Genomic DNA, 72,089 nt, shown 5'->3' on the forward strand with positions numbered 1-72,089 from the left:
GCATTCGTTTTTCCATCATACTTTTGCATGACATTGAATTAACACACACATTTGTATTCAATTTGTAAGTAGTGACACAGGCTGCATTTCATAAACACACTTTTCCACTGCACTGGTAAATCCCTTTGTGAATAGCAGACAGTTCTAAACTTACACGAACGTGTAAGTTTACCTTTGTGAATCAGGCCATTAGAATGTATTTTGGTCTTCAAGGCTATGCCTATGTCTATACTAATGTATGATGTCTGAGGCAGGATATTTTGATGTGTACCTGAGCATTTTAAACTAATTTCAAAAGTATGAGAATAGTAACTGGCCTATGATTACTTGTCCCAAGGTCTATGCCGATGGCTTTTTGTGGTTGTGCCCCTAGTGTAGCATTGCACGTGTTTACTCAGCAGTGCACTTTTATTCATGTTATTGTACTATTTAATTTTCCATTGTCACTTAGAAAAGTTATTTTTTTATTTCAAACCTGTCTCTCTTGTTTAAGTCACTGGGGTCAATGGCGTGAGAAATAATTTCCTGGGATGCTACCATGGTCAAATATCACAAAATGGCACTTCCTGCAATGGAGTGGGTCAATGGGCATGCAATGTCACTTCCGCTGCCGCTGCCATTTTGCTGAATCAATGTCCATTGTCTCTGTGGAAACAACTGTTATTCTAACGGATGTTTTCTGTCCATCACAGCTACAGATGTCTGAAGTATGGGTACTGGCGCAGGTCCACGATTGTTCTGCTTTTCGGAAGCGCAAGACAAGATGATGCCGCATCTCAATAAAAAATGTCTGCTAAGGTTTGCGTAAGTAAAACTGAATTAGCAAACCCACCGTTGTATTCCCCTACTGAGGAGTGACATAGGCTGAATTTCATAAGCACACTTTTCCAAACAGCAGCAATAGTTAATCACGAGCTCTTATTCGGAGAGGTCACTTGCAAAGCTTCGGTGCAGCCAGAGCCTCTTATCACTGAGTTCACACTCAACGGCACTATACTTTTTCACTTATTTTCTGATGTCATGATATCCCTTGCATATTCTCACTCATTCCCATGCACTTTCCGGACACAATTCCCGCTTTTAAGAGTATCCGAAGACAGCATGATTTATTAAGGGCTGTAGGAAGCGCATTTGAATCTGGGGAACATTTCAAGAAATTTTCGGACATCTAGATTAGTATTGCATGCAATCTTTATTTTCGTTAATGCTTTGAAGCGGATCAAATATTTACAAATTCTGGTGAAAATGGTGTTCGATTTGAACACTCGGAAGTGGAATAATGAGGATTTTGGTAGACTTTTCTCACTGGAGGGATTTCACGTGAATTGGATTGTTAAAGTTGTATGTCACTTACAGTTAATCTTCTGGTAGTTGCCTGAAAGACTAAATGAACGTGAAGCATGTAGGCCTATCTGTGCAGGGGTTGATTCTGCTCTCAGAAACATAACCAATCAGGGCTAATATGCTCCCTTCTTCCAATAACTGAGCTCTCGGTAAGATTATTGACTGCCGCACTCACTTGTGGGAATGCACTTGTCATTATGCATGGCATATCCTTCCATACAAACACACCCAGGAGCACATTCGTAGGGGCAGATCGTTTTTTCTTGATTGTAGTTCTCGCAGGTTGTCTGGCATCTGGCACCGCAGGGACTGAAATAGGCATTTTGTGGACAGGATTCACAGTCTTCTTTCCGTACACATGTTTGAGAACCCTCGTACTGCAGGATGTACCCCTCATCACAGATACAGCCAGCGATGCACAACCGGTAGCATGGCTTCTCCTCATTTCGATCTACACAGTTTTCTTGACAACCACCCCAGCAAACTGTAAAATGTTGGTGCTGCGGGCATTCTGTGGAAGAAGATAATGAAAGATATTGGAACAGATATGAAAACAGTAGAATCCATCAAGCCAACAGCAATTGTAAAAAAAAAACCCTACTAGTATGCTACTGTTGATCTAAAGAGTTGCTTCAAAGTATCATTCCTTGTTTTAGGATGGCTCATTAAATGAACTTGGTATAATAGGCATGTCTGGCAATGGGGGCAAATTACTAGAGTCTGATTTATAAAACGTTTACTGCGTGCAGTTGTCACGTTGGAGTAGCTGTCTCCTAAATTTCCAAGATTACTGTTCACTTATTGCAAAAGATTTCTAACTCATAGACACTTTACAGGCTAAGGGGCTTTTTTACAAGCGCCACTGGATCGTCACTTTCAGCGACACTTCGGTGGCGCTGTGCCCATTTCCACATTTACAAGTAAAGATTTTGTGATGGTAAACCCTCCGAATTGCAAAATTACTCTGTTTTCAAAATTCATTTTTGTAATGTGCAAAACCTACTTCACAAGTTGGAAAAGTCAGAAAATAGTTTTTTATGGCCCATAACAAATTTGGAAGTGGAGCAGAAAGGACCATAGGCCATATGTACTAAAGCATTTTCCCATAGACACAGAATGGGTAAAATCTTTTGGTACATCTGGCCCCATATTCCTAATTGCAACTTGGAATGCAATAAATCATTACTTTGCAGCTGTAGTTATACAGTTATCAACACGTAAAACAAGGTAGTAGCAGACTTCCAAATGTGGTCTTGAGAATCATGGTGGCAGTGTCGCAGGAAGTAGATCAAAGACCCTTCCAGCTTCCCTTGGTGTTGCACCAAATTGCATTTTTCTTATTTTTGTGTTAAAATAGCTCAGGTTCCAAAGGAACATTGTCCGCTTTAAAAAAATAAAGTTTTCGACTGGGAAATACAAATACTTGGATAGTGGTTGTAAGGAATTGAGTTATTTATTGAGGGGAGTTAAAACCCTATTGAATCAAAAACTATAATCCTTATAAAGTGAACCCCAAAAGTCACTAAAATAACATGTGCTTAACCTGTGGTAGTTTGACACAAAAGCAGTCAGGCTTAACTTTGAGGCACAGTCAAAAGTGAAGGTCGAGCACAATGGAATGGGGACCCATATGCGAAGTGGGCCCGGGCCCGGACTCGGTTTAACTTCAACATTTTGAAGAAATTTCCTGAGAATGGTAAAGCAAAGGTAAAAATGAGGTGGGGCAAAGCAGCTTGCATTTGTCTGAGGAGGAGGCGTCATCTTCAGGGACACTCTGAATAGGATTTGCTGCTGCGGAATAGAACATAGTGAGAACTGCCACGTTGTTAGGCTGTCTGGCTATGCAGCTTGGGTGGATCAGTCAGCAGGTAGAGCATGGTCTTCTGTTAGTTATCAGGACACTGTTTGGTGCAAATAATTAGAGTTATCCAGGAGCAGCACCTTTAATCCCACAACAAAGGACTTGTAGGGTACAACTTGGGGGGTCAGGACTCACTCCAACAGAGGGCAGGTCGATGGTTGTACGTATCTGGAGCTTGTTATGTCCCTGTAGCTCACACAGGAGGCCAGCCGATTGGCCGTTGGAGTCACACTGGTACTCCTAGGTTTAAACAGAAAGGCAGGCTGCAGGCAGCAGGGCAGTCGTCTGGGGGACAAGTGAAACCTCAAGCAGCAGAACAGTCCTCTGAGGTACAAGGCAGTCGTCAAGCAGCAGGGCAGTCCTCTGGGGGTCCAGTTAGTCCTTCTGAAGTCTTCCACAGGTCCAATAGTGTACCGATGAGTGGTACAAGAGGTCCAATACCTATGCTTAGTACCAGCTGTTGAAGTGAGGAAATCTTTTAGGCTACCGCCGACAGCTAGTTCTGGTTCTACTTCCATCCCCTGCCAATGCTCCAAGAGGTATGGGTAACAAAAGGCTAATGTCAGATTCCTTTGTGTATGTGTTGGAGGCAGCCCTCTGAAATGTAAGTGAGGCAGGAAACAGCTCCTCCCCACCTTTCCTGGCAGGATGGCCCATCCTTGCAACAGCTAATTCAATTTTTGTCTCACTGTCTAGGGGAAATTCACAAAGCCCAACAGCTGTGTTATTCATGTGACCTAGAACACGCACAGCAGGCATCAAATGGTCAGGTAAAAAAAATGCCAAGTATTTTAAAGAGGGTTTTAAATTACAAGTCATTTGAGTCCAAACATGACATTCCTACCTGTTCCAAATAAAAGGTTAGCAGATATTGAATGTAATAAGTTAACCCAATGTTATCCTATGGGTGAGAGAGGTCTTAAAGTAGGAAAAAACAATGTAAGAGTTTTTCGCGACCAGGAAATGTAAAACTTAAAGACCTCTTGTGCTTTTGAAAAACAATGCACTTTTAGAGCCTACCTTAGGGGTGGTCTATTTATATTAAAAAGGAAGGTTTAGTGAGTTGGCAGATTAAAACTGCACCACAAGCTACAATGGTAGGCGTGAGATGTGCTTAAAAGTGCTACTGTAGCGGATGGCAAAATGATTGCTGCAGGCCCACCACTAGTAGCATTTAATTTACAGGCTCTTGGTAAATATAGTACTTGTAAATAAATGAAAAAATAGTGCTGCAGGCCCACTAGTAGCATTTCATTTTTAAACTCCGCATAACTGTGGTGTGGGACGTACAAGTAAATGAAAAGGGCCAATCAGGTGTAGGCAAGTCCTACAATGCTTTAGGGACAGAAAGCAAGTCATTTTGCACTGGTTATCAGTAGTAAAGAGCCCAGAGTTCACATGCAAATAAAAATAATTTCATAAAATGGGATGGGTGAATGCGAAAATGTTTGGGGGAAAACAACACCAAGAATGTTAGGTCTAACAGTGGTCTACTGTCTCTTGCAGATCACCATCTCTGTGCACCTAGCCAAAGGCAGTGGGATGCAAATTATCTCTTCAATAGACAGTTAATTCCACAACCCCCTGTAACCTAATGGTTCAGACATAACTTTGTAAAATCACTGTATGAGTCATGATCACATTTCGCATACAGTATATATGTACATCTTGCTCTGCATTATGAAGGGATACTAGCTTAACTGACAGGCACTCACTCATAAAATAAATCCAAAGGCAATTGAACATGTCCATTATATGTGTCTGGGTTAGTGGTAAGATGCAAACCCATACCACATCATGGCAAATTTGATGTGATAATTATTATACAGTAGTTAGTCGTCACATGAAAAAACAATTCAATTAACTCATTTATGAAAAGACTGACAGGCGCTCACTCATAAAATAAATCCAAAGGCAATTGAACATGTCCATTATATGTGTCTAGGTTAGTGGTAAGATGCAAACCCATACCACATCATGGCAAATTTGATGTGATAATTATTATACAGTAGTTAGTCATCACATGAAAAAACAATTCAATTAAAAGACTGAAAGGGCAGCATGAAAGCACATACTAACCCTATCAAGACAAATCCCTCAGCCAACATAATTAATCTAGGGGTACAAGCATACAGAGAATGGTGGAGGCCAAGGATAGCAAAACCCACTGGACCATACTCAATTGGGCTTCCAAGTAATCAGACTCTCAAACAATAGACAGTGACAAGGCATGGCATGGCATGATGTAACATAGATTACATAACTGTAGGAACTTAATGTTTCTGTATTATCATCCCATTCCCTTTTTCTGAATCCTATATTTCTGATGGCATAAGAACTCTGTGCACTTTAACCCTGCTAACCAGTAGCACATTGCCTGTGCTTCCACTTAAACAAGGGTGAATTGGCAAACTCCTAACTGGCAAACATGACTCACCTGCAAGTCCCTAGTATGAACCCATGGCCTGGACGTTAAATGCCACCAGTGGACTGCAGCATTGATCGTGCCACTCACTAAGGTGGTAATACAAATATGACTTCAGGCCTACTATTGTAGCCTGTTTGTGGTAGCTTAAACACTGCAATTTGGCCAAATAGTCAAAATCTCACTTTTAATTACTAATTGGTTGTAGGAAGACGGGTGTATTATTTGATATGCCTGATAGTCTTATCATAGAATACCCTTGCAGAACTTTTTTTTTGGGTCCAGTTAGGCTCATTTGAGAAGCAAGGCTGTTGAAAATGACCATCTCTACAGGATCACCCCAAACCTTTTGCTTTCCTCCTCCTACTTTTTGCTGAAATTGTGCTAGTTGGCCTTAGGACTCTGTGCACATTGCCAGTGCTAACTAGTGCTAAAGTGCTTGTGCTTGCTCCCTAAAACATGATTTGATTGGCATGTACCTGATTGGCATATTTAATTTACATGTAAGTCCCTTATAGTGGTATACCATATACCCAGGGCCTGTAAATGAAATGCTTCCAGGGGGCCTGCAGCACTTTTTGTGCCACCCACTTAAGTAGCATTTCAAAATATGTCCCAGGACTGACATTGCAGCCTGAAGAAAGTGACCCACTGCTATGCTGACTTGGCATTTAAAACCCTTTGCCAAGCCTTAAACTATTTTATAACATTTAAGTCAAACCTAAGGAAGGCCATAGGTAGCCCATAGGGCAGGGTATGGTGTAATTAAAAGGTCGGGCATGTACTTTTTAGTTTTACAAATTTGTTTTTACTACAGTGAGGCCTACCCCCCCAAAGGGATGACATTAGGGATTCCTTATTATATTTAATAAGCTGTAACTCCTAAACCAGGGGTGGTGACATGTCACATTTGGTATCTATACATGTGTAATGATGAATCCCCGTTAAAAGTCGGATTCATCATTACAAGTTTGAAAATGGCAGCTTTAGAAAGTTGGCATTTTCCTGTCTTTAGCCTTCTGTGCCTGCGGACGGTCTTAGGCAACATGACTGGGTGTAACTCATATTTAGTAACTTGTGAATTCCCTCCAGAGAGTTACACAATAGTGTGATTAGCTGAGTTTAAAGGGCCCGTTTACTGGCTTGCTGGAGGGGGGGGGAGGTCAGAGCTAATCAGAGACCCAATTGCACTTGAATTGGCTGTGCTACCGCTTAATAGGCGTATCAAGCCTGCATTGTCAGTGCAACCATTAGGGGCTGGGGCCAGGCCAGGGGAGGCAGGAAATGGCAGGAACTTCAAAGAACCCTTCCAGAAACTTCTCCCAACTTCTAGGAGCAGGGCAACAGCGTATAAAAATAGGGCTTTCTAATCCACTCTTCAGTACACTACTGGACCTGTGGAAGGACTCTCAGAGGTCTGCCTGGTGCTGTAACCTGCTGTGCACTCTTCCCGACTGATGCTGTACCTGGATCAACTGCTTTGCTGCCAGGTGCCTGCCATGTACCTTCAGAGGCCAGCCCTGCATCTTCACTTGTACCCAGGAGTTCTGAAGTGACTACAAGGGCTAGTAATGTTGGCCTCCTGTTCAGAGTCACAGGGACATAACAGGTTCCCACAACTTGAAGAATCCCCAAGTGGTCTCCATTCCCTCCTGGACCCGTGATTGTCTTGCTAAAGGTGCCTAGATGGCCATTATCTAATACTGAGGACTTGCTTGATTTTGAGCCCTTAACATTATCAATTCATAACTCTGGTTCTACTAATTGGATTTTGATGATTTTGGTGTCTAATAATTAATTAAAATGTATTCTATTATGTTGTCATTTCACTATATTGCTGTTTGTGTGCTGTATAGATACTTAACACATTGCTTAGGCTCAGAAAAAGGAACTGATTTAAAGCATTTACAAGCACCAAACAATGAAATAAAAAAGTCACACAACATGAAAGACACACAACAGCAATTTATAAAAATAGAGTGCACTTTTTTGAAATTTTAGAGTCCTTGATCTTCAAAATCCACCAGAAGGTCTGAGGATACCGATTTTTAAATTATTTTATTTTTTCGTAACTTTTACTGTAACAGCAAACAAGAATTGGTCAACAAATATTTACAAACTTTTGAAAAGTTTGAAAGAGTTAGTTCAGCAAGTCAAGCCTGACTTGGGCAACCAATTCCAACAGGACAGAGGTCAAAGAGGCCAGTAAGGACACTTTGGTCAGTTACCTGGCCACCATAGCCTTTTCCAGCCTTTAGGAAACAACGGCTATATAGATGATAATATAGTGGCATGCAGGATGAAGAGATGCTCAATGATGCTCAATGATGCTGCGCAATCGACGGGTAGGTGGAACGACCTACGGGGGAAGGTGCGTTGCGTGGCAGCAAGGCACCAGCTCGCCATACAGAGGACTGGCGTTGGACCCCCACCTCCTCCCCCACAGCTCACAGCATGGGAGGAGCAAGTCTTGGCAATACTGCATCCTGAGGGGCTCACTTTAGTAACCAGAGGACTGGACACTGGTGAATCAACATTTACCACTTATCACCCTTCCATACCTGCATGGCATCACACCCCATCACCCTCACTCCCATCACTCCACTCTATCCCACACACTGCAGCTACACATCTGATTAACTCCAATGCCAAATCCTGCATGCCATACCAATGCATGGACAGCCCTCTCAGCCCTGCATGGACACCCATCACTAAAGCATGCACACCATGGGGAACCTAACAATCCCTCAGAACATCACCATACACAAACAAAGGTAGCAGAGCAACATCAACGACAGAGGGGAAGCCAGGGATGTACAAACTGTCTCTCACATTAAGCATAATACATCACTTACATCCCGACAGGTGCCCCTGCCAATGTCAGCGGAGAGGAGGTGCCATGACTATCCAGTCCCCCAACAGAAGATGCCCCCAGTGATGACAATAACTCTGGACTTCAGGATCTGGATCAACAACCTGGCCCATCAAGGACCACTGGACAGTCGGTCACCCCAGCCCACTCCCAGTCCACCACAGAGCCTTCCCCCTCAGTATCCAACACCACAGCACCTACCCAGCGTACCCACACCTCTGTCCACGTCAATCAGCAGTGTGCCCACCTATACAGGGACCCCAGCACACACCTCGCCCCCTAGACAATCAGGGACCTGGGGTCAGTGGCAGTGGGCACACCGTTCAGGTGACAGAGGTACAGGGTAACACACCGAGATCCTAGGAGCCTACCAACATTCCCAGGACACAATGGGCCAGATCCTTGACAACGTGCAGGAGAACAGGTGGCTGCAGGAGGAACAGTATCAGGGGATCAGGGAGGACTTGCAAGCCATCAACACCACCTTGATCTCCATAGGAGGGGTGCTGGCAGACATGGCCAGCATCATTAGGGATGCAACAGCACAGCAGCGGGCCCCTACCACTAGCCAGTCCATTGACCAACCCTCACCTTCTGCTGTGGCTAGTGGGCAGGAGGCCCCACTGCAGGACCCACAGGTCACCAGCACCGCTCCCCCTGCAGAAGGTGAACCACCCCACAAATGTACCTTGCACCCAAGACCACCACCAGGAAATGAGACTCTTCTGATTCTCCCTCTGGTGTCCCACCCTCTCACCTTGTCCACTTTGAACTGCCTTTGCTCCCCTTCCAATGGCCCCATGGACACTGGGCCTGTGTTACAAAAGGACTGGAACAATACCCTGGACATACCTCTACCATCATCCCATTCCATTGCACTTTTCTCTCAATTTCATAGCACTAAAATAAACACCCTTGAACACAACTTGACTACTAGTATTTTACATGTTGAAAATGTCCATTTATGGAAACAGTCACATCTAGTGCAACACTGTGAGAGCATAGTACTGGTAACCTGTAGCTGTCTGTAGTCATTACAACAGGACACTGTTGTCATATCGCCAACATCTGTTAAATGACAACCCTTAGGTGACAGTAAGTTGAGATGCAATGGAAGTTAATGCCATCATGCTACAGCCACACAGAAAACATCAGGAGTCAGACAAATGGTCAGTTGCACTGTCTCACCTGTGTGTCATTGGAAATATTGATGTATAACTGATGTTCTGTTGTCCTCATCCTCATCCTCTGCCTCCTCATCCTCTCTGTCCTCAGGGTACACTGCTGCCACAGGGACATCTCCAGTCTCCTCCTCCGTCTGAGGGCCAGGTTATGCAACATGCAGCATGCCAATAATATCTGGCAGACCTTCCCAGCTGAGTAGCACAGGGATCCACCTGTCAGATGGAGGCCCCTGCTCCTGGCCTTCAAGAGCCCGTAGATCCTCTTGATGATCCTTCTGGTTTGTCCATGTGCCTCACTGTAACGATTCTCAGCCCCTGTCCTGAGCCATGATAAGTTTGAGTAGCCAGAGTCACCTGCAAGTACTGAGGAACAACATTTCGCCTCATACAATGCTATGGGAATGACACCAGAAGGCATACACTAACATACAGTGGGTGGGGACCCTGGCTCACCTATTAGCCACACCCTGTTCCTCTGTAGTTGGGCCTTCACATTTGGCATGCTGCTATTCCTCAGGACGAAGGCGTCATGCACCGACCCAGGATACTTGGCAGTGACGTGGGAGATGTACTAGTTCGCCAGGCAAACCAAATACACATTAATTGAGTAGAAACTTCCTGAACACCTGTTCATTCTGGCAGGGAAGGGGACAAATGCTATATGTGTCCCGTCAATCATCGGAAAAATATTGGGGATGTGTCCCATTGCGTAGAATCTGGCCTTCACAGTGGCCAAAACTTCCACCTGGGGCAAAGCTATGTAGCTGCACATGTGCTTCACCAGGGCAGACAAAACTCTTGCCAGCACGATTGAAAACAATGGCTGTGACATTCCTGCTGCCAAGCCCACTGACACTTGGAAAGAACCAGTTGACAGGAAATGGAGCACTAATATCACTTGCATAGGAGAGAGGATCCCAGTCGGATGACTGATAGCTGAGATCAGGTCAAGCTCTAATTGGGCATACAGCTCTGTGATTGTGGACCTGACCAGTCTATAGGTGAGTATAATGTGCCTGTCCTCCAGTGTAGCCAAGTCCACAAGGGGTCTGTACACAGGGGAGTGTCTCCTCCTCCTATTCATCCACAGTGGAGGTATCTAAGGGACACAAGAGTGAGTAGGCTGTCATAATTTGAACAATGGAACCACCACCTCAGTGTACATAGTGCATTTTTGTGATGGGACAGTGGGAATGGCAATGTATGTGCAAATCTAGGCAGTGACACAGTTAAGGTTGATATGATCATTGTCCACCACCATGAAATGGCGACCGCCTGTCCTGTATCTAGGGACATGTGGAAGTTAGATAACTCTGCAGACGCTGGGCGTCATGGCGGGAGGCGGTCTTGCACTGCCGTGCAATTCCTCATTGGATAATATTGGGTTCTATGGAGTACAGTGACCAATGGGGATCAGTGCTGAGGTGACGGTGTACACCGCCGCAGACGTGACCGCCATTTTCCATCAGATTCCTCACTTGTTTCCTGACCTTCAACAGGAGAACACCTATACAGCGTGTGCTGCTGTGACCTGTGTCTGGAACCTACCATGGCCCGTGTGACCAGGTAATGGGCACCTGCCTTCATTGCGGAGGACTTGCAGCGATTGGTGGATGGGGTCCTACCCCAGTATGGACTGCTGTATGGGCCTCCATACCAACAGATGAGTACACCTTGGGCACGATGCATGTGGGAAGGATACATGGAGATGTGGGTGCAAGTATCGTGTCATGGGGGGAAGTCTTGTGGTGGTGTACATGGTGTGCGCTGGGCAATGTGTGTGCCAATGGTGATGGAAACGGGATTGGTGGGCCATATGTGTGACAGTCTGGATTGTATGTGTAATGGTGTCCTCCTGTCTGTATTACCTCTGCAGGTCAGTGCCCATCAAAAGAAGGGATTATGGCGTGCCATTGCCAAGGACATGTGGACCCTGGGGGTCTATGGCAGATGGAGCACCCACTGTCGGAAACGGTGGGAGGACCTGAGACGCTGGGCACGGAAGACCGCGGAGGCCCAGCTGGGGATGGCCTTCTAACAAAGAAGGGGTGCCCATCGGAACCTGACCCCCCTGATGGTCCGCAGACTGGCGGTGGCCTACCCAGAGCTGGATGGGTGCTTGAGGGCATCACAGAAGCCACAAGGGTGTGAGTACAGTGGGCATTACAGCTATAATTGGTAGGTGGCATGGGATCCGAATGGTAGTTGTGTGTTAGTGAGTGCCCCTTAATGCCAGGTCAGACACTGCAGCATGAATCAGCTCAAGGGTAATGGGTTTATGGCAAATGCAGGTAACCAAGTTTGTTAGCATCCATGTCAGTCAGGGCTTTGTGGGTCCCAGAAGGTGTGCAGTTGGCGGTGTTTGGCCCTCATCTTGCCATGGCAACTAGCCAAATCATTGGAAGTGCAATGCATAATGCTCAATCCTGATCCCTGTGTGTGACGGTGCTGTGTTTGCCAACTGTGTTGTTGGTGCAGTAATTGACCCATTGCTTCCTTTCTCTCTCTGCCCCCCTTTTCTCTTCTGTCATCCTGTCCATGTGTGCATTAGCATCATCTTGTGGAGGAGCAGGTGCACCTGCGATAGAGGAAGCTGCATCCCACAGGACCCAGGAGGCAGAGTCCACTGGCACTGAGGGAACCAGTGGGACGGAGGGTGAGGGGAGCACCGCAACGGAGACAGGAGGTCACAACACTGACTCAGATACCTCCTCCGATGGAAGCTCCCTGGTGGTGGCGGATACCTCTGTGACCACCCTAGCTGGAGGCACAGCTGCCACTCCTTTACCAGTACCGCCCTTCCATTAGCCCCTCAGCGAGTTGACCGTGCCTGCTCACCGAGGAAAGTGGGCATCTCCTTCACCCCAGGCACCTCAGGCCCTGCCCCAGTGAGCCCTGCTGCCCTGAGTGGGGAGGCTATTGACCTCCTGAGATCCATCTCTGTAGGGCAGTCAATCATTGTGAATGCCATCCAGGGACTGGAATCCCAGATGCAGCAAGGCAACGCATTCCTGGAGGGCATCCACAGTGAATTGACGGCCCAACGGAGATCGAGTCAGGCTCCGGCCTCCTCTCTGATGGCAGCCATTGTCCATGTTCCTACCGTCCCCTCTCCAACTCCCACTTCCCAGTCCCAGTCTCCTCAACCCCAACCCATCCCATGCACACATACAGATGAGCATGCACACAAGACAAAGCACACATGAGTGGCACAGTCAAACACAGGCACCACACTTCATCCCACAAGCACTCACGCAAATACCAGACATTTGCAGACACAACCACATCCACTGCCTCCACTGTCTCCCCCTCATCCACCTCCTTCACAGTCACGTCCACAATCACACATGCATGCACTACATCAATATCCACCACCAGCATCATCACACCAAGCAGCACACACCTCACTAGCCGACACCTCCACTACATTCATACACACGTCCCCTGTGTTCTCCCTCACCCTGTTTGTTCCCCCTCCTAAAGGAAACAAACGCAAGCACTCAGACACCCAACAGCCATCCACCTAACATCAGCACACTGCCCATGCACCTGAACCCAAGTCCAGCAGACATGCACCTCCAACCACCACTCCCTCAACCTCCATTCACATCCCTCCTCCCCCACATCCCGAAGCAGCTTTTCCTTGCCCAACTTGAACTCTTCCCCACTCCTCCCCCCTGTCCTGCCCGTAAGAGCAGGGTCCCAACAACCCAGCCCAGCACCTCAGCCAAACAGTCCACATGGACAGTGAAGGCACCTCCTAGTCATGAAGGCATGACAGTGAAGGATCCTACTCCACCAGCCAGGAAGGGTAAGTATCCCACAAATCCTGCAATGAAGGAGAAGGAGCCCTCAACTCCTGCCATGAAGGGTAAGGAGCCCGCACCTCCTGCCATGAAGGGAAAGAAGCCCTCAACTCCTGCAAGGAAGGGTAAGAAGCCCACACCTCCTGCCATGAAGGGGAAGGAGCCCTCAACCCCTGCCAGGAAGGGTAAGGATCCCACACCTCCTGACATGAAGTGGAAAAAGCCCTCGACTCCAGCAGAAGTGGTCACGGAGTTCTCACCACCAGCTGAGCCAATGCAGCCCCCTCTTCCTGCAGACGCTACCCAGGAGGCACCTTCACCTGCTGAGACAGTGCAGCCCTCACCTCCTGCAGAGGCTGCCCAGGAGGCACCCTCACCTGCTGACACAGTGCTGCACTCACCTCCAGCAGAGGCTGTCAGGGTGACACCACCACCACCAGTGGTTACAGAGCCCTCACTGCCAGCTGAGCCAATGCAGCCCACTCCTCCTTCAGAGGCTGACGAGGAGGCACCTTCACCTGCTGAGACAGAGCAGCCCTCACCTCCAGCAGAGGCTGCCCAGGAGGCACCTTCACATGCTGAGACAGTGCAGACCTCAACTCCAGATGAAACAATGCAGCCCTCACCACCAGCGGAGAGCATGTAGGCCACCCCCCAGGGACTGATGTAAAAGGGGCCCCCTCCAGAAGCAGTGGGCAAGTTCCCCACCTGAGAGACTGTGACCTTGCCAGCAGAGAGAAATGGGCATGGACCCCCCTCCAGAACCAGTGGGCAAATCACCCACCTGAGAGACTGTGACCTTGCACTCCCCAGCAGTGAGAAATGGGCATGGAGCCCCCTCCATAAGCAGTGGGAAAGTTCCCCATTCCTGTATTCGGCTGAGGTGCCCTCCACCCCCATCCTCCTGAGGTGCCTGCCCACTTGCAAACTGATGCCCCTGCAGAGTTCTATCCGGATGATGTCAGGAGTCGAGTTGGGCCTTGGACTGTGCCCTGTGGCCATGTGGGCCCTTAGTACTTTGGACTGGGCACTGGCCATTTGTGTACATTTGAACATATCTGTTTTTCATCCAATTGGTTCATTTTGTGGCTGTTCACATTCAATACATTCTCATTTCCGCCTTCTTGTTGTCCTTGCATTATTATGCTGTGTGTTGTGTGCCATTGTTTTTCATCTGCAGCTGGTTGTGTGTATGGTGTGTGTGTCGGGTGTGTGTCGTGCCTATGTGTCACTCTCCTTTTCCTCCCTCCCTCCCTTGTGTGCTAGGTGGCTGTACTCACCGTTGTCGTCTTCATCGGCATTGGTGTTCCAGGTGGAGCCTGGCGTAGATAAGCATGGGGAAGACTTGCAGTTCCGGTTCCATGGCGGCTTTGTCCATCTCTGTGTCTCCGATGGTGAGTCTTTGGTCTTCTGTGTTCTTTTTCCACCAGGCTTTTGATGGCATTAGTACCGCCCCGGAAATCGTGGCGGTTTACTGTGTCATGATATGGTGGGTGGTACTTTGTCTTCTGCCTGGCTGTTGACGGCTACCACCGTGGTGAGTGTTGTGAACATCCTGGCGGCTTGTGTGGTACATTGGCTGTCTATGGGAGTTATCACCACCATGGTCATAATTTGGCGGTAATTATCGCCAGCATGTTGGCGGTATTACTGGCACTTTAGCAGTCAACGCAAATGTCATAATGAGGGCCTATATGCCTTGCTTAATTTTATACAGCTCCCTGTTATAGTTCTCTGTTGGCCTTCCTTAAGGGAGACTTACATTTATTACTGAGGAACTTGGAGATTTTTGGCCTCATTTAGTTTTGCCGAGGGGTTATTCCATCTCAAACATGACAGACATCCCGCCTGCAGTAATACAAGTTCCATAGGCTATAATATAATTGTTGTACGGTGGACAGGATATCCGTCATGTTTGTGACAGAGTAACCCCCTCCGCTGGACTCTAAATCAGACCCATGGGGGGTGATTCTGACCTCGGCGGTAAAATGCCCTTACCGCCGGTCAGAAGACCGCCATAACACCGTCGCGGCCACGGTCAACCGCCACGGTCATTCTGACCCACAAGGGCCAAACCTCCAAAAATCCGTCCTCCACTGCAGCCCGCCACATCGGCGGGCAGCGATAAACTGGAGATGACCAAACCTCCACCGTCACGGCAACAGAAATACGCCCATGCCATTACGACCCACGAATCCACACGGCGGTCATTCAAACGCGGTATTCCATTGGCGCTACACACCGCCGCGGTCAGAATACACACACATCACCATAACACAGCCACATTGGACAATTTGAAAAACACACACCTGATACACATACACACACCACTCCCACACAATCAACCAACTATAAAACACACACCCACATCACCCACAAACCCCTGCGACCCCAATTACTGAGAGAAGGAGAGAGAGACACAGCAGACAGTCCAAAGCAAGACACACTGAGGCACACTACACCATCACACACACCACATAGTAGCACAAAGCACCACTCACCAACACACTCCTCATCACATACACCACCCCACACCTCACCCACACCACCCCATGGCACCCCAAAGGCATCCACGATTTTCGGACCAAGAACTCCGGGTCATGGTGGAGGAAATCCTAAGAGTGGAACCCCAGCTCTTCGGCTCGCAGGTGCAGCACACCAGTATAGCCAGGAAGGCGGAGCTATGGCAGCGGATCGTGGACAGGGTCAACGCGGTGGGACAGCATCCCAGGAATAGGGAGGACATCCGCAAAAGATGGAACGACCTACGGGGGAAGGTCCGGTCGATGGTCTCCAGGCACAACATCGCGGTCCAGAAGACTGGCGGCGGACCCCCACCCACCCCTCCCAAATTTACATCGTGGGAGCAAGAGGTCTTGACCATCCTGCATCCTCAGGGCCTCGCAGGAGTAGCCGGAGGAATGGACTCTGGTAAGTCCCATCTCAACTACTATATCCCCCACACCCCACCAGCATGCCAACCCACACCCCCACCATCACCCCCAACCCCCAAGCACACATCCTTCCTGACAATGTCTCACCAGCACAACCCACCCATCCCAACACCAACTCCTGCATGCCAACACAAACCATGGGCACCCATCACCTAAGCATGACCACTGCACTAACCCCTCCCCCCCACTAAATACCCTCACAACACCTCCCTCCAGGGAATGCCTGCACTGGGGGACAAGGGCACCCACAACACGCATGCTATTGCACACACAGAAACAATAACCAAACTCTCTTACCCCATGCAGGACCCGAACGACAACACACCAGCCAGGAGGGTCCAGAAGTGTCCATCCCACCACCGGAACAGGCCCACACTGAGGATAGCAGCTCTGTCGACAGTGAACCTGATGACCAGCCCGGACCATCGGGGACCTCTGGGCAGTCGGTTCCCCTCACCCAGACACAGGCCACACCAGACCCGACCCCCTCTGCCGACACCAGCACAGCTCCCACCCAGCGGGCCCATGCCTCTGTCTCTAGGACAGCTCAATCAGCTGTGTGTCTGCCACTACAGGGCACCCAGGCTAACCCGACACCCCAACAACAACAGGGACCTGGGGGCAGTGGGAGCGGGCACACCGGCCAGGGGACAGAGGCCGGGGGAAATCGGGCAGCTCGGAGGGCTGCTGTGCGACAGGGGGGGGGGGGAGAGGCCCAGGGAACCCACTCTCCAAGAGGCCCTCACCACCCTCATGGGGGCCTACCACCACTCCCAAGAAACGATGGCGACGGTACTGGCCAGGTTCACTGAGATCCAAGCACAGCAGGAGGAACGCTACATGGGGTTCAGGGAGGAGCTGAGAATCATCGGGACCGCAATGGGGACCATCGTCCTGGCCCTCCACAGGATAGAGGACGCGTTGCAGGACCATGGTGCACCACACAGGGCCCCTGTCACTAGGCCGGACCAGGAACAGCCTACCACCTCCGCCGGCGCTAGTGGACAGGAGGTCCCAACACCTCGACAGCCCCCCAGAACCCCACCTCCTGCTGAAGAACAACCACCCCGTAAGAGGAGCCTGAGACCAAAGAAAAAGACAGAGTAGGATGTCAAGACCCCCGCCAGCAGGACATACCCCCTCAAGTCTTCCCACTGTCCCACATTGCCACCCTGTCCAACCATGAACTGCCTATGCTCCATCCTTCCACAGGCAAAAGAACAATGCACCTGTGAGACTGAGAACTGGACTCTGCCATGGATATTCCTCCACCCCCACCCATCACCCTTAGAATCACATGTACCGGTATCTAGCACTGTAAATAAATCACATTTTGCACACAAACCTGTTTTGAGTCATGCTGTATTATTAACAAAGGGATAACATATTACTGTTCAATTTCTGTTCTGTCAATTAGTCATGACAACATACCAATGTCAATACGCTGTATTTCATGGGCGAACCAAGCAGAAGTCAGGTACTGAGTCAGACAGCACTGAGAAGGGAAGGGAAAGGCATAAATTAATAAAAAATATCTGTGGGGAACTACAGAAAGTACAGATGCAGGAGGCTAGAAGCAATTGTGAAATGGCGTGGGTGATTCTTACCTGGGTGTTACTGGAAATACTGTTGTATCACTCTGTCCCTATTGTCTGTGTCGTCCTCAGAGTCTTCCTCCTCTTCACTCTCCACAGGCTCCACGGCTTCTACAACACCACCATCTGGACCATCCTCCTGCAGGAAAGGCACCTGGCGTCGCAAAGCCAGGTTGTGAAGCATACAGCACACCACGATGATATGGCACACCTTCTTTGGTGAGTACATTAGGGATCCACCAGTCATATGCAGGCACCTAAACCTGGCCTTCAGGAGGCCAAAGGTTCGCTCAATCACCCTCCTTGTACGCCCATGGGCCTCATTGTAGCGTTCCTCTGCCCTTGTCCGGGGATTCCTTACTGGGGTCAGTAGCCACGGCAGGTTGGGGTAACCAGAGTCACCTATTAGCCGCACACGTTGTCTCTGTAGCTGCTCCATCACATAGGGGATGCTGCTATTTCGCATCACATACGCGTCATGCACTGACCCTGGGAACTTGGCATTTACATGGGAGATGTACTGGTCAGCCAAACAGACCACCTGGACATTCATCGAATGATAATTCTTTCTGTTTCGGTACACCTGCTCATCGTCTTTTGGGGGTACCAAAGCCACATGGGTCCCATCAATGGCACCAATGATGTTGGGGATATGTCCAAGGGCATAGAAATCACCCTTCACTGTGGGCAAGTCACCCTCCTCGGGGAAAATGATGTAGCTCCGCATGAGTTTCATCAGGGCAGACAACACTCTGCTCAAAATCTTTGAAAACATAGGCTGAGACATTCCAGATGACATGGCCACTGTGGTCTGGAATGACCCACTGGCCAAAAAATGGAGGACTGACAAAACCTGCACCAGAGGGGGAATCCCTGTGGGTTGGCGGATGGGGGACATCAGGGCTGGCTCCAGCTGGGCACACAGTTCATGGATAGTGGCACGGTCAAGTCGGTATCGAAGGATTATATGGCGTTCTTCCATTGTCGACAGGTCCACCAGCGGTCGGTACACGCGAGGATTCCTCCTTCTCATCCCAAGTCCCAGCGGACGGTGCCTAGGAAGGACAACATGGAGCACAGAGTCAGCCAAACCACAGGTACGTACAGACAGCTTGCACAGTTAAAGAATGGCAATGGGTTGAAAGGCGTGTATGTGTGGCAATGCAAGGCCTAGGCCTGTGTGTCGCAGTCAAAATTAAGCCATGTGGGCCCTTGAAATGGCGGCTGCCTGACCTGTGAAGTGGGACAATGGGATGTGAGGTCACTGCGCTTGCGGGGCACACCGTGGCGGTAGGCAGTCGAAGACCGCGGCGCAAAGCCGCATTGGTTAACATTGAAGCCTATGGGTTTCAGGAGCCAATAACGAAGTGCGCCGGCGGTCGCGGTACGCACCGCCGCGGTACGCACCGCCACGGACGTGACCGCCATTTTCTATCTGCTTAATCACTCGAGACCTGATCATCCACAGGAGAGGACCTATACTGCAAGTGCTGCTGTGACCTTGGTCTGGAAGATACAATGGCTGCTGTGACTGGGGAAAGGGCCCCTGCCTTCACGTCTGAAGAATTGGACAAGCTCGTGGATGGGGTCCTCCCCCAGTATGCGCTACTCTACGGTCCTCCAGACCAACAAGTGAGTACCCCGGGTGCTAATGGAATGGGCTATGCCTGTGTGGATTGGGGTGGATGTAAGTTGGTGGGGTGGGGGGCGAATGAGGAGTGCAACGCCCGACAGATGAGAGCATGTGCCATATGGCAAAGTGGGTGGGGGGGGGCCAATTACATCTAACATGCAGGCCATTGATGATTTCCTCCTTTCCACCCTGTACATGTCTAATAGGTCAGCGCCCATCAGAAGATCGAGATTTGGCGTGCCATCGCCAAGGAAGTCCGGACCTTGGGGGTCCACAACAGACGGGGCACCCACTGCCGCAAGAGGTGGGAGGACATCCGCCGCGGAACAAGGAAGACCGCAGAAACACTGCTGGGGATGGCCTCCCAACCTAGGAGGGGTGCCAGTCGCACCATGACCCCCCTGATGTCCCGGATCCTGGCGGTGGCCTACCCTGAATTGGATGGGCGCTTTAAGACATCACAGCAGACACAAGGGGGTGAGTATCAGCACATTCTCCTATCTTTCTGCGCAGTGGAGGCGTCTGGGTGGGGGAGGAGGGCTGTGGGTGACATTAGGCCAGGGCGCTTTCTGTAGTGTAGTCCTCTCCCTTAGACATGGCCCTGTGCCCCCGGCCCCCACCTCTGTAGGGTGACAAGTACAGCCATTGAAGGTCCAGCATCTCCCATGTGCGCGTTTGACGTCTCTTGGCCTGTTGTCTTAGTCAGTAGTACTGAGTAGTGTACCCCGAATGCGCGGCTTAGTGCATTAGGCACCTGTGTCTGTCCTCTCCGCCAACGGTGTTGACATTGCATGCACTCAACCTGGTCTTCTTTTTTCTCCCCCCACCCTTTCTCTTCATCTTCTTGTGCATGTGTGCATTAGCATCATCAGGCGGAGGAGATATGGCATCGGAGCACGAGGGAGCTGCAGGACACAAGGCCCCGGTGGGCCCAGGAACAGACACCGAGGGCACCAGTGATCCGGAGGGCGAGGGGAGCACCACGACGGGGACCGCTGGTGAGAGCAGCGAAAGCGACACGTCCTCGGATGGGAGCTCCCTAGGGGTGGCGGCAACATCCGTGCCCCCCGCCTCTACAGGTACAGCCGCCACCCAGCGCACCAGCCCGCCCTCCCAGCAGCCCCTCAGTCTTCGCTCCGTGCCGGTTCGCCCAGGAAGGCGCGCGTCTCCTTCGCCCCAGGCACCTCAGCCCCTGCCCCTGTTGCCCCTGCTGCCCTCAGTGCGGAGCTCATTGACCTGGTAAGGACGCTCATTGTTGGGCAGACGACCCTTCTGAATGCCATCCAGGGTGTGCAAAGGGAGGTGCAACAGAGCAATGCGTACCTGGAGGGCATTCATTCGGGTCAGGCTGCCCATCAACGAGCGTTCACTGCTCTGGCCTCAGCACTGACGGCAGCCATTGTCCCTGTTTCCAGCCTCCCTCTTCTGACTGCCTCCAGCCTGTCTCTGTCTCCTGTTCCTCAGCCTATCCCATCCACACCATCAGACCAGCCTGCACACACCTCAACACCCAAGAGCAGCTCATCCAAACACAAGCACCACAGATCCCGCAAACACTCACCCGAGCAACACCCAGATGCAGACATGCCAACAGCCACTGCCACCCCTGTGTCCCCCTCCTCCTCGTCTCCCTCCTCCCTCCCTGTGACGTCTACACTCACACCTGCATGCACCCCAACATCAGCCAGTGCTTCCATCACCACCTCACCCTCCAGTACAGTCCACACTCGTGCAGTCACCACCCCCACTGCCATGTACACGTCCCCTGTGTCCTCTCCCACTGTGTCTGTCACCCCCTCTTCCAAGACACACAAACGCAGGCAGCCACCCACCCAACAGCCATCCACCTCACGACAGCCTACAGCACCAGCACCTTCACCCAATGACAGCACACCTGACTCTCCTACAACCACCTCCTCTACCTCCACTTCCATCTCCACTTCTCCTACCCTTTACCTTGGCCCTAAAAAACTTTTCCTGGCTAACCTTAACCTCTTTCCCCCGATGACCTCCCCCATCCATCTTCAAAGAGTCCCAAGAGCACCGCAGCCACCACCAGCCCAGCTTCGGGTGTCACTGTTGTGCCTGGGTTCTGGAGCCCACCCTTTGCCAGCAGTGACACATCGATCAGCAGCAAGGACACGTCCAGCCCCCCCCCCGGCAAGAGGACCCGCAAAACCAAGGACCGCCGTGCGAGGACCGACAGGGCTGCCCCCAAGGAGCAATGTGCGGCCACTTCACCACCCACACCATCTGGGGGAGGCAAGGGCCCGAGAGCCCCATCAAAGGAGCGGAAGGGCAGCAGGAGCGCGGAGAAGGTGGACCCCACATGCCACATCCCAGCTGGGAAGGAGGACACTAAGGAGGCCTGGAGTCCGTCCCCGAAGGGTCCAGAAACGTCACGGTCCGAGGGCGACTGAACAGGGAGTCCAGGCCAGGTCTGGCTCCCTTGACCTGCTGGATGGGCACCGCTGAACAGGGCCCGCGGTGCAGAAGAGTACCGCTGAACAGGGCCCCGCCGTGGAGATAGGCACCGCTGAACAGGGCCCGCGGTGCAGAAGAGTACCGCTGAACAGGGCCCCGCCGTGGAGATAGGCACCGCTGAACAGGGCCCGCGGTGCAGAAGAGTACCGCTGAACAGGGCCCCGCTGTGGAGATAGGCACCGCTGAACAGGGCCCCGCCGTCTCAAGCACCGCTCCGCTGGGCCCTTCATTTCAAGCACCGCTCCGCTGGGCCCTTCCTGTCAAGCACCGCTCCGCTGGGCCCCGCCGTCTCAAGCACCGCTCCGCTGGGCCCTTCATTTCAAGCACCGCTCCGCTGGGCCCTTCCTGTCAAGCACCGCTCCGCTGGGCCCCGCCGTCTCAAGCACTGCTCCGCTGGGCCCTTCATTTCAAGCACCGCTCCGCTGGGCCCTTCCTGTCAAGCACCGCTCCGCTGGGCCCCGCCGTCTCAAGCACCGCTCCGCTGGGCCCTTCCTCTCAAGCACCGCTCCGCTGGGCCCTTCCTGTCAAGCACCGCTCCGCTGGGCCCCGCCGTCTCAAGCACCGCTCCGCTGGGCCCTTCCTCTCAAGCACCGCTCTGCTGGGCCCCGCCGTCTCAAGCACCGCTCCGCTGGGCCCTTCCTCTCAAGCACCGCTCCGCTGGGCCCCGCCGTCTCAAGCACCGCTCCACTGGGCCCTTCATTTCAAGCACCGCTCCGCTGGGCCCTTCCTGTCAAGCACCGCTCCGCTGGGCCCCGCCGTCTCAAGCACCTCTCCGCTGGGCCCTTCATTTCAAGCACCGCTCCGCTGGGCCCTTCCTGTCAAGCACCGCTCCGCTGGGCCCCGCCGTCTCAAGCACCGCTCCGCTGGGCCCTTCATTTCAAGCACCGCTCCGCTCGGCCCTTCCTGTCAAGCACCGCTCCGCTGGGCCCCGCCGTCTCAAGCACCGCTCCGCTGGGCCCTTCATTTCAAGCACCGCTCCGCTGGGCCCTTCCTGTCAAGCACCGCTCCGCTGGGCCCCGCCGTCTCAAGCACCGCTCCGCTGGGCCCTTCCTCTCAAGCACCGCTCCGCTGGGCCCTTCCTCTCAAGCACCGCTCCGCTGGGCCCTTCCTCTCAAGCACCGCTCCGCTGGGCCCCGCCGTCTCAAGCACCGCTCCGCTGGGCCCTTCCTCTCAAGCACCGCTCCGCTGGGCCCCGCCGTCTCAAGCACCGCTGAACAGGGCACCGCCGTCTCAAGCACCGTTGATGGTTCATTGTGCCCACCATGCCTCCTCCTTGACCAGTGGAGACTGTCATCCACCTGATGGACTGTGGCTTTGCACTCCCCAGGATGGTCCAGTGGGCAATCCACCCACTGCAGAGACTTGAGAGACTGTGGCTTTGCACTCCCCAGGATGGCCCAGTGGGCAGCCCACCCACTGTAGAGACATTGAGAGACTGTGGCTTTGCACTCCCCAGGATGGTCCAGTGGGCAATCCACCCACTGCAGAGACTTGAGAGACTGTGGCTTTGCACTCCCCAGGATGGTCCCGTGGGCATGGTGGCTCCTCGTGGATCTGGCGTCGTGGACACATGTGGCTGTGGTGCCCCCCCTTCCCTTCCCCCTGAGGTGCCTGTAGTTTTTACATCTGATGCCCCTGCAGTGTTCTCTCCAAAGGACTCAGGTCTCCTGTGTGGGCTTTGCCCTTGTTTCTCAAGACTTTGGCCCACGGACATGCTGAATTCGTAGGATGTGCAGGACTTGGTACTTCAGTTATACACTGATGTGTATGTCATTTGTTTTGTTGTGGATATCTTTCATGGTTGTACGCTAATTTTCTGGAGCTTTTTGGTACATAAATATTTATTCCAAATATGATTATGTCCTAGCATTTTTCAGGGGTGTTTGGGTGGTGTCACTGTGACTTGGTGCTCTGCATTGGTGAGTACATGATTGGGGGGGGGGGTCGCATATGTGTGTGCCCGTAACCTTTCGTCCTCCCCCTCCCGTGTGTCGTAGGTGCAGTACTCACCGTTGTCGTCTGCGCCGGACTTCGTACTCGTGGTAGATGAGAAGGTAGACGAGAGCAGGTAGGATGTTTAATTCGGGTTCCATGCTGTCCTCCGTACTCGTGGAGTGTGTTTTGTTGAGCGTTTTCCCGTTCGTAGTCTGTTTCCGCCGTGTTTTTATCGGCGGTGCTCCCGCCCCGGAAAAGGTGGCGGATTGGTGAGTTATGATAGTGTGGGCGGTACATTGTCTGCCGCCTGCCTGTTGGCGGTGACCGCCGCGCTGTTTGTCTGTACCGCCGCGGCGGTCGGAGTGTTAAGTTGGCGGGCTGTGTTGGCGGTTCCCGCCAGGGTCAGAATTCCATTTTTTGGACCGCCAGCCTGTTGGCGGGTTGGCCGCCACTTTAACACCGACCGCCAGGGTTAGAATCACCCCCATAGTCATTAATGGTAATGGCAAAGCTGAACTTGCAGTGTAACAATGCCTTTTCAGTCTGCAGTGGCAGGCTGTGAGCCATGTTTGTTCATACAGAGAGCGGCACAACCAGTTCTTGAACCCTAAGTTGACACTGACTTACATGCCCTGGGTATCTTGGGTATTATATAAGACTTATAAGTAAGTCAGTGCTTGCCAATTTAGGACATCCAATTTTCCATATCTTTTAAATGGGTCAGAACACTGGCACTGCAGTCTAGACAGCAGGCTCCAGTGTACTCTCAAAATCGAAAAACCAGCAGCATGTAGTCCAAATGAGGGCTAGGTCCAAAGTTATGCTTCCTTACATAAATTATGTTAGTTTCCAGTCCACAATCATGGTGCATGGTATTTAAAAGTATACATTCATTTTTAGTATGTCCTTACAGTGACCACCACCATTATATAGAAAGCAGAGCACAGATAAAAAATTCTAACATTGTAACTCAGGAATGGGACTTACAAGATAATTAATTAAACAGCATTTTTAAATGTTTTTTAAAATGTACTTCAATGGTGAAGTCTGATACTAAAAAAAATATTAAAGAAAAGTAACTCTTAGAAGTTACCTTTTCTTGCCTGACGTTTGTGGAAACTAAATTTACATTTGCTGTCTCACATCTGCCAGCTGTGGATTAGCAGTTAAATAGGTAGGAAATTGTCTCAGGAGCAAACAACAGGCTGACCACAATGTGCAGATATGAGTCCTTTGAATCTCACAGAATATACAGGGAGGGGTGTGTGAGCATTTGTTTTGCCTACGGTTGGGTGATAAATTCTGCCCCGCCGACAGAGATGGCAGAGAGTTGGCCAATCCATGTCACACATGTAGCACGGAGTTCCAGCGCAATTCCACAGATGACAGCATTTCTGAGTTCTTGCACACAGCTTGCTAATGGTAAGTTGGTGAGCAAGAGTAAAAATTGTCATCCACTCACAAGATGTTTTATTCTAGGAGGGAACACAGTGAGATTTTCCCACCGCAAGTTGTTGCAGGTTTTTTGCGAACGCTCATTATGAGTAACCTGCTGCTGTAGTAGAAAATCTAAATGAGTGGCAGCAAAACCAACTCGAGCAGCAGAGCACCCTGGTGTGTCGCAAGTTGCCATTTGTGCTTATTTTTCACCACAGAAAAAATAGCACAGGCAGTGTTGTGTGCCGATTTCCTTCCACTCGCAGAACTGTGAATAATATCTCACAGTTTTCATGTAACTCCCAGAGTTCCACCCACCCCTATTGATGACTTGATTTTTTCTAACGCTGCTTAAATCTCAAATCCTGCTTGAGGGGTGTGCTGGGTATATAAAACATATCACTTCACCACACTCTAAACAAAGCTGTCACTTTTCTATCTCTTCACATCTGTTACAGAGCTGAGGCATGCCCAGAGTCATCATAACTGCAGTGGACAATATTTTGAGGTGTAGCCTGTTTTGATCTTTTTTGTTGTGGATACAAAGACTTCATCTGGGTCTCACTACAAAGATGTCTGACTCCTTTTAGCCTTAATTAGCTACAGATTACAGCCTTGAAAAAAACAAAAAGTGACTAACAACAGAACATCCTTTGCTAGGACAAACCCAATTAGAATTTGGTGGCCAAAACTGGTGGCGTCATCTGGAGCTTGACAGCACCATTTCCATCTTCAAGTGACCCTCTGCCACTTTGTCGGAAAGTACCCTCTTTTTAGCATGTAACCCCCAATTTCTGCCTGATGTCAGTGTGTTTGACTGTGTCACTGGGATCCTGCTAATCAGGATCCCAGTGCTTATGCTCTCTCTCCTCTAAATGTTGTCACTGCATACTGGTAACCCAGTGTTTCATGCAAAGTTGGCATACCGGTCTCCCCTTATAAGTCCCTAGTATGTGGTACTTAGGTACCCAGGGCATTGGGGTTCCAGGGGATCCTATGGGCTGCAGCATTTCTTTTGTCACCCATAGGGTTCCCATGCAAAGGCTTCTAAAGGACTGCCTTTGCAGCCTGTATGAAATGGTGCATGCACCCTTTCACAGCCATTTACACTGCACCAGGTCACTTATCTGTCACCCCTATTGTAGGCCCCCCGCCATGAGGGCAGGGTGCAGAGTACCTGTGTGAGAGGGAACCCCTGCACTAGCTCAGGTGCCCCCACATCATCAGGACAATTTTCCCGGATTTCGTGAGTGCGGGGATGCCATTTTTCGCATGCACTATACATAGGTCAATACATATGTACAGGTTCACAATAGTAATTCCGAATATGGCCATGTGTGGTATCAAACATGTTGGATTCATACTCCAAGGCTTTTAAAAGGCTTTTGCAAGCTCCTCAGAGGATCCCCAGTACTGCCATTACAGCCTTCTGAGGGTTTCCAGGCAGCCCCAGCTGCTGCCACCTCACAGACAGGTTTCTCCCTCCTGTTGCTTGAGCAGCTCAAGCCCAGGAAGGCAGAACAAAAGACTTCCTTTGGGAGAGGGATGTTACACCCTCTCCCTTTGGAAATAGGTGTTACAGGCATGAGAGAGGTAGCCTCCCAGAACCTCTGGAAATGCTTTTAAGAGCACAGATGGTGCCCTCCTTGCATAATCCAGTCTACACCAGTTCAGGGACCCCCAGTCCCTGCTCTGGCGTGAAACTGGACAAAGGGAAGGGGGTGACCACTTCCCTGTCCATCACCACCCCAGGGGTGGTGCTCAGAGCTCCTCCAGAGTGTCCCTGGGTTTGCCATCTTGGATTCCAAGTTGGCAGGGCACTCTGGGAGCATCTGAGTGACCAGTGCCTGATAGGTGCTTACCTGTGTAGCTGACCAATCCCCCTTTCAGGGCTGTTTAGGGTCTCTCTCTTGGGTGGTTCTTCAGATTCAGATTGCAAGACTCCAGCAGGAATCCTCTGCATCCTTTACTTCACCTTCTAACGGACGAAACTGCATCTAGACCTTCCAGGAACTCTACAACTGCAACAAAGAAGCAAAGATGACTTATTCAACATTGTATCTTCAGCTCCTGCCAGCATCTGCAACAGTTTCCAGGTTGTGCATCCTCCAAGCACTACGAGTCTTCAGCCTGCACCAGAAGAACAAAGGAATCTCCCTTGAAGTGAAGGAGTCACTTCACTGCTTCAGCAGGCACCATTCTGCAGCAACAACTGGTGGCTTGGGTCCTCTCTCCTGAAGAAGTGCGTGCATCCAGCAACACAGGTCATAGACTGAAGTGGTCCCAATGGTTCTGAAGTCCAGCTGTCCAACTTTGGGGGAGGTAAGAGCTTGCCTCCCCAAGCAAGACAGTACCCCATGCATTGTGTGTTTTGCTGTTGCCAAGGCTTGTTGGCATCCGTCCACAAAGTTCTTTGTGTATCGTGTAGCTCTGGCACCCAGCAATCCTTCCTGCAATGCACAGCCTCCTGCGTAGTTCTCCGGTGGACTGGGATCCTTTTGTGTAGTGCTGCATGGGCCTCCTTTTGTACCTTCTTTTTCCCCTATGCTGTGTGAATCCTATGCTCGCTGCTGGTCCTCTGAGGGCTCTCTGAGTAGCTGAGAGCCCCCTCTGCGTCCCACTCCTGGGTAGAGAGCACCAGGTCCCTCCTGGTCCCGGGCAGCGCCATCTTATGCTAACCGTGAGCTTTGTGTGTGCCAAGGCGTGTTGGCGGAATCCCGCAAAGCAAATCAGACTGCAATCATCCATCTTGCGTGGGAAAACATCTGCACCAACCAGGAACCCCCATCTGTCTTCTTGGGTGCAGTACTGACTGTTCTTTTTCACTGGTAGTTCTTCTTTTGCACCTTCCTCAGGGTTAGCAGGGGCTCCTGTTCTCTCTTCAGTGCTTCCTGGACTTGGTCCCCTTCTTCCACAGGTACAGGCAATCACAGTTGGTGTCTTGCAGTCTTTTCCGGTTCTTGCAAAATTTACTATCATGTGTTAGGAAAGTTACTGTGATTTACTCCTGCTTTCCTGGGCTCTGGGTTGGGTTCTATTACTTACCTGTGGTGTTTTCTACCACTCCCAGCACCCCTCTACACACTACACTTGCCTACGTGGGAAACCTACTTTCGCATTCCACTATTTTAGTATATGTTTTTGTTCCCCCAGGCCCATTTCTAACTATTGTGATTTTCACTATTTGCACTGTTTTCTAACTGTTTTAACAGCTATTTCTGCATTCTAGTGTATACTGTGTATATTACGTACCACCTAAGCGAGCATAGTCTCTAAGGTATTTTTGGCAATTGAGTCACCAAAATAAAGTACCTTTATTTTTGTTACAATGGTTATTTTCTTTCATGTGTTTGAGTACTGTGTGACTACAGTGGTTTTGCATGAGCATTGCACTTCTCCTAGTTAGGCCTTGGCTGCTCATCCACACTACCCCTAGAGAGTCTGGCTCCTAGACACTGACTACATTTCACTAATAAGGGATAACTAGATCTTGTATAAGGTGTAAGTACCTTAGGTACCAACTACAAACCAGGCCAGCCTCCTAACACTTCAGCATCCTAACTTGCTCTTTTGAGGACTTTAAGAACCTCAATTTAATCAAGGTCCCTAGGTAAAGACTTTGATTGGGCTGACCTAATCTTGTCTTGTTTGAGGTAGACCGAAACTCATGCCTAGGTAATAGTCAGCTTTTTGCTGCTCCTTTCCCTAAAAACTAAAAAACATATTCAGTGAAACACTTCTTTTTTACATTGATATGGAATTATTATTGTGTTAATTTCATTTGGTACTGCTTGCCTCTAGCACACATTTTTGTAGGATAAACTGCTTATTATGCCTTTGATGTCAGTGACATAACACAATCATGTTAGTTAAGGTGTTGACTACTCCTGCTGTTTATAGCCTGTTAGAAATGACAGTCTTAGGGTGGTCATCCCCCAACTTTTTGCCTAGCTCCCTCCACTTTTCTAACATTGTTTTTTTCTGGTTTTAGGACGCTGCACACTTTACCACTGCTAACTAGTGCTAAAGTGTATATGCTCTCTCCCTTAAACATGGTTACATTGGTTCATTCCCAATTGGCATACTTGAGATACTTGTAAGTCCCTAGTAAACTGTACTACATGTGCCCAGGGCCTGTAAATTAAATGCTATTAGTGGGCCTGCAGCACTGATTGTGCCACCCACATAAGTAGCACCTTAACAATGTCTCATTGCAAGGCCTGTGTGTGCAGTTTCACTGCCACTTCTACTTGGCATTTAAAAGTACTTGCCAAATTTACAAATCCCCTTTTTTAGGTCGAGCATAGCGTTCAACGTGTTGTATACTTTTTAAGTATACTTATACTGTGGTTCCAGTAATTTCATTTGGTGGTTCACTGTCATTCAAAAATCCTTGCTTGCTAGGGGTCAGTTCTGCCTCTTTGCCCTGCCTTTTTCTCTTTGGGAGCATCACAAACTACTGTATAATTATGCTATGCCCTGTTTATCTCTTCTGAAGGGGACTTTTTCTTTCAGAATTGGCCTGTTTGTGTTTCACTCTGGGTGTATAATCAGCCCCTCCTCCCCACCAGCTCCCTCTGTAAACATAAACCAAGAGCAGTGGGGGGCTATTCCAGGGCCAGCTTGCTCTCCCTCTCTTCATGTTATTTTTAGTCTGTGTGGCAAGAAAAGTCCAGTCAGTAATTTAGAATGCTAAGAGCTCTAACTCGAGCTAACACAAGACTATTGCATTCCGAATGCTTGTCTTATCATTAGTGCTCAAAACCATCTTTTGCCTCCTTGCCCAAGAGAATAATGTCTACCTAAGCAGGTGACCTTGTGCGTCTCAACACTGTGCATTAATTGCTTCACTTTTTGGCACTGGCTTTGGCGAACTGCGCAGTTTTAAAGTTCTGCTGGCTTCATTTTTTATTCGGAAATGCAGTAAATGAATTGGCTCAATGAAACAAGGAATCTAGGGCCAGATGTAGCATTATTGCAAATTGCGACTTGCAAGTCGCAATTTGCAATGCAGAACGGTGTCTCAGATACCGTCTGCGAGTCGCTATGGGGTCGCAAAGACCCACCTCATTAATATTAATGAGGTGGGTCGCAAATTGCGGCCCCATAGCGACTATAGGCACTCGTAAACATGGAGGCCTGCTGTAGTCAGCAGACCTCCATGTTCGTGACTGCTTTTAAATAAAGCAGTTCTTTTTTTTTAAGTGTAGCCCGTTTTCCTTAAAGGAAAACGAGCTGCACTTAAAAAAAAAAAAAAAACCTTTAGTTTCGGTATGTTTTCAGGGCAGGTAGTGGTCCCTTGGACCACTACCTGCCCTGAAAAAATAGTTTTGGGTCCATTCACAAAGGGGAAGGGGTCCCCTGGGGACCCCTTCCCGTTTGCGAGTGGGTTACCATCCACTTTAAGTGGATGGTAACTGCAACTCCATTAGCGACCGCATATGCGGTCGCAAATGGAATTGCATTCCACTGCGAATCGCAAATAGGAAGGGAACACCCCTTCCTATTTGCGATTCGGAAATGCATTTTGCGAGTCGGTCCCAACTCGCAAAATGCATTTCTGCAGGGGAAACACGCATTTGCGAGTCGCAAACGGCAAATGTTGCCGTTTGCGAGTCGCAAAGTGTTTCCTGCATCTGGCCCCCAGTCTGTATTTGTACAGAATGGTTTCTCTTCAGGAGGGTTCTATGAGATATGACAAGAACGTAGAAGTACTGCTGAAGTTTATGTGAACAAGAAAGAAATCTACTTGCTCTTGGCATTTCACGAAAGGTTACACTAACAGATGGCATCAATTTGGAGCTTCTGTGTTTCAAGATCTGCAGGAACTCCCGGACCGTGGCCTGGCTGTAGCCTGAGAGCGGTTGCTATGGAGATATGCGAAATACTGACAGGAAAGGAGCAGGGTTTGTTTCTTCCAAATAACTAGAAACAGAAATAGAAAGTAAAATAGAACAAACGTTGGCAAAGCCAATGGACCGTGGCTCTGAAACCTATTAACATGGATAACGCTTTTTTAAAAATAATTCTGTAAATCACAAAAAAATCTAGAGAAAAAACTCAGAGCTTTTAGGTGACTGAATATTCTGAAGCAACTGGAGTTGAAAACATCGGTCCTGCACCTATTGCGGGAGAAGAGTTTTGAGTACACGCTCACCTTGTCCTGCCAGCTAGAACCGAAGTGATTGAGATCACAAACGTCAACACAATTACTTTACTCCAATGAAGGATTTCAGATGAGAACCCGTAGTCCACCAGTGAATTAAACAACTTCAAACTGCTGACACAAAAGGCCGCCTCACTACAAATACCGCATAGAAGTATACGCACAGCTAAATACATAAAACAACTGATTAACCCTCTATGTGCTTGCCGTGGCTGCTATATGAAAAGGGTAATTCTAGTGTGAAAACAATCCAAGCGCATTTTACACTTCCTTATTCATAATTTCACTATCAATGTCACTGTTTATGGATTTAATTTTTATAAAGAAACCACTCGTCATATACTGAAAAGTATTCAAAATATTCTCCTAACCTATAGAAGTGTACAGAGCACGTTTCAGGCCTTCAACCAATCCTACAATGGTGTAGGCAAGACTAATTTTCACCCATATATTCGATGGATATGTCCTGCAGCATTCACTCCACTCCTGGTATTTTTTGTGAGCACAATTACCGGTCTAGTTCTGCATTATAATTTATTTGTTTACATACTGTTGTTCGACTGTGCTGACCGTCCATTGTGCCTTTGTGCATTTTAGACATGGAGGACTTACCAGGTTAGCCCCAAGAGGAAGTATAAAGTATGTCACTTGTCATTTTTTAGGGTCGAGCCTGCGTCGCATGCGCTTGCGCATACGTTTTGCTTGCGAGACACTTTAGTAATTAGAAAAGGGCTCGTAGCCGTGTCCGTGTCACGTCAGTGTCTTTCTTTGGTTCGTGGGCTTGCCTTTCAAAATCTGCTTGCTTTCATTAGTGGAAGGCACGCATACTTCATGCCTTTTTCTGTGGTTAGCCCTCCTCGAGCGCAGCGACCAAGAACTAAAAAATATGCGGGGTTTGCTGTTTTCGGTCAGGTTTGTGGACTACTTTTTCTCTTTTTTCGCAGCGCGATCTCGCTTGGCAGAAGTTGAGCGCTTTGCATACCATCAACCCTGTTACATAGTTAATTGCACTTTTGTCGGTTACGTAGATAATTGCACTTTTGCTGACAGGTTTCACTACGAGTGAACTGTAGCAGTGCGATTGTGCAGTTTTTTTCCATTTTTGTGAAATATGTAGGAAATACAATAGTGTGGACGACGCCCATTTTTCTATACAGAAATCGGGCAACATACGTTTGGAGCTTTGTTGATTTGCGCTGTCTTTCAACATGTCATACATATAACCACCGGTAGGAGGCATTGCTTGACTATAGGTGATGAATATGTCACATCTGAAATGTTTACTTTCTGAACATGAGAACGCAAACCATTCTTTTATGGGCATATTGGCGACATCAAAGATACTGCACTTAATTGTCAACACAGACGAACAAAGTAAAAGGAGTAGGCACTGGTTAGCAATATTTATAGTGGGAAGAACTGTGATTTTTGACTGCTATAGCTTGTCCCTGAAGAATTACCTATACTTGGATTCCATAAGGGATGTTTAAAAAATAAATAAGTCTGTCAGAATAATATTTCACAATGCCCAGATTCAAGATGGTGTATCAATAACTTGTGAGGAGCAGTTTTTATTTATTTTGCATTTTAAAAATGCAGTAAAAATAACTCTGGAAAATGATCCTCTTGAAATGCATGTTATTAAGAAACAGCTGCATTGATTGAAAAGGGGTGATGTAAATTGGAACAGACTATTGCAAAATTCGATTCAACTAAAAAAAACATGTTCTTTCTATCGATGATAACAATCATGGCTATGCAGTGTCTATTATGTGTGTGTTTGGTGGTACATGTTGCCTGTACAAAAACCATTTATATATTCAATCAAAAAACAAAACCTACTTGAATCAAACGGAAATGCATACACATTAGTCAAATGTTGATACAAATACAATCTTAGAAGTGTTCTGTAACAGAAGAAAAAGGATACATTTGCATGCGGCAGACTGGTCTCTTTTTGGTCGCGCACAGCAGCGTGCAAGCCTGCTTTTCCAAAGTGTTGGTATGTATCTGGGCTTTTAACAATGCCCACCTCACACCCATCACTAGCACTCGTTTGTGGCTTGCCCTTCAAAATTCATTTGGTGAAATTGGTAAATGGTTTACATTTGTCCCTCCTTGGGGAGGTTTTGTTACCACCGGGCCAACACCCCTTCTACATGGCTAATTACACTTCTGCCGATAAGTTTGACTGCGAGCAAACTTTTTTTTTCCCTTTTGTGTGTGTGTCTTCACGCTGATGCTCATGGTGGCCAGGGCACTGTGAATCAGCTTGCTTATGTGAAACAGTTTTACTTTTAATTTTCAGTTTATGTGGCAAGAAAAGTCCAGTTAGGAATTTACAATGCTAATAGCTCTAACTCCAGCAAATGCGAGACCCACTGCATTGGAAATGCTTGTTCTACATATGTCACCCCCTATGTGGGCCCTAAGTAACCCATATTGCACAGTGCTATGTAGGTAAAAGGCAGGAAATATACATGTGTGTTTTCTATTTCCTGGTAGAGGAAAACAAAGTTAGGAGTTTTCTACTACCAGGAAATAGAAATCACATATGTCCTGCCTACTGTGAGGCCTGCTCCTTTCATAGTCTATCATTAGGGCTACCCTCATACACTGTTTGAGTGGTCAATTCTGATCAGAAAGGGGTACATAGGTCATATTTAGTATGGCAATAGAAAATCCTGCTCATTGATGAGGTTGGATTTTATATTACTGTTTTAGAAATGCCACTTTTAGAAAGTGAGCATTTCTCTGCACTTAAAAGCCATCTGTGCCCTACAGCCTGTCTCCAATCAACATCTGGGCTGGGCTGGTTGACCCATCTACATATTGAATGGGTCTTCCTGGGTTGGAAGAGTGGAGGGGACTGACACTTACATATCAAAGGCTAGTGGCCTGCCCTCACACAATGGACTAACTGGGACGCTGGCAGACAGACTGGTACTGAAAGGGGAACTTGTGCACGTAAAAAACACTCTTTGAAGTCTCCCCAACGTCAAAGGCATTTTGTGTAGATAAAGTGGGTCTCTGACCTCAACACAGACACTTCTGGACCTGATCCTGCAACATGTCAAGAGAACTGCCTGGGTGCTCAAAAGGCTCATTTGGCCTGCTTTGCTGTGAAGGACTACTGCCCTGTTGTTGCTCTGCTGCTCTCTGACTTTGCTGTGAAGTGCTCTCCCAGGGCTTAGATTGAGCTTGCTGCCTGTTTCCTGAAGTTTCAGGGCCAAAAATACTTGATCTCTTCAAAGAAACTCCTTGTGCACCGAAAATTGATGCACACCCTGCTGGAAATTATGCACAGCCGTTTGGTGACTAATAAATTGCCGCTCAGCTGAGCTGGAATGATGCAGCCTGACTTCCTGAGTGAAGGATCGATGTAGTGCCTGCTTTGCGGCAGGAAATTCAACACACAGCCCTTCTGGATCGACGCACATCCAAACCGGAACAACGCAGCCTGACTTCCCGAGTGATGAATCGACGCAGCACCTGCTGTGTGACAGACTATTTGATGCATCACCTACCTGATCGATGCAACGCCTGACACTTTGTCCCACACGCCCAGGATTTTTCCCACATCGTCCCTGGGTTTCAAAAGAGCCCCGTATCGCACTGAGGAACCAATACTGCATGCTGGAAATCAATGCAAAGCCCCTTGCTGCGTGGAAAGAAACGACGCATCGTCTGTGCACTGTCAGAAAATCAGACGCACACCCTATTTTTTCACGCATCTCCTACTCTGCAGCCTCCGTGCGTGCTAATTTTGATACAAACCAGGTACTTTGTGCAAACAATAGACAACTGTCTAAGATTTAAGACTCTTTTTAATCTAGCAAAATAGATATTTCAACTTGTACTCATTGAATCTTTATTGTTTTGACCGTATTTTAACCTGTTAAATATCATATATTTTTCTAAACCTGTGAGGTTTATTTTTGTGGTGTTTTCACTGTGTTACTCTATGAATTATTGCACACATACTTTACATATTGCCTTCTAAGTTAAGCCTGACTGCTCAGTGCCAAGCTAGCATGGGGGGGCACAGGATAATTTGGATTGTGACTCACCCTGACTAGGACTGTGGTCCATACTTGGATAAGGGTGTATACCTCTGCAAACTAGAGACCACATTTCTAACATACCCCACAATATGTCCCTCATATATGAACTCTCCTTATTATCTAGATGTTTGGGCAATAAAATAATGCACATAACTGACCCTTGGATTCAAATATCTCTTCTATTACTAGTGCCAAATTATGCATGCAGACCAAAGACTCTGTAATAATACATGCACTGTTTTATATTTTTTTAGATATGCTTTTGTTTCTACATCAGTAGAACAGTCACAATTTGCACAACTGAGGAAATTACAGTGTTTCAAATGGACTTTCTGCAATGTCACCTCCAAACGTTATCCCTTCCTCCTCCTCTTTTTCTGACCTCATTTGCGCTGGCTTTAGGACTCTGCACACTTTACCACTGCTAATCAGTGCTACATATGCTCTCTCCCTTAAAACATGGTAACATTGTCTCATACCTAATTGACATACATAATTCACTTGTAAGTCCCTTGTAAAGTGCACTACCTGTGCCCAGGGCCTGTGAATTGAATGGTACAAGTGGGCCTGCAGCACTGAGTGTGCCACCCACATAAGTAGCCCCTTAACCATGTCTCAGGCCTGACATTGCAAGGCCTGTGTGTGCAGTTTCACTGCCACTTTGACTTGCCATTTAAAAATATTGCCAAGCCTTAAACTCCCCTTTTTCTACATATAAGTCACCCCGAAGGTAGGCCCTAGGTAACCCCTAGGGCAGGGTGCTATATAGTTATAAGGCAAGACATGTACCTGTATACTTTCTATGTCTTGGTAGTGTAAAAGTCCTAAGATTTTTTGCCACTACTATAAGCCTGCTCCTTTCATAGCATAGTGTTAGGGCTACCCTCATAAACTGATTGGTAGATTCTGAGCATTTCTCTCCACTTAAATCCTTCTGTTCCTTACAATCCACATCTAGGCTGGGATGGTTGACAGCTTCCTGGTGCATTTCACCCAGACAACCACAATCACAGGATGCTCAGTGACACCTGCACACATCTGCATAATGAATGGGTCTTTCTGGGCTGGAAGGGTGGAGGGCCTGACACTTACATTTCAAATGACAGTGGCCTGCCCTCACACAATGGACTACTAAACCCCCTACTGGCACCCTGGCAGACAGGATTGTACTAAAAGGGGACCTTGTGCACTTCTAATCCACTCTTTGAAGACTCTCCCACTTCAAAGGCATATTTGAGTATATAAGCTAGGTCCCCAATCCTACCAACTCAGACACTTCTGGACACTTCAAGATACTCCTTGGGACAGACACCCTGCCCCAAAATGTGCAACCTGCCAAAAGGAACTGCCTGGTTGCCCAAAGGACTGACCTTGGCTGCTTTTCTGAGAACGACTGTTGCCTTGCTGTTTCCCTGCTGCCTTGCTAGCCTCTGGCGCTGCTGAGAAGTGCTCTCCAAGGGCTTGGATTGAGCTTGCCTCCTGTTCCTGAAGTCTCTGGGCCAAAAAGACTTCATCTCTACAAAGAAACTCCTTGTGCGCCTGCATTGTGACAGAAATTCCGACGCATGGCCCACCAGATTGACGTAGCCCCTGTCACTTCGTCCTGCCCGCCCAGGATTTCTCTGCATCGTCCCTCAGTGTCAAAAGCCCCTGCATCAAAAAGAGGATTCAAGCCTGCGTGCCGGAATTTGCAGCAAAGCCGTTGTCACGTTAAAAAGAACCAACGCGTCGTCTGCGTACACCAGGAAATCCGACGCACACCCTTAGTTTTCCACGGATCTCCTCCTCTGCAGTCTCCGTGCATGTCATTTTGACGCAAACCAGGTACTTGTGCTTGCAAGAGACAATTGTAGCTTTTAAGAACTTAAGACAATTCTATTGATATCAAAGTCATATTTTTAACTAGAGATTATCAAACCTTGCTTGTTTTGACCTGAAATTAATCAGATACATATCTTATATTTTTCTAAACCTGTGTGGTGTCTTTTTGTGGTATTTTCACTATGTTATTGCATGATTTATTGTACAAATACTTTACACATTGCCTTCTAAGTTAATCCTGACTGCTCAGTGCCAAGGTACCAGAGGGTGGGCACAGGAAAATTTGGATTGTGTGCGACTTACCCTGACTAGAGTGAGGGTCTTTGCTTGGACAGGGGGTAACCTGACTGCCAACCAAAGACCCAATTTCTAACAAACAGGAAACGTATAAAACTCAATTGCTACACTGAACTACAGACTCAATGTGTGTCTGATGTAGATAGTGTTCATGAAAATGAGCGAGTTTGGGTCTTTGCACTGTAATTTGTAATACAGTATAGTTTTGGTAATGTATCTCTACCATATTTGTTTGATATTGGTAGATGTTTGATTTCCTGTAATTTACAATCCTTTTTATTTAAATTACAACTTTACTTATTCTGGATCTACACAATGAAGCTCTAATTAAAAAACATTGCTATGAAGTAATCCCAAATGCTTTCCTGTAATTTGCACTGGATGCCCAACAAGGGGATATTATTGAAAATCACCTAAGTTCCCATCTACCACAAATTTGCATATGCATAATCTACAATTTTCAACCTTGGAGATGCTAAATTTCCAACCTTATTAAAATATGCCTCTCTTTTTATTTGATTTTTATATGATATTTATTCCTATTTTTTATTTGTATTCAGTTTTGAACAGCTTGCCAGCGATAAAAACAAAGGGATTGATTAGGAATTCTTACCTTCTGCCTCTCTCGTAAAGTAACAATCTGTGAAACAAGAACAAAAGCAATCCTGTCAGTTCATCTAATGCCTTAGGACGTGAGTTATGGTTACTTGAGATAACTCTAACTATAAAAGTTGAATTTCTATAGTTATATACGTTTAAAATGTGAGCCTAACTATAATGTCCTTATAACCATTGGTGACTATTGATAGATAGTTAGATAAATAGATAGATAGATAGATAGATAGATGGATAGATAGATAGATAGATAGATAGATAGATAGATAGATAGATAGATAGATAGATAAAGTTAAAGTGATATTACAGTTAGGTGAAAATTCCGTAACATTTTACATCACTCATGACATGTTCTATGACATAATGTATTACATCACTGATGACATATCAAATTACATAACTCATCTGTAAAGTCAGCATGGTTTACTTTTCTGGCTGCAATGACACTGTTTAATACATATATAAGATAAGCAGGTATCTACCTTGGAGTGCAATTTCGCTTACCTTAGGCCTACAAATCCCCGTAGATATGAAAATAGGGTGAAACATGTGCACCCATCTTGTCTATGCATGTCCCAAAATCATAAGCGTTCACCTTTTGGGTTGTCTAGAATTTTCATAATTCTCTGGTGAAGCTCATGATCAAGGTCCAAGCCATTTGTCACCCTGTGGGCCAAGCTAATTGTTCTGCTTCCCAAGAGAGGAAAAAGGGCCATCCAATGCAAAAAGAGTAACTAACAGTGCTTCTTTCAGCTCCTGATGCGGAAGGGATGGGAAGAAAATCTGCATCTGTAAAATAGCTATCACACTGTACCAGGGCTAGAACAGACAAGGCCCCCAAAGTAGGACGCCAATACCTCTGGGACCAATGCAGGGGGGACTCTTCTTTGAGGATTTGGTGAAAATGTTCCCTGAAGTGATGTCTGTGAGGGGTGGAGCTGAGGCACCCATAAGAGATGTGACCAGTGACTTTAGGACAGCAACATCGTGTATTATGCAGGAGGAATGGTACAGGAGTGGAGTGATGTAGCACCTCACAGTTGGCCTGGGGTGCCTGGCTTCTAGAACTCAAACACCAAATTTAAAAACTCTTGAACAAGGGAAAATGGTTTTGGTTGAGTTTTGACATTGGGACTGGACAGTAACAGTTGCCACGAACAACTGAAAAACCAAGCATTCTGATACAGTAATTATATTGTAATTGGACTATGCCTGGCACCAGTGGGTCTCTCCAGGACATGGGAAGGTAGTGCCCTTATACCTCTGAAGGCCAATTAGGGGATGATTTTCTATGCCCTAGCAGGAGGAGTGGAGCACCAGAAACAAAGGAACAGAAGAAATGTGAAGTAGAGCACCAGTAATATTAGCTTGGTGCAGAATGTGCATCCTCGCCACCAGGAACAACATTAGCCCAAAATCATCAAAATTGGCTCAATGGAACCTGAGTTACAACCTTCTGAAGGCTGGTGACCTTTGACCTTTTCAGGATACCAAGCATGTGGGGCTCTGCTGCATGTTTATAAATGATACCTAGAGTGGGCCAGTATCCGTGGGTCAGTGCAAAATGTATTTTATAAATTCTACGGATGGGGCATACATGAGCTTTTGAGGCCTAGGGATCAAAATCCCTGGGCTGGTTTATGCCAAAGAGGGCTGGGACCCCCCTCTTTGGGCCCCTCTGAAGAACCAAGAAGGAAGAGTGTCATTGCACCCCCAAAGAAAAGACAAAAGGGGCCCCTGGGCTCCAAATCATGGTACCCAATGCTGCACCCATGTCCAGGGGAAAGCAGGGCTGTCACCACACTAGAATTACCTTGCCCAAATGGAGCAGGCAAGGAAGAAGTCAGTTGCTGGCTTCTAAGATGGCAAAAATTGGTCTTCGAGCTGCTCCCAACAGAATAGTAACCATGACGCAAGGCAGGAGGGCATTGGAACCATCAACAACCTTAAAGCATGTTGGGAGGGCTGTAGGGGTTCCATCAGCCTCCCAGAAGTCATTTTTGAAAAGTGACCCTAGGTTTGCTGGGCCAATCCCCCAGTATTTTCACGCTTATTTTATAAGTACATTATGTTCCACTGTTTGCAAAAGGAAAAATACTGACAATGATTTTATATGTTAAACACTGAGGTTATATTAAATTTTCTATGCAAAAAACACCCAAACACTTGCTATTAAAACACAGCCAGTGTTTGGGTGTAGTCCGTAGAACCAACCATGATGGAAAGGTGATGCACTTAAAAAGATGGAACATTGTGTGGTAAATAGAACCTTCATGGTTCTCCACTGGCACTAGCTTGCAGTATTTATAAGTCATGCAGCTCTAGCTAAAAGGAATTGGGGTGCTGTTCATGTAGAGACCTTAAATCCTAGTAAAGACATAAAAATAAAGAGTTAGGCGGGGAAATGGTTTTAAATCAATTATTTTAGAAATATGAGGCAACAGTGCTGAGCTATTCATTAGATAGAGGATAGAGTTATCATGTATTGTCCAGCAAAAATTTTAATACACTGAACCAAGTTTTTGTTGAAAAGATTAATTTTCATTTCTAGAACAAATCGAGAACGGTTGATGCCTTATACTGCTGGGATGGCCTTATGAATACTAGGAGAACATCTGTTTTGTGGTAATTTCCAATAATTTTCTTAACATTAGGTGTGTATTGTGGTGTGCCTAAGCTGTGGGACTTGTAGGCATTCCCAAAAGTGTTGTATATGACACCAGAGAATAGTGGGTACCAATGGAGTTCTCTCAGGTTTGGGGTGATGTTATTGCAACTTTAAAGTCCTTTGACAAGGAATGGTTACTGCAGGGAAGAAACTTTTCACTGAATTCAGGTAAGGCTGGTTTCCGTTTTTAACCAATGTGAGCACTTGAATTTGCATTTATACAAAACAAACTTGACCATTGAAACTGAAGACTGTGTCATCGTGAAGACCATTTCTGTACTTATTGCAGATTTCAGACAATGGTGATGCACACTGATGTTACCTTGATGTAGTTCAGTTGGAAACATGCATTGGACATCTTAAACTTGATTATAGTGAGATAATCCTACAGGGGATGAATATCATAGTCAGAAATTGTGATTTCAATTTAAACCTTTTTAATTCTAATGCCTTTCTCAACAAGATGCAGTCTTAAGCTCTGGTGGACCTGGCCCTCTCTGCATTCCCAAAGTGTTTATCTTCACCCCCCCTTTTTTTAAATTATTTTTGTTGGCATTACCTCTGCTTGTGCTCTCTACTGTAGAAAACATGGTTAAATTGGCTTGTACCTGATTGTCATATTAAAGTTACTTGTAAGTCCCTAGTTAAGTGGGACTACATGTACCCAGCACCTGTAAATTAAATACTACTAGTTGGCCTGCACCACCCACTAAAGTAGCATTTTGAAACACGTCTCAAGCCTTCCATTGTAGAATACATATGTCACCCCTAATTTAGACCCTAGAGGCCAATAGTGCAGGGTACATTGTTTTTAAAAAGTAGGACTCCTCAAATAGTTTTCCACTACTATAAGGCCTACCCCTCCCAAAGACGTATATTGGGCCGCCTTATCACCTTTAATAAGTGCTAACTTTTGGATTTGGAACAGGTAGAAATGTCATGTTTACATTGAAATGAGTTGTGATTTAAAATATTCTTTAACTGTCGGAATTTAAGCCACAATCTGAAAATGACACTTTAGAAAGTTGGCTTTTTCCTGCCCGAAGGTTACTAAGGCCTTCTAGGACGTTCCAGCTGCCTGCGTCTGTTAATGGCTCCCCCATTAAGAATGTATTTTAAGTGCAGACAGTGACCTTGGACATTTTGGAGCATTGACAAGGGAAGGGAAACACTTTAAAAATCAGATGTGGAGGTAGGAAAGGGAATCCCCCCATTTTAAAGGCTGGCACCAGGGATACATATTGGACCACTTGAGCCACTCATCAGAATGCTTTTAGACTTGTGGTCATTACAGAAAGGCTGCCTTGCTCCCACAGAACTGTTCTGCTGCTTGAGGCCTGCCTTGCTACCCAGAGTACTGCCCTGCTGCTACCAAAGGAATGCCCTGCTGCTTGAAGACCGCTTTGTCATCAAGAAGACCGGCCTTCTGAAAAGGTCTGCCCTGCTCTTAGCAATAGGATTAGGGCACAGAGAACACCACAGGAGATGAACATAGTCATGGATCTGGAGGAGCTTATTTAGACAACTGAATCAGTGTTCTTAAGGTAGAACTCAAATAATTTTGTGACTATACATTTAAAAGCCCATCGGAATGTGTCAGTATCAAGAAGGGCTGGATGACTGATGATATCAAAGAATGTAGTATGAACATCATTTATGGGTAGCCAAGGAGAAAAAGGCATCTGCTTCTACTCTTGGCTTGCTCTTTGGTTGCCATGAAACTTTCCTGCTTCTTGTAGTCAATGCACCCTGCTTACTTTCTGCACTTTCCACAACTTACTCTTATGCTAGCTCCTCAGCATGAAAGGGGAGGTTAATCAGATATTTCAATATATGATTATATTAGGCAAAGAAAGGTATAAGATGCCACTTCCTTTTCCCCTGTGTTTTTATACTTAAAATCTGCAGAGAAGTTGAGTAGAACAAGAATTGGAGGCTACCACTGGATTATTTTTATTTCCATACTGCACAATGGGCTAAGGCAAGACTTGTTTTACCTTAGAGTTGGTCTACTCAGACCCACTCAATAATCTTCTGAGATATGCAGGTTGGTGATTTGGCATTAACTAGTAAGATCACTGGTGTGTAAGGGGGCTCTTTTAGTATGGAATTAATCTGCTTGTGTGTTGAAGTATTCAACATTTCTCATCAAATGCAAAATTCACCAAGCAAAGAGAAACCGAATTGTGTAAAAGAAGCAATTAACCATCTGTACTGGATCATTCATATATGGTTATTTTTTATATTGCCCCATTTACCCTGATATTGAAAATATAGTATGCCTTTCTAACACTTGACCAACATTTGACAATTTACTGTTTATTCCTGGGTGGTTGTTAATGTATGCTTTCATTTCATAGGCTAAGTCATAACATCTTCTTTTATCACAGATATTGTTTGGACCAATTCAATGGTGACTGTTTGACTGATCAACCATGGCAAGGATCGCAGATAGAAAGGTCAAGTATTGCACATCCATTATGAATCAGGAATTACTACAGATCCCTAACATTTACAAATTGATGTACATTTTCAGAAGTATTGACATCAAGCATTAGAAATTCTCCTGACTTTCATTGTAATGGAAATTACATTCAATTGACGAGAAATGCTTATGACAGCTCCTTTTACTACGTGCACATGTCTGTAAAATCCAGATCTCTGTGACTTAGGGTAAATGTTTGCATTGTTCAGCATGCAGTCCATCATTTGTTGTTTTTGCCCATGTCTGTAATACAGTATGAGTACTGTGGCAAAGTGTTTCTTCATATACATGGGACTAAACCCCATGCTTAGGAAGGAACATCGTCCTAAGATTGCATGAGCTCACATTTAGCACCTGCACGGTCTGAATTACAGAAGGGGCTGCTCAAGATTCTGTGACCCATAGTGTAATACCAAAGGGCCTCACGATGAAAAAAGCAGGTGAGCACATCTAATGAAGCAAAGGACAACTTAGTATAATTTGGTTCTGGGGTCTGTTTACATTCCCTAATTCATATGCCAATTATCGCCATGAAACATTTGTACAAAAGATAGTATAAATAAAACCATTGCTTTTTTCTGCCTCTATCATACCCTAATCTTTTTTCTCAGCACTTAAAATACCATTATTATAAAAACAATGATGTTTGCTTTAACAACTCATTATATGTTTTGAAGTTCATGTGTACTCACCAAGGACAAGGAGGAAACACAATAGTTGAGTTTTCATCATCATGAAATTCTCCTGCTTTGGTGGATTACAGGAAGAAATGTGAAGTGAATAGAGCAAGTTTCATTCATCTAGTACTGAATGACATTGGTTTTAAAGTTCCCACACAACCTTTGACATTACCTCATTTGACTAATAACATGTGTGCAGAACAGTATGTATGGTAATTAAACAACATTACTCCTTGAAAATAATGGTCTAGGCCAGTGGGTCCTAACCTATGGTCCAGCAACTGCTGAGGTCTCGGAAGCCTACCGAGGGGTTGCACAAGTGCTTAGAAATGAAATAGTATAAACAAATTACTAAAATGTATATAAATAAATAAAATTGAAGCTTGAAAATGTTAAAACATGCTGTAAATTTAAAGAAATTTGAAATTGGACGCTAAAAAGTAAGTTGGTATCAGATTGATTTGTGAGTGTACATATGCACCAAATAGAATATACTATGGACAATGGGTTGACTTAATTGAATTTTGAAAGGCTCCAACCTGCCCATTAAAATTAAAATTATGAATTATGATTTTTTATATTTGCTTCTTAATTTATTAAAAACAAATATTTTATCTTTGGTGCATTGTTTTGTGGTTCAAATCATCTAAATTGCTTACAGTGGGGGTCCCGGATTGCGGTGATGATTAAGTGTGGTTTCACAAAAGTCAAAAGGTAAAGAACCTCTTGCTTAGGCTAGAAAATTGTAGCTACGATCAGGACATAATATGTGATAAACAACTGATACTTGTTAGATTGATATGAGCATATGTTTAAAGGGTTCCTACTTTCAATTGAGGGTATCTGTCTAAATTCCCATACATATAAACAGCTAACCAAGTACACCTATTGGCAACATGAGCATATGCATTAAACTTACATTGCATACCCTGACATGAAGAAGAAAGTCATGCAGTCTCTTAAAGCAAAAGCATTATAAATAGCAACAAACTCAGCTTTTTCCCTTAAATTGTTAGGTATTCAAAAACCATTAGGAATGTACAAATTGATAGCAACTCTGCATGCTATAGTTCAGCATTGGTGAGGTAGTAATTTTGCAAATTATGTAGGCCCTGACCTAGCTTTTGGTTGAGTAGTGCTTCATCAAAACATGATGCATATACCCTGTCTGCCTTTTTATAAGTGTGATAGGCAAAAATGCACTTGTAATATAGGTGACAAGATATCTGCCATTTTTATGGAGTAGTATTCCAACCCGTAAGCTCCAGATGAGGCCCTTAACATCTTGTTATCTTTCTAAAGAACATCATTATTAAAGATCTAGCACAAACTATTAACCTTTCACAAAAGTGTCAATCTTTTATTATTATTAATTTCATTACCATGTTTTCCCCTTGAAAATAAATATTCAGGGATGACAGTAGAGGAGATATGTTTATCCACTTCTGTAACCTATTTGATGCATGCCCAAACATTGTCATTGAAACCTTTAAGAAATCTGTCATGTGGACCATGCTGAGTTCCCATTCCTAAATGGTACCACTTGTTTACATCGGCACCTATAGGTTCCAGAATATCCCTATTACCTGCAAGCTCTCTAAGTTCAATCTTATTCCTTGTCCTTTTCTACCACCAACATGGATCTCTTTGGGAGACTACTTGGCAATAAAAACATTGAAATTCTCTAGTATGCAGAAGAAATTCTCAGTTGCTCCAGAAGTCCAGTTCTCTGACTGCATTTCTTCTACTCCTGGATTTCCAGAATCTTTTTAGTGTCGGTTACATGGAAATAGAACCCTTAATATTGGCGTAGAACAACAAGCAACAACCCTACTCTGTCATACGGTTCCTACGAACCAAGTAGAAGTGTGTATGTAGGACAACAATAACGTCATATTATAGCTAGCTAGCTCACGGTGCTCCATCCGAACCCCTAACCTTCCCAGGGTACCAGACAGTGACAGGAACGTTGATAATGCCCACTCTTTCATTCCCAAGGATTTATCTTTAACATTTGTTGTTGTTCTGTACACCCATAGCAGACATAAGAAAGATATGGTATGGCTTTATTGAAATAAAGCAAAGCATTGTAACCAGAATTATTAGAATAGTTAAAAAGATGAACAATGTAACCATGGTATGAAATAGGACCAGATTTAGATGTTGGCTGTAACTGTCCTGCTGTCAGTTTTCTGACAGAAAACCTGCCCACCACCTTGGTGGTCTGCCTGTCCGATTTAGATGTTGGCAGTCCTATTGACTTTAACCTGTTGGAGTCCTGCCAAGTCTGCCAAAGATTTCTATCCACTGCAACAGTGCCATAGGAAAGTGTGGCTGATGGCGGGCCTCCAGCCAGACTTTCTGCCGAGTAGATTTGGATGTGCCAAACCTCAAACCAAAAAGTGGCGGTCCTCCACTTCTGACTTGGCATATTTGGGGGGGAAGGAGTGAAAACTCACCTTTTCTCCCAATTCTACTTATACTTCTGGCTGGACACATCTGGACAGGACCCTCCATCACTGCTGCCGTGAGTTCTTGGAGAAAACATGCCCCCCCAGTTGCTGGACACGAAGGTAGGGAACCCGCATTGACTGTGTGCTTTGGGGGGAGTCACTGCACATGGGCACAAAACCACTGCAGACATATACATGTTACAGTAAATTTATTATATTACTGTGACATGCGTATTTCAGGGACACAGGTGGGTCAGACACAAGTGGGAACACAGTGGTACACAACACTATCGAACAAATACACAACTGTCATTATGGTGTCTGTATTCATTGCCAAATGAATGCTGGCACCACATTGATGATACATTCAAACTTGTCAGATGTGCCGATGTGTGCACAATGCAAGGGGAACTATACATGTCAAGTTGTGCTTTGAGTTGTGGAAGTCAGTACGTCTATGTGTGCATTCAATGCGATTAGCAGTGTGAGGTAGAGGTAGGTGTATTGGGTGATGTGGTTGTGTCAGTATTAGTTCTCGAAAGAGTGAAGGGAATCTGGTGTCGCAGAATTCCGTGGAGCCTAAAAAAACCTCTGTGGAATTCTGCAAAGCCAGAATTCAGTGCCCCATGGAGTCCTCTGAATGCTCCCATGTCTGAAGCACTAAGCAGTGTCGGACCTGGTCAGCCAGCCCCGACCATGCTTAGCACTTCCAAAATGGTCGCATTCAGGAGGTCCGTAGGCAGTAAAAGCTGCTGTTTCAGGCCTCTTGTGCACCGGCCTGTCCCGTGTGCACCAGTGTGCACAAACAATGGCAAAACAAAGAAAGAGATGAGGACTTACCGGGGTCTTCCGGGGGGTCCTGCTCTCCTCGTCGTCGAATGGTGCCGATGAGTTCTCTCCAGCAGCTGCCTCCCTCCTCTGCTCTGGTGCACCAGCAGGCCAGTATGGGCTGCACAGCGGAAGCGTATACAGCCAGCATCTGCTCTGTGCAGCCCATAACTGGGCTAAAGCGTGCACCGGGTGAGCTCCGTTCCACTGGCAGGGCTAACAGAGTTGGATAACTCCCCACTCCAAGCAGAGCGTGGGGTTCCAAAAACTCCATTAGCTCTGCCAGCGGAGCGAGCTCCCTGCACACACATAGTCAGTATGTGTGCCACTTGCATATGGCATGGATGTAGTTGTATATGCTGTGTTGTCTATTGTGTTGCTGTGTGAAGAATTCAGGTGCAAGCTTTTGTGTGGCAATTGCTGTCATGGTGTGTGTAGTTGTGCATGTGTGCGCATGTGTTTGTGTAGATAAGTGTGTAGTTGTGTTGGTTGTGTTGTGTGTGGGTGCAGTGTCACTAGTGCATGTATGTTGTGTCTGTAAGCATGTGTATTTGTGTTTGTGGCATATATGTGTTGGAATGCCAATGGATATTGATGTGAATTTGGTGTACTGTGTCTGGTGTGATGCAAGGGATCGCATATGGCAAGGGATGAGTGTGTGTGTGTGTCACTCACCTCTAATCCACGACCACTGCCATTATCTGATGTCCATTGGGTCCAGCGATGTCAACCCTCTGTCAGCAAACCTCCACCAGTACACCACCTCCAGGATTGTGACATCTAAATATCAGTGGTGGGAACCAGCCAGTTGGATGGCCAGGAAGACCACTCTGTTGTGGCGATCAGCGACTCCGCTGTAGTACATCGAAATATGGTGAGTCGAAGACCATCGTCTTGATGGTCTTTTCAGGTCCGCCACCAATGCCGATAGGCGGTAAGACCACCAAGAACTAAATCAGGCCCATGATGTCTTAAAACTCCTTATCTGCCCCTTCCTATATAACACCAATGGGAGCACAGTTTGAGTACCTTCTGACCGAATTATTGAGACAGCCTAACCCCCATACTTTGGTGTCTTGTGCCAGGAAGCCGGTACATTGTAATGCAGCTCTCATCCTTGGAAGGGATAGGGGTTGAGAGTCATCAGAAATGTATCTCAGAAACAGTGCGCTCAGTTCCAGGACATAACCAGCAGAAGTGCCCCTCCACCGAATGTAAAGCAGAGGCCATTCTTATAGTAAATTAATTGCTCCTATTGCAGTGTGTCAAATGTGCAGAGCAGATGCAATTAAATTTCGGAAATCTAGAAATTGTATCCATAAGCAATCAGTCTTCTGAAACATTTCCTTCAACATTCCTAAAATAGCATTGAGCTTGCAGAGTACCAGGCAGAAATTCTAAGTAGAAATACAATTGAGTGTGGACACATTTCCAAAAATTCAATCAGATGACTGTAAAATTTGCTGAAGACAATCTTTCTAAAATACATGCCAAGTTAAAATGTATAACTGTAATGGAGACTCAAACCAGGGTCCTAGTAAACACCATTACAGTTCAATAATATGAACCTGAACAGATTGAAACCCCACCCAACTTTTACCTAAAGCTAAGTCACTAAGGGTCAGAAGTACTATTACACTTTGTGATTTCCTAATTGTGAATCTTTGTAATTCACAATTAGGAATTCACAAACTGTGATGTACAACAGTGTCTCAAACACTACACGCGATTCCTTAATGGGTCGCAAGGGACTTGCCTCATCAATATTCACTGGGCAGGTCACAATTTGTGACCCATTGGGAATGGTCACAATTACAGGGATGGTGGCCTGCTGGAATCAGCAGACCACCATGTCTGTGACTGCTTTTTAAATAAAGCAATTTTTGTTGTTCTAATGGAGCCCTTTTTCCTTAAGGGAAAATGGGATGCATTAAAAAAACAAAAATGAAAAGTTAAATTTTCATTTTTTTAGATCAGGCAGTGCTCTGTGGGTCCACTGCCTGCTCTTAAAAAATGTTGCCACCCATATTCACGAAGGGGAAGGAGTCCATTGGGGGCCTCTTCCCATTTGTGAATGGGCTACCACCTCCTCCTTGTGATTGCATTCTGTTCGCAAATCGTACCTCAGTGATTCATTATTAGGAAGGGATGCCCTAAAGTTGCCCCTTCCTAATACCGAATTGCAAAGCAAAATGTGATTTGGTAACAAGTTACTGAGTCACATTTTGTCTTTGGTACATGGGAAAAATGCTTAGTACATCTGGCCCTTGGATTCACCCTACACATGGACCAGGCCTTCACAGATCATATCAACAAGAAAATCAAGAGGGCCTAGTACAAACCATGTACAATAAAGAGGGTTAAGCATTTCTTCTTATAAACTCTGAACTACTGTTTAAGCCCTCAGACTCTTGCATCTGATGGTGGCAATCCAGTAAGGGTGCCCTGAATGCCACATGAAAGAAACATGACCACATTGAACAAATTCTTCTGACTCCCTATGATGGAACAGAGTACCCTGAAAACTATCTGCATTATCCACACCGCTATCAGGACCAGTACTTCGGCAGATCTGGTTGGCAATCTCAACACTCCTGTTGGGTTTTGGAACATCTGCAGCCAGGATAACGGAGAACGGCTAAGAAAGAACAAGGTAACAACCTTCCCCATCTATGCACCAAAGAGCTGGAATAACATTAACAATCTCCACCAGGACTATCCAACCCTGATCCAGTTTAGGGAAAGGCTGGAGATTCACCTCTTTAATGTACACTAACTTGCAATGCAAAATCCTAGAAACAGACTACTCTTCCAGTAGCACATAGGGTATATTTAAGAAAAGTGGCTCTGCACACAGCGCAGCACCACCTTTCGTGTGCCCCTTAGCGCCCCCCTAACGCCAACATGTGTTGCCATATTTAAAATACAGCACAACATGGTGGTAGTTAGGGGACTAGCGTCAGAATTTTTTATGCTGGTCCGGTGCTGTGCAGGATTAGCATCAAAAATTCTGACACAAATCCTGCAAAGCACCCAGAGGCCCATTGTAACCAATGGAAGCCTCCCTTAACACCTGCTCTGAGCAGGTGTTAAAAGTGCTGAAAAAAATGTTGCAAGGAAGGGGAAAACCCACTTTGCATACATTATGCCCAGCGCAGGCATATTGTAGTGCAACGGGTTACAAAATGGAGCAATGCATTCATAGGGCCACTTTGTAAAAATAGTGTGACGTTTTTGGTCTTCTAATACCACATAAGCATAAAAAAATAACCCTAATGTGGAGTTGGAATTGCGATAGGGGCTCTTAAAGATGCCCCTTAATCTTTGCCTTTGATCCTGTATCCTGCTCCTAGGACTTTCAGCTAAGTTTGTACCATACAAATAAAACCTACATATATGTGCTTTATGTGCAGTGTTAAATCCACACTAAAGAGGAGGCAAACAGCCATCACTGTGAGCGGCCCTCGCCAGAAAGGCCGACCACGTTCTTGATAGCAATACTGGGTGAGAGATATTTAAAGAAATGCAAACTCATAGCCTGCCTGCTTTTTAACATGGCCAGACCGATGCAGAAACACGTTTTGTAGAATTCAAACTAAACGTGAAGTCTACCAATCTTGCTGACAATCTTAGGTTTCATTGATTTATGTTCACATATCTTTATTTTGCTAGCTTGTATTGGGTTAATTTGTGCACAATTTTCTCTAAAAAACGTACATGCGCTTATCTTTATGTGGGAAGCTTGATTTCTACAGCACAGAATTGTGCTAGATTTTTTTAATCCCAAATCAATGTGTACAGAAGATAAGAAATATCTATCTATCTATCTATCTATCTATCTATCTATCTATCTATCTATCTATCTATCTATCTATCTATCTATCTATATATACAAATATATATATTACCTTCTGTCCTAAAAAGATTATACGTATCAACAAACCTATCATAAATTGTTACTTTTTTTACAGGTATGGTAAGTGTTTAAATTCACAGCATTTGTTTGAAGATTTCTGCAATGTATGCACGGCTGGCCGGGTACTGTAATAATTTACAGAGCATTGCTGTTGTCTACCGCCCACCTCCTCAGATGCTATGCCCCTCTGTGCCTGATTTTGACTACATGTTGCCAGGAAATATAATACTCTGTATACAAGGGGCACTCTTTGGTAGCATAACGTATTAAGTGTATGCGAGTGTTCCAAGATACTGTTATTTATGCATCAGGTAAGATTCTTAACCCCTTAGCTGCTGGGCTGTTTCCCCCCCCCAGTGCTTAGCCCTTTTTTGGCTATTTGGGGTAGTTCGCGCTTAGGCCTTCATAACTTTTGGTCCACATTAGCTATCCATGCCAAATTTGCGTCCTTTTTTTCCAATATCCTAGGGATTCTAATGGTACCCAGAGTTTGTGATTTCCCCTAGAGGAGATCAAGAAATTAGCTAAAATACAGTGAATATTTCATTTTTTCCAAAAAAATGGGAAAAAAGGGCTGCCGAAGAAGGCTTGTGGTTTTTTCCCTGAAAATGGCATCAACAAAGGGTTTCTGGTGCTAAATCACCATCTTCCCACCTTTCAAGAACGGGCAGACTTGAATCAGAAAACCACATTTTTCAACACATATTTGGCATTTTACTGGGACATACCCCATTTTTACAATTTTTGTTGCTTTCAGCCTCCTTCCAGTTATTGACAGGAATGGGTGTGAAACCAATGCTGGATCCCAGAAAGCTAAACATTTCCGAAAACTAGACACAATTCTAAATTCAGCAAGGGGTCATTTGTGTAGCTCCTACAAGGTTTTCCTACAGAAAATAACAGCTGAAATAAAAAAATATTGAAATTGAGCTGAAAACAACAGCCATTTTTCTTTATGTTTTACTCTGTAACTTTTTCCTGCAATGTCAGAATTTTGAAATCAATATACCGTTATGTCTGCTGGACTCTTCTGGTTGCGGGGATATAAAGGGCTTGTAGATTCATCAAGAACCCTAGGTACCCAGAGACAATAAATGAGCTGCAGTTGGTTTTCATTCTATACTGGGTAAACAGCAATTCATTTGCTGAAATATGAAGAGTGAAAAATAGGTATCAAGAAAACCTTTGCATTTCCAAAATGGGCTCAAGATAAGGTTTTTAGGAGCAGTGGTTATTTGCACATCTCTGAATTCCGGGGTGCCCATACTAGCATGTGAATTGCAGGGCATTTCTCAAATAGACGTCTTTTATACACACTCTCTTATATTTGGAAGGAAAAAATGTAGAGAAAGATAAGGGGCAATAACACTTGTTTTGCTATTCTATGTTCCCCCAAGTCTCCTGATAAAAATGATACCTCACTTGTGTGGGTAGGCCTAGCGCCCGCGACAGGAAATGCCCCAAAACACAACGTGGACACATCCCATTTTTTGACAGAAAACAGAGCTGTTTTTTACAAAGTGCCTACCTGTAGAATTTGGCCTCTAGCTCAGCCGGCACCTAGGGAAAACTACCAAACCTGTGCATTTTTGAAAACTAGAGAACTAGGGGAATCCAAGACAGGGTGACCTGTGGGGCTCTGACTAGGTTCTGTTACCCAGAATCCTTTGCAAACTTCAAAATGTGGCTAAAAAAACACATTTTCCTCACATTTCGTTGATAGAAAGTTCTGGAATCTGAGAGGAGCCACAAATTTCCTTCCACCCAGCATTCCCTCAAGTCTCCCGATAAAAATGATACCTCACTTGTATGGGCAGGCCTAGCGCCCGCGACAGGAAATGCCCCAAAATACAACATGGACACATCCCATTTTTTGACAGAAAACAGAGCTGTTTTTTGCAAAGTGCCTACCTGTAGATTTTGGCCTCTAGCTCAGCCGGCACCTAGGGAAACTACCAAACCTGTGCATTTTTGAAAACTAGAGACCTAGGGAAGTCCAAGATGGGGTGACTTGTGGGGCTCTGACCAGGTTCTGTTACCCAGAATCCTTTGCAAACCTCAAAATGTGGCTAAAAAAACACATTTTTTCTCATATTTCGGTGACAGAAAGTTCTGGAATCTGAGAGGAGCCACAAATTTCCTTCCACCCAGCGTTCCCCCAAGTCTCCTGATAAAAATGATACCTCACTTGTGTGGGTAGGCCGCGACAGGAATAGATCACGCAACGGTCAATGTTGGCCCTTACATGAGGCTGTTGACCCTGGAGTGATCCATTCCTGATGCAGGCACTAGGTGTAGGCACTCAAGTGGGGTAGTGTTTTTATCAGGACAGGTGAGGAATCACTGGGTTGTAGGAATTTTGTGGATCCCAGCATATTCCTGTAGCTTGTGTGACAGAAATGCGAGAAAAATAGAGTTTTTATTCAACATTTCAGCTTTGCAGGGTATTCTGGGTAGGAAAACTTTGGGGAATCCACACAAGTCACACCTCTGTGGACTCCCCTGAATGTCTAGTTTCCAGAAATGTTTGGGTTTAGTGTGGTTCTCTATATGGCCGCCGAACCCAGGACCAAAAACACAGGTGCCTGCCTTACAAAACCAGTTTGTTTTGCGATAGATACTTTTGATGTCTCCACAATACGATTTGGGCGGTGGAATTTGTGGCTGAACTAAATTGGGGAGCTCCCAAGAGAGCACTCTCTCTCTCTCTGCTTGCTGCCGCATTCACCTGCTCTCTGGGTTGGACTAACCCACTATTTCCCAGTTGCACAGACTGCTTGCGAAGGAACAGCAGGACTGTCCTCATCACCTCTCTCATAATGTACTGGAAGAGGAGTTATCGAATGGGACTCCTCCGACTGAAAAATCACTCCCAGAGTCTGCGCCATTGTCCTATCCCTCAGATGCTGTCACAGTATCTGATGTCTCAGTCTCTGATCCTATGTCAGAGCTGTCCTCTATAACCCGAGTGACGGCAGCAGTCATCCATCGAGATGCCATCTCTGCTATTGGCTAAACTGTTGCTCTAAAACACTAGCCTACGTAGACAGTCACAAAATCGATGGTGTGTGTGAGATACGTGCAACAGCAGAGGCCACCTTACCTGCGCTTCTTCACTCAATCAGCACGTTCTTTCAAGACACTCAGAAAACACCTTGTCACATACCATTCGTCACAGTCTTTAGCACCTCCTGTGCCCAGTCCAACAATCATTATTGGTGCTCCCACTCCCTCCTCCTCGGATTCCCTCTTTACCACCCAGAAAAAGTGCCCTTCATTTCTCCATAGCTGCCCTCCACCCCGCACATACATTTCATTTGTATTATAGCGCAGGTAAAGGCTGACTTTACTAATGTACTCAGCTATTTACATAAAATCCAGATTTGCTCTTTGCAGTAGGCATATAAACCTTCTGCGCTTCTTTATGGCACTAAAACTGCCACTAGACAAGTCTGACCCTTTTGTAGCAGAAACATAATCACAATACTTACTTGACTTTTTTATTGCTGCCTAAAAGCTACAGTTGAAAAGCGTCAGTTGAAGTATGTGCATTGCTTTGAAGACGCAAGCTGCAACTGCAAGACAACTGGAGGCAATTCTATATATAAATATATATATATATATATATATATATATATCACTTTTATATGTGGGTCTGGTTTTCGTGGGGGCCGATCGCAGCCCCAGGGAAACCACACACATATTGACAAAAGTGATATATATACAGTATATATACATATATATATATATATATATATATATATATATATATATATAGAGATCTATCTCTATCTATATATCTATCTACATAGATATATCTATATATATATCTATATATATATCTATATATATCTATAGATCCATCTATAGATATATCCATGTACATAGATATATCTACATAGATATATCTATATATATAGATATATATATATATATATATATATATATATATATATATATATATATATAGATCTATTTTTTTTTAGTTTTTGTATGGCTTCCTTGGGTGCCAAAATGGCCCCCAGGGAAACCCTAGAACAGCTAAAAATAAAATATTGCCCCCACAGGGGGTCGCCCTGCCCACGGGCGACCCCCTGTCCATTTATTATTATATATATATTTTTTTTAAATGTAACCCCTGGGGGGGCGCGATCGCGCCACCCCCAGGGGGCACCTACCTAAAAATATGCCCGGGGGGCAGCCGGTTTTCCAAAGGGGCCGACCCCCCAAGTGAAATCCCTGGTGTCTAGTGGTGTTTCCTGGCCCCTGATCACAGCTGTGCTGCGATCGGGGGCCAGGAAACACTTTCAGAAGGCCTCGTAAGAAAGGGGAGACTCTCCCCTTTCTTACGAGGCCTTCCTAAAACTGTTTCCTGGCCCCCGATCGCAGCTGTGCTGCGGTCGGGGGCCAGGAAACCTGAAAAATGTTTTTCCAGGAAACACTTTCAGAAAGGCCTCGTAAGAAAGGGGAGAGCCACTGGCCGACGCCCGCATTGAAGAGGTTAAACCCAAATAAGTCTGCCGTAAGTTATAGCCAAAGCTGTATATGCATCAAAACCACGGTTTTGTCAGGGGCTGTTTTCTTAGGTAGAAATAACTTCCTTATTGTTAGAAATGGGGTTTTTGGTTGGCAGTCAGGTTACCCTCTGTCCAAGCAAGAACCCTCACTATAGTCTGGGTATGTCACACACAATCCAAATTATCCTGTGCCCACCCTCTGGTAGCTGGGTACGAGCAGTCAGGCTTAACTTAGAAGGCAATGTGTAAAGTATTCGTGCAATAAATCCTACCATAACACCATATAGCACCACAAAAATACACCACACAGTGTTTAGAAAAATATAGAATATTTATCTGGCTATTTGTAGATCAACACAATAAAAGATGCAATAAGAATTTGTAGAAATATCACTGAAAAGTGATATAAAGTGTCTGAAGTCTTTAAAAAGCAAAGTCTCTTTCAAGCACAAAGTACCTGGTTTGGAGTGGACAAATCTCCGCAGAGGGCCACAGAGGAGGAGATGCGTGGAAAAATGGAGTGTGCGTCGGTTTCGCCCATTCACACACGGACTTGCGTTGTTATTTTTCACGCGGGGAGACGTGCGTTGTTCTGCGGGAGGAAAAATTATGTGTGCGTCCATTTCGCCCCTTCACACACGGACTTGCGTCGTTATTTTTCACTCGGGGAAGACGTGCATCGTTTTCCGGCACGCGGGCCGACTCCTTCTGTGGGTCGTGGGATTACCAGAATTCCCTGGGTCTGTGCGTGGAATCCTAGGCTTGTTAACCGGCTGCGCGTCGTTCCGGGGGGCTGTGCGTGGAATTTTCTTCCTCACGGCAGGCGTCGCGTCAATTTCCTCTCTGGAAGGCGGGTGGCAAATTTTTCGGCGCACAGAGCGTCCAGTTAAAAGATATACGTCTTTTTGGTCCTGAGACTTCAGGAAACAGGAGGCAAGCTCTATCCAAGCCCTTGGAGAGCACTTTTACAGCCAGACAAGAGTTCAGCAAGGCAGCAGGCCAAAAGCAAGGCAGCAGTTCTTTGTAGAAAGCAGACAGGTGAGTCCTTTGAGCAGCCAGGCAGTTCTTCTTGGCAGGATGTAGGTTCTGGTTCAGGTTTCTTCTCCACCAAGTGTCTGAGGTGATAGAGCAGAGGCCCTGTTTTATACCCAAATGTGCCTTTGAAGTGGGGGAGACTTCAAAGAGTGGCTTAGAAGTGCACCAGGTCCCCTTTGAGTTCAGTCCTGTCTGCCAGGGTCCCAGTAGGGGGTGTGGCAGTCCTTTGTGTCAGAGCAGGCCCTCCACCCTCCCAGCCCAGGAAGACCCATTCAAAATGCAGATGTATGCAAGTGAGGCTGAGAACCCTGTGTTTGGGGTGTGTCTGAGTGAATGCACACGGAGCTGTCAACTGAACCTAACCAGACGTGGATTGTAAGGCACAGAAAGATTTAAGTGCAGAGAAATGCTCACTTTTCTAAAAGTGCCATTTCTAAAGTAGTAATATTAAATCCAACTTCACCAGTCAGCAGGATTTTATATTACCATTCTGGCCATACTAAATATGACCTTCCTACTCCCTTCAGATCAGCAGCTGCCACTTCAACAATGTATGAGGGCAGCCCCAGTGTTAACCTATGAAGGGAGCAGGCCTCATAGTAGTGTAAAACGAATTTAGGAGTTTTATACTACCAGGACATGTAAACTACACAGGTACATATCATGCCTTTTACCCACACAGCATCCTGCTGTAGGGGTTGCCTAGGGCACACATTAGAGGTGACTTGTGTGTAGAAAAAGGGGAGCTTTAGACTTGGCAAGTACTTTTAAATGCCAAGTCGAAGTGCCAGTGAAACTGCACACACAGGACTTGCAATGGCAGGCCTGGGACAAGGTAAAGGGGCTATGAGTGGGTGGCACAACCGGTGCTGCAGGCCCACTAGTAGTATTTAATCTACAGGCCCTAGGCACATACAGTGCACATTACTAGGGACTTATAAGTATATTAAATAGTCCAATTGGGTATGATCCAAAGTTACCATGTTTAAAGGGAGAGAGCATATGCACTTTGGCACTGGTTAACAGTGGTAAAGTGAGCAGAGTCTACAAGCCAGCAAAAACAGAGTCCAAAAAGTGGAGGGAGGCAGGCAAAAAGTTAGGAGTCACCACCCTAAGGCATGTCAGGTCTAACACTTAGGTTTAGAAATCATGTTTCTATTTTCAGACATCATTGGGCAGGAGCACTTATAAGTGAGGTGGCAATTGCATTCAACTGATTTGAACGCTCATTAACCTATCATTCATTCTCTCACTCACTCAATGTATTCTTCACTTTCTTTTCACTTGTTCATCAGGTTCCCTGGATTATTAGAATGGTTTCAATGCCGCTGTCAAACCAGGGATGAATGAAAATCATAATAATGTTCGGGTGGTGTGTTGGTGTGATCATATGAAATTCATCAGATTGCAGTTTCACATGTTCACGTTTTTTGCTCTTTTACCTCTGTCAACAATCTCTATCTTTTGCAGGCAAACGTTCCTGAAAGTGCACTCAGCAAACTAGTTATTTTAGAAAAGTATTCTGCTAAGAGTCAGCACGATGTCAACTGCTGCAGACTTTTAAAAAAATCGATCATTTCATGAAATTTGCCAACGTTTAAAAAAAATTCGCAATACATGTAGAAGCTAAATTGTGAAAATTCACACCAGCCCCATAACAATCACCATAATATTACGTAAGCGGCATCAGTCAGCGAACGACGATTTTAAACACGAGGAGCAGTGGAAACCACCTTGGAAAAGCTAAGTAGAACTTTTTTTGAACAATCGTGCTTTCTAAAATGCCTACATATAACTTTCAATTACCAGTTAATGCATGAACTACGGACAGCAAGCTCAGAAACATAGAAAGTGCAATTACCACTCAGTGCTTCGAACTTGTGCTCATATAATGGATGTCTACAAATGCATGTGGGCTTCTTTCTTGAACATCATGAGTATTGTATTCACTAATCTACTGTAGTCTAGTGCCCAGCTCCCAATCGTGCAGCACATACAGTGACACTGGTGCTGCACAATTTAACAGGTGTTTGAGGGACCATTAGCGTCCTAATTATGGTTCTAATTTACTACCAAACTGGTTTCGGAGGTGCTTTATATATACTTGAATTAGGGCCCGTTATACAATGCTACACTCCTAGTCACTGGCTGGTTACTAACAACTTTGACACTTTCCATTTCCTGGGGCTGCTGGCTTCAATCCTTGCTTTGTAGTTGTCTTGGAGGTGACAACTGCTTTTTTCTAGTGATAGACATGGCAGGTGTTTGGCTGGAAGGTTGTGTGGTGTTCTAGAAATTCTGGGGTTATTTGACCTGTTTGATGGCTTTCACGACCCGAGTCCTGTGATGTGGCATGGTGAAACGTACCCTGATTTCACTGGGAATTACGAATCAGCTTTGCCCCTTTCGCACTGTGTTTGCAATCATTTCATAATTGTTGAAAAAATGAGATATTTCTTGACAAGATTTTTTGTAAAAAACATAACAAACAGGGCTGTTTTTCTAGCAAAAGAAAACACTGTCAAAACGCACCACTAATTGTAAGGATACCAGAAGCCAGCAGATTCCTCTGAATGCAAAGACCGGTTGTTAGACTGTCACATCTGCGCAGTAACTGCAGAGTGTAATGGAGCACGCGCTGTTTATATACTATCTTTTTGAATATATGCTGTCATTCATTTTGTCGTCCTTACTGACCTTGGTAAATAACTTTAAGAACCAGTAGTTCAGAACAGAATACAAATAAACCATTTAGTTGAAGACAGTGAAGTTACTGTGCTAAGCAGTTATGTAAAATGATGGATCGATGGAAAAAACTCACCTCAGCTGCTTTGGCTTTCAGAAGTACCACTGTCTGAAACCTGTTGCTGTTAGGAGGCGCGTGAAGCTTATATAGCCAAGGGTGTTTTGAGGGGATTGTCGATGTCATGTGCTTAACCCAAGAGAAGCGTTGCCAAAAATTATATAAGCAAGAACATCCTACTGGGGCATTCTCACAATTAGTAAGAACACCTACAAGGATAAATACAAGGAGGCGTGCATAATATGTCTCATGATTAGTGGGAGAAAGTGCTTCTCTTCACTTGGCCACTCCCATTTTTGTGAGCTGATGCAGGTACTGTTTTATTGGATCTGTGTACTGGGACCCTGCTAACCAGGCCCAGTGCATGTGCTCTGACCACTAAATAGATCAAAGTTGTCCAAGACCCTAATTGGCATATTTCAATTTCTTATAAGGCCATAGAATATAGTGCCTAATTTACACTCATGACATGGAAATTTAAATGTCACGTATGAGCACATTTGTGCCTGCCAGCTAGTAGTGTGACAGGGCAATCATGGCTCAGGTCCTACCATAGAAGCCTGTCTGCTGTAACTTTGAAACTGCAACCCTTTCCAAATGAATATTTTTGAGAGGAGAACTCCTCCCTTTTAAACATTAATAATTCACCCATATGTAGGCCCTGAAGCCCACAAGGCAGAATGCATGGAAGTTCAAAGTAGTGAATGTAGAAATTTAAAATTAAATGTCCTTACAGTGACTAGTCCCCAAAAGCTATGTCACCATAAAAAAAGGCTTGCTGGCCTACAGAAAAACACTGGATATTGTATTGATTCTGCTATCTCAGGCTAGGGCTAGAAACATAGTTCAAGTACTATGTTAGAAATTGGGTTACTGGCTAACTGTGGTGGGAGTTCTGATCAAGCAGAAAGCCACACTAGTAGTCAGGGTAAGGCACAAGCATATCCCAAATTAATCTGTGATCACCCCTTGAAAGTATGGCCCAGAACAGTCAGTCTTAACTTAGAGGTAATGTGTAAAGAATTTGTGCATTTCTTCAAACACCAACAGTGTGAAATTACCACACAAAATGGGTCCACAAAAATAATAGAGCTTAATTCAATAAAGAAAACAAGACCAGAATGACAATCTACCGACTCGCTTTTTGGTGAATATGGGTTTTGATAGCAATTTGCCCCCATTAGAACATTGGTATTTTTTTGCCCTTATCCGTTTTGCACCTATAGCCTCTCCCGGGTGTAACTGACAGTATACTTTTTGAATCCTGCCCAGATAGTTACACAATATAGGGATTAGGTGTGCCTGAAGGGGCCTTCTGCTAGCAGGATGCAGAGGGTGAGGTTGGCAGAGCTTGCAACTGAATAGGCTGTACTCAGCCTTCACACAATGGTCTTGTCACCTCCAAATTTTCTCTGCAGCTAGTTTGGAGCCAAGGCAGGGGAGTCTGGAAATTCCCAAAGAAACTCCAGAAATTTCGCCCAACTTCAAAGGAGGTACCAGATATAAACGTAGAGCACTCAGACCCAATCTTCTGGTCAATTTCTGAACCTGGAAAGGACTCTTACAGAAATGTCTGCTGCTGTGACCTTCTGTGTACTCTGCAAGACTACTTTGCTGTGCCTGGAAGGACTGCTTTGGTTCCTGGAGCCTGCATTGAACCACCAGAGACCAGCTCTGCTGTTTTAGCCTTGTATCGTCATCTGAACACGGGACTACCAAGGATTAATTTGCTGGCCTCCTATTTAGAGCCACAGGGACATAAAAGACTTCCACCATTTTGCACCCATACTTGGTCCCAGCCTGAATGAGCTCTGAACCCCCAAATGGTATCTCACCAGTCCTGGACCCCTTGTTGTGGTCCAATAGGTGCCAAGCTAGCTAAAATGCAGAAGTTAGGACTTGTTGGCTAAAACGTGCTCTGAGAACTGTGGAAAGATGACGACCAAACTGCACGTCGATCCCCCCAACGTGCATTGCAAATCAGCCTGACTTTGCAGCTGCTTCCGTTATGATGTTCTACACAGCAGCAAATCCTGTTCAGCAGTCCTCCACCAAAGGGGCATCCAACGTCTTGCAGTTGTCTTGGGTTCCAGCCTCCTGTCTAGTCCCACTGGAGATTTTCAACTTTCAAAAAAGTGAAAGTCTAAATGTACAAATCTTTACTGCAACTTCATGCAGAGGATCCTGAATAACGACCCTCCCTCCTGAGACGCCGTCTGAATCTTTGCCCTGCTGAACTTTACCTTCTTAGAATATGTTTCTTGAAACTTCTACTAAGTCCAAAGGCAACTGCTGACTGGGCCCAATCCACTTCTTTTATCTGAACCATTCTCCAACATTGTCAACCATATTTTGTATATAGCTGTATGTGCCTGGCAATTTGATAATTTAGGAACTGGTTTTTATTTTAAAAAATCAAATTCACAACACCAGTTCTACTGACTGATTTTTTGTTGTTTTGCTGTAAAACAGTTAATTAAAATGTACTCTATTTTTTTTAATTGGTGTGGGATTTGTCTTGTGTTTTGTTTTCACTTTAGTATTATTTGTGTGCCGCATAAGTAGTTTACATATTGCCTCTAAGCCTGATCGCTTTTTGCTCCAAGGTGCCCAGGTTTAAGCAGAAGTTAATTTAGTGACTTTTGTGGGTCACCCTGCCAGGGATTGTGGCTTGTGCTTGACAATGGCTCACACCTCAGTCAACCAACGGCCCAATTTCTCAAAGTTGGGCAATGCAAAGGAACTTAGGGGGTCATTATGACCCTGGCGGAAGGGGGAGAAGCGGCGGTAAGACCGCCAACAGGATGGCGGTCTTTTTTTTAGTATTACGACCATGGCGGTTACCGCCATGGTCATTTGCCGCTTTTCCGTTCCGCCTGCCAGGGCGGAGACGACTGCCGGGCTGGAGACCTGGGTCTCCAGCCCAGCGGCCGTCACAATACCGCCACCAGTATTTTGACCCAGCTTACCGCCGTGGATTTCCAGCGGTAGGAACCGCCATGAAATCCATGGCGGTAAGCACTATCAGTGCCAGGGAATTCCTTCCCTGGCACTGATAGGGTTCTCCCCCACCCCCCACCCCCACCCGACTCCCTCCCCTACACCCCCCACCACCCCTGCCACCCTCCAAAGGTGGCAGGGCCCCCTCCCCACTCCGACCCCCAACATCACAGAACTCACACACACACAACACGCATGCAGGCACCACCAACACACACACACACCGACATACATGCCTACATCCACACACTCAGTCAGACACGCACACCCATATACAGACATACACGCACACATCCATACAGACATACATACAGACATACACGCACTCATTCCCAAAACACGCAACACACCCGCAAGCATACACGCACTCACACACACTCTCTACATACACAGACGCACACCCCCATGCACCCACACAACACACAACACCCCTTGCCCCCGTCCCCTAACGGACGATCGACTTACCTGTTCCGTCGATCCTCCGGGAGGGGACGGGAGCCATGGGGGCTGCTCCGCCAACACCACACCGCCAACAGAACACCGCTGTGCTGAATCACAGGATGTGATTCGCCGGGCGGTGTTCTGTTGGCGTGGCCGTGGAGGTGGAGCAACCTCCACTTCCCCGCCGCCCACCAGTATGGCTGTTGGTGGCTCTCCATCCGAAAAAAGACGGAGAGCAGCCAACAGTCATAATATGCCGAGCGGCAAACCGCCACTACTGGCAGTCTTCCGCACGGCGGTCCCTCAGCGGTCTTGTAAACAGACCGCCAAGGTTGTAATGACCACCTTAGTTTGCTTCCAAGGGGCTGCCCCTGTCACAAACAGATGTGAAAGGACACCTGGACAGGTCCGTGGGGACTCCTCACCCTTGGCACATGACTGAGTGGGCACAAGGGGAGAAGGGGTCCTACATCTTAGATTTAGTGAGAAGGGGCACTGTGGGATTGTTCATGATAGGAAGTATTGTAAATGTGCCTAGGGTAACCTCTATGAACCATTCTTTATTGGTCAGACAGTGGCCCTGGAGTCATTCCGACCCACAAGATATTGTCTGGCATCAATATGACATCCTCTGGCTTCCTCCTCAGACCACTACTGGACCTCTGGGATAACAGGAAAACTACTGCACCTTCTGTTTGAGACCTGTGAGGAGAACTGTATGGCTGGAACTGCTCCCAATGCACCAAAGACAAAGAAGTGTACGTTCTGTGTAATTTACAAGCCCTGTTCCTGAAGAACCCAGGTGAGCAGTTACAATTGGACTTGATGGCATCTGCTGGAGTGTGTTATCACACTGAAGTGCTGCTCCTGAGGTCTGGAAGCCCTTGGCTGTGTGTAACTGGACTTATCCTAACATCTGTAAAACCTTGGACATGGAAAATGTTTAAACTTGAAGACCTCCGGACCAACCAGCTAATCTGGTCGACCAAGGCATGTAAGCAGTTTCTCTCACTCTGAGCTTCTCTGCAGCAGCAAATGCACTTCACCCAGGCTGCATTTGGAAGATATATGGCCTAATGGATCTTTGTCCTACACAACAAGCATCCACAAATTCTTTCTCCAGGACAAAGATGAATGGCCTGATTTGATTATTGACGGACAGCCCGCTTTTTGCTGTAAATTACTCCAACCCCATGACACAGGGACTGGCCATCAAATTTGTTCCTGTCAATGCAACTTGGAACTTGGTGTAGGGCTGCATCTTGGACCTAAAGGTGAGTTTTTTTTTGTTTTCAAAAAGAAAAACCCCAAAACAAGAGTTAATTTTTTTTTTAAAAATCATCAAAAAAGTAATGCTCCCTCCACCATGGGAGTCATCTCTGATGATGGGGGAAAAATGAGGGAGGGCATTATTTTTGACACCGTAGAAATGGCTACATGTCTACCCAGTCATTAATCAGGTGGGTGTACCTTCATGTTGGGGTGGCGGTATGTATATTCCATTGTCTCGGTGACAAAGTATACATTTGGCCAACATGTAAAGTGAGCCCTAAATACATTGAATGAGCAAAGGGGCCCAAAAATCTGCCCAGCATCTTGGCTGCAACATTTTAGTTACTCCCACTCCGAGCTATTAAAATCAATATCTTCAACTGAGTCTCGTCCAATGCACATCGAATGTCGTAAAGCCAACCACACGTATATGCATCCGTCTTGCCCTCTGAAGGATTTTGACTTCCAGAAAAAAAGTCTAAGGCCCTCATTACGAGACTGGCAGTCTTACGACCTCCAGCCTCGCAGTGGTGATCAGGACCACTGCTGCTGTGGCGGTCCAACTGCCACATAAAGATTCTGGCGGGTAGACCACCAGGGTACCACCAGCACCGTTGGGATCCATGATCCCGGCGGCCTAGCGTTGGCAGGGATCACAAGCAGCCCCACTGATTATGGTCATGAAAAGGCTGGTGGAGAACAGGTTCACGGGGCACAGAGGGGCCCCTGCACTGCCCATGCACTTGGCCGCTTGATGTGCACCAAGGATTATCAAGCGATACACAACACAGTGATCAAGCACGAAACAAACGGCCCATTGAAAATAGTATGCACTTAACATGTGAACTGAAGCACAAATGCAGAGAACTCCAGAGTAGAATAGAGACATTCCAAAGAGCTACAAAATGAAACAGCAATTGAATACCAAGAAAATGAATAAGCTGTCAGAATTCAGATTACCCTAGTGCAAAGGTTAAGAATATCATTGAGAGAAGGATGGATATGGTACACCTATATCCAAAAGTAAAACGGTAAATGGGGTGAGATGGGTAAGAGCAAATGGTGGTAAAAAGTTCCATGTAAGGGGCTCTCACCTCGTACCAAATAATCTTTGTGAAAACCGATCTCAAAAGGTGTTTGTTAAGGGTGGCATCTGGTACCAAATCGTCAATCAGAAATGCAATGCTTAAATATGGCCATGATAAGCCTATAATTCAACAAATGGTATATAGATAGTAACAACTGAAATAAAGGGGTGCTGGCAATGTAAAACAATAAAATGTATGATGGTTCATACCTCATGCTGGATAAAAAGAGGATCAAACTTGTGTAATAATGGAGGAAGCTGTATGCGGCATGTTACTTAAAATACTGCAACAACATCAAATACATTAAACACTGAGGAAGGACTAAAGGTAAGTAACAGACGAAGAGACCAAACAGCAGTCATACTGAACAGCCCAACAAAACAAGACGGGGAATGTAAAAAATGTAATAGTCAAACTAATTAGCAGTTCATGCAGGGCGAAAAAATAAGACACCGCCAAAACCGATATTAAAAATATCGTAAGCAGCGAGAAGTTAAACAAAATATTGGACCTTAAAACTGTAGTCAAAACGGAGGGCTGACTCAGAAGGGGTCTGAGGAGAGAATAATGGCAGCCATATTTATGATAGCAATCATTGTATCACTGCCCAAAGTGTGATAAAAGTCGACCCTCCTCAATTCCCATAAAACTGAGGGGGGGGGCAGAAACAAAATACATGCAAAGAAATGGAAATGGTGGCCATAGTAAAAAGAGATACTATGTACGATACCTGCACCTCATACAAAATGTGTTAATATGGGACATCTAGGCCAAGGAGAGAAATACCTAGGAAGGAGAGACATAAGAAGGCAGAAAGGTGGATACACTAAACCAGCGTAGAAATTATAGAGTATAGACAAATTAGTCAAAACATGCTATGCAGGTCATATTTATAGTAAAAGCATGAGAGGACAGGAAAATGTAGATCCTGAACCATATAGATCCTCTTGTGTGCACAGAAGGTGTTCATTCTGATGCGTGTACAGTGAATTATACTTCCAAGTAAAGTAACACCTGTGTAGAGAGGGGCAAAATTGTACGGAACTTTAGACACTTTAGTAATAATGCTCAGATGTACAAATGATATTTAAGGATGTCTGGATCCTGAGTACAGTCCACTATCCTAAATATTCTAGTAACGAAAGCGTATGTCAAGTGCGAATGACAACTGTAGATAATTAAAGGAAGCTGAGAACAATCAATAGCAGAATTCAGCTAATCAATCTAACAACAATTCATGTAGTCCTTTATCCATATTGAGACCCAAATCAACAGCTCACACACAAAATTATCTATTTGCTTTCCAGTTGCCTCAGTGCTAGGACCCTGTTGCTCCACGTTGCAAGGGTTCCATAGTGTCAATTCCATGAAACTTTATATCAATCATTTCACACTGGTGATGTTCCGTGTTGTGATGTACAGCTAGAGGGCAGGTTTTGTCATTCATTCTGATGGCACACACGTGCTCTTGGATCAGTTCTTTTAATGGTCTAATGGTGCTCCCAATGATTATACGGTAACATAGGCACATTTCACAGTACACAACAAACCTTGTGATACAATTAATAAACCTACAAATTTCATAATGCCTACTAATGTTGTATTAAAAACGAAGATTTTATCCATAGCCAGATGGTAGACTACAGCAACCACATTTGTAAAAATCCTTTGGAGGTAAAGGTAGCCATGTACGAGTAACAGGTTTTTGAAAAGTACTAAAGAGTATATTCTTAAGTGTCTTGCCTCTGATATGTGTAATGGGGTGTTTGGTAGAAATCATGCCTTTAAGAATCCTATCTAAGTGCAAATGATACCAATGTCTGTCCAGAATTATATGGACATCATGACTGAGTGGACTGTAGGGTGTGATTAGAGTATGTGTTTTTTGCCCTTGTTCTTACTTTTATGAACTAGTAGAGTATGTTATTTTGTTTTCCTGATCTTATTTCTAGCAGTTCTCAGAGTACTGCCTAGTCCTGAATATGTCGTAAATCCATAAAAAATGTGTCACTCCAATTGTTTCTTATTCGAGTCATTTCACTGTAGGGTATGGCCTTAATTTGTGAGCTAGTGAGTGCATTCATAGCGTGTAGCGTGTAGAATCACATTACATGCTATTTTCTTTTCTCAATGATTCAGAACAGATTGTATGACCCTCTATGTACAGAGTAATGTCCCAAAAATAATTCTGTGTGATCTATATTGAAATGAGAATAAGATATTATAGGGATTGTGGTTAAGATGCTGCACAAATATTGTCAATTTGTCCCCATTAGTAGACCAAAACAGTAGAACATCATTGATGTAACGTCCCCAATATAAAATATGTTCTGTGCAGTCTGACCAAACATGTTTTTTTTCAAATCATCCTATGTAAAGGTTGGATTTGGGATCTTTTGACACCTACATAATTTTATGCATTTGGACCTGCTTTTTTAACCTGGACTCTACAGCCTTTTATAACATGAATAACAAATTAGGATTTCTTACATGCTCTGGTCTACCTCTTTTACGTTGTGTGTTAATGTTATAACATATAGGGTGTTGAAATGGTTAACCAAGTGAGGTGAGCACCTAGAATTTGGAATAACATTGATTGTGTTGATAAAACTTTGTAACCTCATGCTATTTAAGTTCCTGTAATGTCCCCTCTTTTTTCTTGTCTAATGAACAGTCTCAGCTAATGTGCCTACAATTGTGGCAGGGATTTGAAGGACCCAAGGCAAAACAATTGTGGCTGCATTTTGTCACAATCCAAATAGTACTTGGAGACCTTTTTTGGTTGCAAAACACAGTAAGCCAGCATTGCATGGCAAATAAGTCCTCTGTATTACTGTACTTCTTTTACACTGCAAGTGCTGGGTGCTTGTATTCATAGCACAAAGGTAGCATATAGGGTGATTCATTTGAGCAGCTGGTTTCAGGTGGGGCCTACCAGCACTCATTTTGGGAACTGGCTCTTATTTTTTTCAACAGACTTTGATCCTGGGGTACAAGGAGAAAAACACAAAAAGATTAGAGTTGGGGGGAATATATAGATATAAGATAGTGACAAAAGGAGAAAAGGGTGTAAGTTCAACTTCAAAGATTGAAATATGTTCAGGGAATGTCTGGTGGTGTATGAAAGAGGTGTAAGATAGAATCAAAACAATGGAGCTTTGGTATTATACTTCCTGAACTTCAATAGCACTGTCCCCGGGAGGCTTCTAAGCTTATCTTTGGGACAGTACTTATTTTTTTGCAAATGAAATATTAATTTGGAGAATATGTATACATCAATCAGCACATCTAAAACGTAGTGCAATCCATCAATAATGATGTGGAGTGAACTTTCTCTCACTCGGTTTCTCTCTTTATTTCTCTCTTGCACACTCCCTCTTCCCACTCTCTGGACCTGATTCATAAAGGGACTTACAACTCTTAAAGTTATTTTATCTGAGTCTCCACATTCATGGCGGAATCAGCACACAGGGCACTGCAGTGTGGAGATTCTGCCACAAATGTAGAGACTTCGTACTGTAACTTTACGGGCTGTAAGTTCTTTTGTGAATCGGGATCTCTATCTGTAAGGCCTGCCTCAAGCTATTATCAGGCTTGTGACGGATCAGCAGAAGAGCAGCAATCTGGCAATTTTTTACTGCAGATAATCATTAGTCTCCAATTATCTAGAGGAAGAATTTGTGGGTTCTGGTGATTCCAATGTGGCATTGCACATGAACAGGCTTTTGCTTTCGATATGCCCTATAGACATTGCTCACCCATTCCTAGTAGTCACTGCTGCCATGCACATGCATAGTGCCCATTTGTGCATGTGGTAAATCACAAATATTACATTTTATTGTTCTTCCCTGCCTGCAAGATCTTATGTCAACACAGCACACAACACAGAGGGGCTCTTTGTAAGGATAGAGTAGGCTGGGTATTCCTTTTATTTGCTTCCTGCTTTAATTGGCTGGTATTGGTAACTGGGTCTCTTGTGTTCTGTTTGTTTTTCAGAGGTTTTAAGCGCGCATCAGGGGGAAGCTTGCTTCTTAAGTGTGTTTCTTTTTTTTTGGGAGCGGGTCTATGATCAATATGTTTGTGCAACTTATTTGAGGTTCTCTTATGTACTGCTTGTTTCAATTTTCTAATGTGTACTGTTATCAGGGGGCTGTTGTGTGCTATAGTTGTGTGCTGCTTGAATCAGGATATAATGTGAGGTGTGAGGACTTCAGTGCATGGGCATCATTCAGAGGTCCCAGAGGCTACTAATTACTTTCCTTTTCCAGCCCATGCCACTGCCATTCCAACCCTTAGCTCAGATTTTGCAAGGAGGGATCAGGAAGAGGAGATTTAAAAAGATCTAAGTTGTTTTTTGGAGTTTTGGAGTTCCAACCTCACGTCCTTCCCATGGCCCATCAGCAGCCAATTACAGGATGTTGGTGGTCCTCAGGGGGAGGGGTATTAGGTAGTACTTTCTAGTTCTTTCGTTTTCCCTTGCCCACAGCAGCACCTTTGTGAATTCTAAAGTGTCTATAAGGCACGAGTCATGGAAACTTTTCATCCTTCTATACATACCAAACATGCAGGAGAGTGAGAAGTCCTCAAGAGGGCAGCATGCTTCTGCCAACTGCTTGACGGCACTACAGATGGAGGAAAGTATAAACAGCAAAACCAAGTGTTGCTCCACGAAAAATTGGACTTTCTTTACCCAGACATGTTTATAGTGACTGGGAAAGATGGTCAGGAAATACCTAAAAATAACTTCCAAAGCAAACCCTATCAGGTCACTACATGCCTTAATACAGCACATTTATGTACTTTTTAAACAGCACAGAGTTTCCACATGCCTCGGATTCTCATGCCATATGATGCATGATGGTGAGAATTAAAGTGTGCTGTAAAGCAAGTGGTGCCTTCTCTAGATATTAGCATCATAATATTTGTAAGAGGCAAAGCTTGGAGAGCAAACTGACTCACTGGTGGCCAAGGTATATTCCCCGATCACAGGCAGGCGACAATCTCCTGGTCTTTCTGAACTTATGGTATTCCCATGCCATGCAAATTCACTCACAGAAATAACCTGAATGTCACAACAAACTTAAAACTTGACCCAGTCGCAGGGCTATGGATATACCAGTGCCACTTATTGCACTGGTAAGACTAGGGAAGAAGGTACTATGAAAATGAAGATGTGAGAAATGGAGAGGTGAACTGTACAGAAACAAACATGTGACATATAAGAGGTGTTATCCAATATTATCCAGTCATAATTAATTTAATGTCATACTATTTTGTAATTCAAATTAACATTATGTACACATGCCATCCCTGTAGGCGAATTAGTTTTACCAGTGAAGTCTCTATATGTTTGCATTTGAGACTGCAGGCTGCTTTTCACCTCTGGTTTGGCCTGGGACCTGCAGTGATAGTGTATGTAAAATGTTTTTAACTGTAACACCCAGTGGCCACTTTACAAAATATGGTGATTTGATGTGGAAGCAGGGTTACAGGGATCTGAGCATGTTTATAGGCACACAAGCAGCCAGTGAGGAAGACTGTTTTCTGACATTTACACACAGGTAGCACTGTGATACATGGGGTCCAGTATACATTTTTTATAACCCAATTTGCCCCTTAAAGTAACTGCAACATCCCTTTATGGTAAAATGTATTAGTAATTTCATTCTGCATTTTGAGCGCGAATTGAGCTTTAACTCTAATTTCAGAGTGGATGATGATCAGCACCACTGCCTTTTATGTATCATTGTGTCCGGATTCTAGAGTTGAGGTCATGTTTGACCTAGTTTGATTCCTCAACATAATCACATGAAGTAGCATATTTTTCTAAAGCGCCAATAATGATATTTTTGCTTTGAACTGCCTCGCTCAGTAAATTATATACATTGCTCCACCAGCAAGCAGATTAAAGGCTCCAAAAGACAATGACCCCAGCCGGGGAACATAAGAATCTCCAGCTAGCGAAAGGGTCTCAGGTTGGAATTTCCATAGACATCATCCTGTAACTGCCTGCTAAGAGGAAGGATGTTCCCAGGGCTTGACAATGGGTCCAGACTACTAGCACTGCGTCCCAGCACATTCATTCTGAAGTGTTTTCAAGAAAACAGGGTGGATTCAGTGGGTGGATTTTGCCCGAGAGACATGTACTTTCTGGTCTTTACTGCCATTTGCAGTCCTATCCATAATGCCTTAAAAGTGTAGGGAAAGACCCATGGTCTGGGTCCTTTTTTGGTGTAAGCAATCATTTAGAGACTGGGGCAATGTGTGAGGGGTTTGGTTTCCCCGCGCAGACTCAAATTTGAGAAGACACCTGGCATGTCAGAGGAATGAATTGCATAACTGATGAACTTTTGTATTCAGCGTTGAAGCGCATGCAAACTATGTGGACTCTGTCTAGGGCTAGTGACACC

General features: G+C 45.6%; 1 protein-coding gene across 1 annotated transcript; it reads right to left on the reverse strand.

Moving 5' to 3' along the window:
* Nucleotides 1-1,173: 1,173 nt before the first annotated feature.
* Nucleotides 1,174-59,991, reverse strand: LOC138246434 (von Willebrand factor-like). The gene is made up of 4 exons (XM_069201045.1): nt 59,897-59,991; nt 44,339-44,393; nt 38,492-38,518; nt 1,174-1,855 (listed from the first exon to the last, which is right to left on the reverse strand). Exons 2-4 carry the CDS (start codon nt 44,379-44,381, stop codon nt 1,500-1,502), a joined length of 426 nt encoding a protein of 141 aa, XP_069057146.1. The 5' UTR covers nt 44,382-44,393; nt 59,897-59,991; the 3' UTR covers nt 1,174-1,499.
* Nucleotides 59,992-72,089: the final 12,098 nt, after the last annotated feature.

This window comes from Pleurodeles waltl, chromosome 7 (genome assembly GCF_031143425.1).
Source record: "Pleurodeles waltl isolate 20211129_DDA chromosome 7, aPleWal1.hap1.20221129, whole genome shotgun sequence".
In the NCBI taxonomy this organism is placed as follows: Eukaryota; Metazoa; Chordata; class Amphibia; order Caudata; family Salamandridae; genus Pleurodeles; species Pleurodeles waltl.

Coding starts and splice junctions, on each gene's coding strand:
- LOC138246434 (XM_069201045.1), bottom strand. CDS start 44,381: ATGATGATGAAAACTCAACTATTGTGTTTCCTCCTTGTCCTTG. Junction 38,519..44,338: donor GTGTTTCCTCCTTGTCCTTG/GTGAGTACACAT, acceptor CTTGTTTCACAG/ATTGTTACTTTACGAGAGAG. Junction 1,856..38,491: donor CTTTACGAGAGAGGCAGAAG/GTAAGAATTCCT, acceptor CTTCTTCCACAG/AATGCCCGCAGCACCAACAT.